The sequence below is a fragment of the Eschrichtius robustus genome, chromosome 6 (genome assembly GCF_028021215.1).
Source record: "Eschrichtius robustus isolate mEscRob2 chromosome 6, mEscRob2.pri, whole genome shotgun sequence".
In the NCBI taxonomy this organism is placed as follows: Eukaryota; Metazoa; Chordata; class Mammalia; order Artiodactyla; family Eschrichtiidae; genus Eschrichtius; species Eschrichtius robustus.
In genome coordinates this window covers 21,042,721-21,114,809 of record NC_090829.1, presented here as the reverse complement: position 1 = coordinate 21,114,809, position 72,089 = coordinate 21,042,721, and the positions used below count along the sequence as shown (strand labels likewise).

At 39.5% G+C, this 72,089-nt stretch overlaps 2 protein-coding genes across 2 annotated transcripts; one reads left to right on the top strand and one right to left on the bottom strand.

Moving 5' to 3' along the window:
• The first annotated feature begins 22,219 nt into the window (after positions 1-22,219).
• Positions 22,220-50,981, top strand: COPB2 (COPI coat complex subunit beta 2). The gene is made up of 22 exons (XM_068545996.1): positions 22,220-22,329; positions 26,484-26,621; positions 30,161-30,247; positions 30,453-30,579; positions 31,449-31,597; positions 33,467-33,613; positions 34,302-34,401; positions 35,056-35,198; positions 35,433-35,632; positions 36,949-37,059; positions 40,114-40,202; positions 40,293-40,399; positions 41,464-41,607; positions 42,321-42,451; positions 42,722-42,929; positions 46,707-46,817; positions 47,914-48,128; positions 49,524-49,616; positions 49,705-49,885; positions 50,072-50,140; positions 50,287-50,358; positions 50,612-50,981. Exons 1-22 carry the CDS (start codon positions 22,327-22,329, stop codon positions 50,705-50,707), a joined length of 2,721 nt encoding a protein of 906 aa, XP_068402097.1. The 5' UTR covers positions 22,220-22,326; the 3' UTR covers positions 50,708-50,981.
• Positions 50,982-51,585: 604 nt separating this feature from the next.
• On the bottom strand, positions 51,586-70,462 carry MRPS22 (mitochondrial ribosomal protein S22). The gene is made up of 8 exons (XM_068545997.1): positions 70,269-70,462; positions 63,700-63,863; positions 62,454-62,618; positions 60,465-60,608; positions 60,069-60,152; positions 58,658-58,803; positions 52,714-52,822; positions 51,586-51,713 (listed from the first exon to the last, which is right to left on the bottom strand). The coding sequence occupies exons 1-8, from the start codon at positions 70,438-70,440 to the stop codon at positions 51,618-51,620; spliced, it is 1,080 nt and encodes a 359-aa protein (XP_068402098.1). The 5' UTR covers positions 70,441-70,462; the 3' UTR covers positions 51,586-51,617.
• Between the last annotated feature and the right edge of the window lie 1,627 nt (positions 70,463-72,089).

Here is a 72,089-nt window from a genome sequence, read left to right as displayed (position 1 = left end):
AGCTGTGGTGCACGGGCTTAGTTGCTCCGCGGCATGTGGGATCTTCCCAGATCAGGGCTCGAACCCGTGTCCCCTGCATTGGCAGGCTGATTCTTAACCACTGTGCCACCAGGGAAGTCCCCATCACCATTTTTTATGGAGATGAGATTGGGATGGGGATAAGAATAGGTGAGAATTATGGTCACACACCCACATGTCCCTGCCTGGATCCTGTAACCCTTCTGTGAGGTGTTGAAATGACTGTGTTTGTTGAAGGTTGAGTTTGAGGCCACAGAATTCCATGGAGTTAATAGACCTGCAGTGATTTCCAACACATGACATTAGTAGTAGTAATAGCTGCCATCAACTGAAGGCTTATGGCTGTGACCATGTGTGTATATAAGTATGTTGTATGCCATATATATATATATATATGGCTCAGAACTTAAGCAACTTGCCCAAGGTCACACAACCTGTCAAGACCAAGCCTACTAACACCTGAACGCATGTTATTAACCTCCATATTACCCTGCCTTTGTGGCACATATTACACTGCAGTGAGCTTGTGTTACTGGCATCCAATCAACTAATATTGTATATCCACTTGATGCTTGGTACTGTTGAGAGAACACACACACACACATACACACACACACACAAACACACACACACACAGCATGATGCCCATCCTTGAGAATTAAATAGTTTTATTGGATAAGGTAATGCATAATTGGTTAAGAAGTTGAGTAATCTCAATATATATATACGCATATGTATTCAAGCCGACAGAGCAACCTTAGAAGATAAGGCATTAAGACAATGCTTGTTTAATTGCCAAATAGTATTGACAAGAATTGCCATGATAAAGTTTAATTCAGGGGACATATGGGGGGGGACTTGAAAGTTGGGTAAGATTTAGGTGGGCTGGGGGGGCGGGTAGTGCTTTACCAGGTGGAGGCTACCCCAGAGGGTCATGAAACGCGGTGAAGTAGTCAGAAAACACTGGGATGGGGGCTCAGAGACCCAGAGACTCAGTCACTGGCTTGCTGGGCACGCTTAGAGAAGGAATCCTTCCCTATTTGTGCCTCAGTCTCTCCACTTGTAAAATCTTTAGGGTGTTGGCTCCTCTAGGAACCTCCTCGGTCTGAAATTCTATCATTCCACAAGCCTGGAAGTCTGAGACCCAGTCCATAAAGAGCTGCAGGGTGTTAGGGAGTGTTATTGGTGGTGACCTGGCTGAGCTGTCCCTTCAGCGGCTCACCACTTGGGGGAAGGAGAGGCAAGTCGCCCCACCCACACTCATAAACGTGTTGAGGGCGCCCCCTCATGGTCACTGGCAGCACACCCTCTGGGGTGGTCTGGAGAACCAAAGACATGCAACACCATTGCCCAGAGAGTGGGTATGGCATTTCATAAAAAGATGCTTTCCCTGGCATCACAACTTGGTGCGTTGCACCCATGTCACTGTGTAAAAGAAGGAACACAACACAGTATAGATAAGAACCCCACCTGCCAATTGATGTGTACTTTCCCATGAATGGTCTGAAGTTCCCAAAATATACATGCTCACTTCTATCTCCAGGATTTGAGCATGCTGCTCTTTCAGCTCAGAACAGACCACACACTCATACGCATTCATACACTACTAGGCATATGCATATATATATATATATATATATATATATATATATATATATATATATATATATATATATATATATATATATGCCTTTATTCACAATATTCACTGTCATTTATTCAATTATTACCAAGGGGTATACAAATATTTATCCCAGTCTGTAGCTTGTCTTTTTATCCTCTTTACAGGGTCTTTCACAGAGCAAAAAGTTTTCAATTTTGATGAAGTCCAATTTGTCAATTTTTCCTTTTATGGATTGTGTTTTCGGTGCCAAGTTTAAGAACTCTTTGCCTAACTCTAGATATGAAGATTTTTCTCCTATTTTTCCTCTATAGTTTCATGTTTTACATTTAAGTCCATGATCCATCTTGAGTTTATTTTTATGCGAAGTATGAGACTTAGCGTGAGGTTCTCTTTTTCCCTCTATGGATATTCAACTGCTCCAGTACCATTCTTTGAAAAGCCCATGTTTCTTCAACTGAATTGTGTTTGCACTTCTGTTAAAAATCAGTACAGCATCTATGTGTGCATCTCTTTCTGGATTCTCTATTCTGTTCCATTGATCTATGTGAATATCCCTCTTCCAATACGACATGGTCTTGTTATGGTAGCTACATAATAAGACTTAAAAAGACTATTCCTCTCACTTTTCCTTTCAAAATTGTTCTAGCCATTCTAGTTCCGTTGCCTTTCAATATAAATTTTAGAATAATCTTGTCTATATGTACAAAATACTTTGCTGGAATTTTGATAGGAATTGCAAATATGTACAAATCTCTGCATAAATTTGGGGAGAGTTGACATCTCTACTATGCTGAGTCTTTTTTTTTTCTTTTTTTTTAATTTTTTTTATTTATTTATTTATGGCTGTGTTGGGTCTTCGTTTCTGCGTGAGGGCTTTCTCTAGTTGGGGCAAGCAGGGGCCACTCTTCATCGCGGTGCGCGGGCCTCTCACTATCGCGGCCTCTCTTGTTGGGGAGCACAGGCTCTAGACGCGCAGGCTCAGTAGTTGTGGCTCACGGGCCTAGTTGCTCTGCAGCATGTGGGATCTTCCCAGACCAGGGCTCGAACCCATGTCCCCTGCATTGGCAGGCAGATTCTCAACCACTGCACCACCAGGGAAGCCCTATGTTGAGTCTTCTAATCCGTGAACAAGAGATGTCTCTCCATTTATTTTAGATCTTCTTTATTTTATCAGTGTTATGTAGTTTTCAGCATACAAGTTTTATACATGTTTTGCTACATTTACATCTAAGTATTTAGTTTTTAAAACAATTGTAAATGGTATTGTATTTTTAATTTCATTGTCTACATGTTCATTGCTAGTATATAGCAATAAATTATTCTTGTATGTTTATCTTATATCCTGCAAATTTGCTAAACTCACTTATTAGTTATAGTTATATGGAGATTACTTGAGATTTTCTACAAAGACACCCATGTCATCTGTAAATAGGAACAGTTTTATTTCTTCCTTTCCAATATGTATGCTTTTTATTTTTCTTTTCTTGCCTTATTGCATGAGTTAGAACTTTTATCACTATGTTGAATAAGAGTGATGAAAGTAGACATCTTTGCCTTGTTCCTGATCTTAGGGGGAAAGTATTCAATCCTTTGCCATTAAGTATAATGTTAGCTAAAGGTTTTTATAGATGCTTTGTATCAAGTTGAGGAAGTTTCCCTCTATTCCTACTTTTCTGAGAGATTTTATCATGAATAGGTGTTGCAATTTGTCACATGCTTCTTCTGCATCAACTAATACTATCATGTGATTTTTTTGGCCCATTGATGTAGTGGATTACACTTTTTTCAAATATTGAAGCAGCCTTGCATCCCTGGTAAATAAACCCCACTTGGCCCTGGTGTATAATTATTTTTATGTATTGCTGAATTATATGTGCTAATATTTTTTGAGACTTTTTGTTTCTAAGTTCATGAGGGATATTGGTCTGTAGGGTTTTTACTTTTATTTTTGGTACTATCTCTGCCTAGTTTTGGTATTAGGGTAACACTAGCTTTATAAAATGAAGTGAAAATTTCTCTATTTTCTTTTTTCTAGAAGAGACTGTGTAGAATTAGTGTTAACTCGTCTTTAAACATTTGGTAGAATTCTCCAGTGAAATCATTTGGGCCTGGAGAGTCTCTTTGGAGAGTTTTAAAATTATAAACTCAATTTTCTTAATAGTCATAAAACTATTCAAATTATCTGTTTCATATTAGATTAGTTGTGGTAATTTGTGTTTCTTTTAGAAATTGACCCATTTCATCTAAGTGGTCATATTTATGTAGAGTCATTTGTAGTATTCCTTTATTATCCTTCTGATGTCTGCCCAGAGTCTGTATTCATTTCTGTTATTGGTAATTTGCGTCTCCTCTCTTTTTTGTTCCTTTGTCAGTCTTGCTAGAGATTTGTCTACTTTATTGATCTTTTCAAAGAACAAGCTCTTTGCTTCATTGATTTTCTCTATTATTTTTCTGTTTTCATTTCACTGATTTCTGCTCTTATCTTTATTACAGTTGACCCCTGACCAATGCGGGGGCTGGTGGCGCTGACGCTTCACACAGCAAAAAATCCCCGTATAACTTTGCAATCGGCCCTCCATATCTGGGTTCCATATCCACAGATTCAACCAACCACAGGTCACACACTACTGTAGTACATATTGATTGAAAATAATCTGTGTGTAAGTGGACCCACGCAGTTCAAACCCGTGTTGTTAAAGGGTCAACTTTTTTTTCTTTCTGCTTAAGCGTTTTGGGTTTATTTTGCTCTTCTTTTTCTAGGTTCTTGAGACGGAAACTTAGGTAATTGATTTGAGATTTCCTCTTTGCTAATGTAGGCATTTAGTGCTATAAACTTCCCTGTCAGCACTGCCTTAGCCGTGATCCACAAATTTTGATATGTTTTATTTTCATTTTCATTCCTTTCAATGTATTTTTTTCTTTCCCTTGAGACTTCCTCTGTGATCCATTGATTATTTAGATGTGTATCATCTAGGTTTCAAGTGTTTGGAGATTTTCCTGTTACCTTTCAGTTATTGATTTCTAGTTTGATTCAATTGTCATCCGATAACACACTCTGTATTATTTAAATTCTTTGAAATTTTTTTCTTTAGAATTTTTGTTCTATGGCCCAAGATATGGTTTATCTTGGTGTATATTCTGTGGGCATTTGGAAAGAATGTGTATTCTGGTATTGTATGGTAGAATGGTCTATATATGTTGATTAGATCCTGTTTGTTGATGATGTTGTTCAGTTCATAGAGTTCCCTTATGTCCTTGCTGACTTTCTGTCTAGTTGTTTTTATCAGTCGTTGAGAGAGGGGTGTTGAAGTCTCCAGCTATAATTTGTTTAATTCTCTGTTCAGTTCTGTCCGTCTTTGCCTTACATAGTTTGTGGCACTATTTTTGGTGCATACCCATTTGAGATTGCTGTGTCTTTTTTATTGCTATTATCATTATATAATTTCCCTCTCTGTCTCTGGAAATTTTCTTTGCTCTGAAGTCTATTTAATATAATATAGCCATCTATGTTTTCTGTTGACTAATGTTTGTATGATATATCTTATTCCATCCGTTTCCTTTCAATCTGCCTGTGTCATTATATTTGAAGTGAGTTTCCTATAGATAAAATGTAATTGGGTCAGTTTTTAATCCACTCTGCCAATTCTTGTCTTTTAATTAGTGTATCGATATTCAGACCATTTACATTTAGTGTAACTATTGATCTGTCAAGACATAAGTTTGTCGTTTTATTTTTTGTTTTCTATTTGCTCTGTTTTTCACTTCTGTTTCCTTTTTCCTGCCTACCTGTGGGTTACCTAAACTTTCTAAAGTATTCCATTTTAGTTTATCTATAGTTTTTTTAGCATATCTCTTTGTATAGCTATTTTAGCAGTTGGTATAGGTATTACACTATATGTATGTAACATCAAAGTCTACTGATTATTTTACCAGTTCAAGTGAAGTGTAGAAACTTTATCACCCTTTACATATTTTCACCCTCTCTCACCTATGATATTGATATAATTGTCTTAAATATTTCCTCCACATTCATTAGAACCATATTAGACAGTGGTATACTTTTTGCCTAATTATCAAACATAGTTAGAAAACATAACAGGAAAAGGAAAGTCTATTGTATTTACCCATATTTTGCTTTCAAGTTCTTTTTTTTCACCCTGATGTTTCAAATTTCCTTCTTTTATCATTTCCTTTCTGTTTAGAGAATTTCCTTTAGCCATTCTTTTACAGCAGCAGTCCCCAACCTTTTTGGCACCAGGGACCGGTTTCGTGGAAGAAAATTTTTCCACGGAGTGGCGGTGGGTGGGGCGGAAGTGGTTCAGGCGGTAATGCGAGTGATGGGTAATGATGGGGAGCGGCAGATGAAGCTTTGCTTGCTTGCCCACTGCGCACCTCCTGCTGTGCAGCCCGGTTCCTAACAGGCTGAGGACCAGTAGCAGTCCATGGCCTGGGGGTTGGGGACCCCTGTTTTAGAGCAGGTCTACTGGTGACAAGTTTTCTTAGTTTTCCTTCATCTGAAAATGTCTTGAGTTTCCCCTTCAATCCTGAAGGTTATTTTTGCTTGATACAGTGTTCTGAGCTGACAGTGCCTTCTTTCAGCATATGAAAAATATCATGCTACTTCCTTTGCCTCCATGGTTTCTGATGAGAAATCTGCCATCATTCAGATGGTTTTCCCCCTATAAGTTGCATTTCTCTTGCTGCTTTCAAGATTTTTCTCTTTGTCTTCAGTTTTCAAAAGTTTGACTGTGATATAGCCTTGGTATGGATTTCTTTGGGTTTATCATGTTTGGCGTTCTCTCAGCTTCTTGAATCTGTTGGTTTATGTTTTTTGCCAAATTTGGGAAGTTTATGGTCATTATTTCTTTGAATATTTTTTCAGCCTCATCCTCTTTTCCCTCTCCTTCCAGGACTCTGATAACACAAATATTCTTCTTGTTATATATTTTGTTTCTTTGCTGAGACTTTCTTTTTACTTTTCATTTGTTCAAGTATGTTCGTAATCGCTTGTGAAGCATTTTTAAGATGGCTGCTTTAAAATCCTTGTCAGATAATTCTAACAATTCTGGTATCTTGGTGTTGACATCTATTGATTGTATTTTCCCATTCAGTTTGAAATCTTCCTGGTTCTTGGTATGATGAGTGATTTTCAATTGGAATCTGGACATTTTGGGTATTATGTTTGACTCTTGACCTTATTTGAACCTTCTGTTTTAGCTGACTTCCTCTGACACTGCTCTAGTGATGGGGGGAGAAGAGAGGCATCTCATTGCCAGATGCAGGTAGAAGTTCAGGTTCACTATGTAGCCTCCTTTGACACCTAAAAGCAGGATGGGGGGAGCTCCCTGTTACTGTTAGGTGGAGGGAGGCCCCACTAAGCCTCCACTGATACCTCTCTAGCTGGGAGGGGTAAGAGTGTCACATTGTTTTTCCCCACGTGGCCTCCACTAACATCCCAGGGGTGGAGGGGAAGGTGGTCACCTTACTGCTAACTCTCCACTGATATCACTCCAGCAGAATGGAGGGGTACCTCCTTACGAACAGGTAGAGGGGGAAGTCCAGGCTCCCCACATCATCTCCACACTGTGGAGAGCTGGGCCTCCTTATCATCCAGTGGGGATGAAGGATCCAGCTCTGTGCTGGCCTCCTCTGACACCACTGCAGCAAGAGGGCTGGGACACCTCATCATAGTCTGACCAGAGTGGAAGTCTAGGCTCACTACTTGGTCTTTGCTGGCATGAGTGGTGTGGGGCAGCATTTTTTTCTGTGGTGTTTGGCTAGAGTTGAGTGTTTATCATCTAAAAGTTTTCTGTCTCTCTAGACTGCCTCTTTCCTGGTCCATTGGTCAGTAAGAACAGGCTCTTATTTGGGCTTTTTTGTTTATTTGTTTGTTTGTTTGTTTGTGCCCATCGGTGTTTCCAGATTGCTGGCTTCTTCAGCTCCAATTCTGGGATGTATAGTAAATACAAAGAGAGAACCCAGGGAACTCACCATTATGTCGTTATTTGGGTCTTGGGGTCCCTAGCTGGTGTCTTATACTTAGGGAGAAGACTAGGGAAAAATCCATTTACTTAATTTTCCTGGAAGTGGAAGTCAAGTACTGATATTTACAAATTTTAAAACATCCAAATTGTTGAATTCTATGGTCTATGTCCTGTGTCCTTTCTTTTCTCATCTACACCTACTCAGTGACTAAAAGGGACTTCTGTTTTTACACAGTACATCTCATCCCTGTAGTAGTTATCATAGAATAGTTGACCATGAAAAAGGGGATGGGGGTGGGGAATTTTAGCACACACAAAAAAAGGAAATATGAGGTGCAAAAAAAATGAGCTAATATTTTTAAAATGGTGTCCTCATTTCAAATATATTATCTTTATAACTCTTGCAGCAATCCATGAGTTAGGTATTATTATCAGTTTACATTGAAAAGGCTGAGGTTGCTAGAGGTGGCAAACTTCCCCAAGTTAAGAAGAAGATGTGAAGAGATTGAGCTAGCTATGTCTGTCCCCTTTATTAGTAAAAGCAAAGGTTTTCCCAGAACCTTCAGAACCTGGCAGACTTCTACTTGCATATCACTGGTACAATAACTATGTAACATGGCCATTCCTCACTGCAAGGAAATCTGGAAAATCTAGTCACTGCTTCAAGTGGATGGCTATAAGGAGAAGGTTGAGAATGGCTGTTGGATCCACCACCCTGCAGGTTTGCCATAATCCATAACTGTTAACCAGGGGCCTCTCCCTATGCTAGCTGACCCAAATCTCCAGGGAATCTACTTCATTTCTAAAACGCATATTCAATATGCTTCCATATTTGGGAAGTTTTAAAATAAATGATAGGTTTAAAGAAAATTAAACTTAACATCTTCTTCACATCCGGGAATCTGTGAAAGATGTAATGACCAATATATGGTATGGGAGAATTTTTATATTTAACCAAAGAGGGCATGAATTTAAGCAGGTTAAAAAACATGATATCAGGAAGTGAGCACTACGGGCACTATTAAGAGACACCACCTGTATTAGGGTTCTTCATTAAACAGAACGAATACATGTGTGTGTATATATATACATAAAATGAAATTTATTATGAGGAATACAGTTATGGAGGTTTAGAAGTCCTGTGATCTGCCATCTGCAAGCTGGAGACTCAGGTAAGACAGTGGTGTAATTCAATCTGAGTCCAAAGGTCTGAGAACCAGGGAAGCCAAATGTCTAAGTCTCAGTCCAAAAGCAGGAGAAGATTGATGTCCCAGCTCAAACAGGCAGAGAGCAAATTCTCCCTTCCTCCACTTTTTTGCCCCACACTGGGGAGGGCCATCTGCTTTACTCAGTCCAACTCAAATGCTAATTTCATCTGGAAACACCCCCGCAGACACCCCCTCCCCCCAAGATAATGTTTAGTTAAATAGCTGGGCACCCATGATCCTGTTAAGTTGACACATAAAATTAACAATCACATTACCCTACCCTGAAAGTTATAGGAACTCTAATAGCCGTATACAAAGATGAATTGACTGCCCTCTTCGTCAGCTTCAACACATCTATTGAAAGGGGCCAGTGTGTTCTCTGGACCTGTCGAGAGTCAAGCTGCAAGTTGTCACAAATAGTTTAGTGACAGTGTCACCTGTTCCTAAAGTGCAAGGAAGATCCACAGGGGTAGGGAGAAAAGGAGACACATGCTGTAAACCATGGCCAGGGCTAAGTGCCTTGTTTGGCTATGTTTTCCTTCAGGGTCACTTGGCATAGAGAATAGTCAAGCCCAGGATTTGAGGAAAAGCTCTTCCACTCTACATGATTGCTAATTGTCCAAGGAGAAAATCACAGTAGAAATAGCAGGCAGATACAAGACTCCAAATGTTGGTGATAACTGTATTTAACCTTTCCTAAAGGAACGTTAGAGAGGATTTAATACTTTGGTTGGGGGAACCCCAATGTGTGAAAAAAGAAACAGCAATTTCTGACAGAGTCACTTTCCACCTGAAGGAACCATGCCAGAATCAGTTTCTAATAGGAGGGAAGGGTAATGAGAGTGCCTTGTGGATTACAGTCACGTTCAACATCACATTCTACATTTCTAAAAGCTTCTCTGGACAGACTGTAAATTACTCTGACCTCAAAGAAAATGTTCACACTAAGGCTTTGGTTTTTATGAACATTCCACCTGGACAGTCTGACCTGGCTTCTGATAAAATAAGAAACCAACCAAGAAATCAGCTGAGCCACACAGAGCCAAGGGTCAGGCCTGGTCTGATGATTGATTCAGACTGTTTCCTTACCACCCATATATCTAAGAGAGAAAAGAGCATAATTTCCATAAATGATAACCAAACCCAGGGCTAATTTGGAATGGCTACTTGCTACCCCAAACTTGCTTTGACTATTGTTAAAATCAACGTGACATCTGGGGCTTTCTTTCAGGTTTCAAAACTACAGCTGAGAGGGCCGTACCATCTTTTGTTTGTGGGCAGGTTATTGGATACTGTACTACGCAGGGCTCTTGATTGAAAACAACAGACACTAACTCTAGGTATGTATCAGATGCATATTTGCTGGGGAACAAGGCCCACCCATGACTCCACCAAGGATCTGTGCACGCAGCATAGTGCCATGGGCACTGCATAGGCACCATGGTCCTGCATCCTGTCCATTGGTGCTACTGCAGCTTATCACCATGGACGTGCCCTCTATACTGTTGGATTCCACTGTGAATTATCACCAGCTGACCAGCCTCTTAAGATTCAGCTCGGACAGGAACACCTTACAGTTTGTACTGAGGCCACATGGCCATGCTTAAGTCCAAGCTGCCAGGGGATGGGGAAATCCCCCGCATGGGAAGGACATACTGAGCAGCCAAACAATAATGCTCACTGTAGATGAGTTAGAAAAAAATAAAAATAGCTACCCTCACATGATATCCAGATAGATAGATAGATAAATAGATATGGTATATTAGATATATACCATATATTAGTGTGTGTGTGTGTGTATTTCTTCTGGAAATCAGTCAACAAATATTTATAGATAGTAGGTTTAGGTGTCCTCGTGAAGATCTTATTTTCAACTCCTTAGCAATAGAAGACCAGCTAGAAACCTTTACATGGGATTTGCACTGGGTCCTCTTCCAGCCTGCCAGGCCCCAGTGATTTGTACCAGTTTCCTGCCCTACACACCTCAACCCCATCCTCCAGCCCATTTTTTCTTGGTCCTTTTCTTAAACATTTACTTCTGAGCTAGATGCTGTAAAGGGACAAAATATAGAAAGATGGGAAGGGAACTAACATTTACCAAGTGCTCGTTTGTTATTGAGTGTTCTGGGACCTGGTTAAGTTAACATTATCCTTATAATAGGTAGGGCTGTTACCTTACAAGACTCATCTGGATTTGAGGCCCAGCTCTTTCACATACTGTGACCTGGAGCAAGTTATTTAACCTTTGGAGCCACCAGATTTCTCATCTACAAAATGGAGATACTTTCAGGATTGCTGGGTGAAGCGCTAAACTCTGTGGCAGATGGCCAACTGTTGTTACTAGCCATCAGCTGAAATCTGGACTATTCTTAAGTGTCTCCTCCTCCCAGAAGCCTTCCTCAATCTCCCAAGGCAGATGGTATCCCACCCTCCTCCTTTTGTCTTTGGTTTTCACCTTCTCGGTGAAGCTCAATACAGGCAGTTAAAACTATTGAATACCAGGAATCTTCACCAAATCCCCAGCAACACCTAACAATGCCTTGCACACAGTAGGTCTTCTATAAAAAGCCATTGAATTGAAATAGTCAAACTAAATTCTTCATGGCAAACTATCCTTTTAGCAACCTAAATGTGCTAGTTAGTTGTCTAAATTGCTCTTTCTCAACAAAAAAAGGAGATGTTTTGCACTTAGAGTCACACCAGCAAGGTTTGGATTCCACATTTAGCATATTATACAAAATCATGACAAAATAACCCTTAAACACATCCTTAGAAAGGAGCCATGCTGGAGACTGACATATGGCCTTTCCATAAATCCAACATAGCCATTTTCCACTTTGATTACTGCTAAGTACTAGAGGACACAGATGGATTGCATTTAAGGACAAGTGATAGGAAAATCACCTGTTTTTAAACCCCAGACTCTCATCCAGTGAGGGAACAGGTTCTCATCATGGGCGGTACAAAGGAACTGAGGTGTTTGGAAGGAAAGGTAGATTCACTTCTGGTTTGTGTTCATTCCAAGAGGAGAGAGGTACTGTTAATATTATTTAAATTATTTCTTTATTTCTGAGATCAAATAGCTGAATTTGTATAAATTTAAGTGCATGATGCAATTTCACTATGCAGTCACAGACTAAGGAACTCACTCTGTCTTAACTCACTGGGGAATCCTACTCAGGGTTTTGTTGTACACATTAGCTTTTCAGCAAATTGCAAAGAAAATGGTAGAGAATAAGACAGAGGGAACATATTTGATCTGAAAATGTTCTAAAGCTGCATTAAGAGCCCTCTTCACTGTAATCTTGACTGTTGGAAGATGTGGCTAAATTTCTAGTCTTTCTGCCTTCTCCCCTAATATCAAATACAAGATTGATGTTCCTCCTTATCCAGGGCTCTTAGGAGCTGTGTACACCTTGCATTTCTCGTTGGTGTCCCATGGATGCCCTCTTACCACTGCCATTGGTCCCAGCTCCCTATGGGAACATGGACTTCCATGTCCAGGGTACAGGGGGAGGGGCCTCTTGTGTAAGCACTGCTGATTCCTACAGTGTGACCACTGCGCTGTGTCCTTCATTCTTTACTTGTTTAGCCATGTGGCTACAAGCCACTAAAATCTGTAGCTAGCCCCCTACTCTTTCTGCTGTAATTGGAATTTATAGTGCATCCAATCTTCCTGGGTTTTGGCGTTTTTTTTAAGCAGGCAAAATAATTGTATAAAGTCCTTTAAAGAGTACTCACCCTGGATATGTTTGTGTGGACAATTTTTTTTTTTTTTTAAAGAAATTCACGTTCTTTTTTATTTATTTATTTATGACTGTGTTGAGTCTTCGTTTCGGTGCGAGGGCTTTCTCTAGTTGCGGCAAGCGGGGACCACTCTTCATCGCGGTGCGCGGGCCTCTCACCATCGCGGCCTCTCTTGTTGCGGAGCACAGGCTCCAGACGCGCAGGCTCAGTAATTGTGGCTCACGGGCCCAGTTGCTCCGTGGCATGTGGGATCTTCCCAGACCAGGGCTCGAACCCGTGTCCCCTGCATTGGCAGGCAGATTCTCAACCACTGCGCCACCAGGGAAGCCCTGGACAATGTTTTTATTATATTATCACAGTAAGCTCAAGCACCTTTAGGATAGGAATGGTGTCTTTTTTATCTAGATCTAGAACTCTGCACGATTCCTAGCACATAACAAGTCATCAGGAAATGTTTATTGAATTTGATTGCGTTGTCTGCATCACAGGCTTGGTGCTTGGATTTTTTACACGGTTTCCATGAAATCTTGAAACTTGTATGAAAAGTACATGTATATATACCTTTTTCCCCTTGGGAGAATATTCCGCTGTAATCTGGGAATACTAGTGACTGCTGTGAACCTTTCCCTCATATTCTGACCCAGGTGAGAGAGGCAGCAGTGGTGGAAAGAATGGAGGGGGAACCTGAGACAGATGATTGAACAGAGGTTGTTGGAGAGTCAAGGCTGAGAGATGCTGGCAGGAAATAGGCACATGAAGGAACGTGGGGAAAATTCTTGTCAAATATGTCAAAATGTTTACTGCCACATCACCCATAGATGGGGTCAGTTTTCAGGAGCACTGTGAAGGGTTCTGTCTCCCCTCCTTTAAAAGCATAGTGTTGGCGTATGCTCCTTGCCATTTCAGCCTAGATCTCTTTCCTCCATTCTAAATAGGGATAATTTCTCATCGTTTTTGTTTTTCATGCTCAAAATGCCTTCATTAAGACCCAATTATAAACTCTCTCGAGGCTTCTGGTTTCTGTTAATAGCAAGCTGGTTTACTCAGATCAAAACTCTTGCTGAAAACAACAGCAAAAAATACTGCTAAAATAGATTTAAATAAATACCACTACCTTAAAATAATCAAAGATTTGAAAACACAATAAAGAACTTCCAGGTCAATATCTGGATGAAAGCCTGCTATAGAAATGGCAGGAAGACTACTGGATGATCAAAACCCCTAAGATCATCTGTCATTACTGCTGTGGCCACAAGGGGCTAGGTGGGCACAAGTCAAGGCCTGGAACCCACAGAAACTGAAGAGTCTTATAGGACATAAGTCTTATAATTTCCCCAAATTAATACAAACACAGATTGAGGCTAAACCAGATCTAAATCTGCCTTCCCTACCCCTCAACATCAAGGGACTGCAGGAAAGCCTGCCATGGCAATAAGCAAGGCAAAAGAATTAAAAAGAAAAGGGACAAAAAGTCTTCAAGAATTTATAGCCACAGAATACCCTGTTGTGGATTTGTACTGTGGGTACACTTAGCCTGGGTGGGCCAGAGGCGTTTAAGCCATGAATTCGGTGTGAAGAGATCTAAATTGTTATCAGGTGCCTGGCAAAACCAAAATAAAGCCTCTCTGGAGGGGGACACATTCAAACTAGGCTTCAGAGTACCCCCCAAAATAATTTAAAGACAGTGATCAGTTATCAAATCAAATATAACTAAGCATAAACGGAACAAGAACCAGCAAAACGACAGACAGAAGAAATATACCCGTAGAGACTTCTGCTGTTAGAGCCAGGTTTAAAAACCCAGGTTTCCATGTTTATGGAAATGACAACCTTGAAAATAACTGTAAGGAGACTATGAAAAGTTACATACTCTATCTGAAAAAAAGAACCAAACTAAAAATAAAGATAGTAATTGAAATTTAAAACTCAATCACATTTGCAACATACTGACACTATGAAGGAGAAATAATGAACTGGAAGGTGGGGCAGAAGACCTTATACAGCATGCAGGACTGAGAGAAGAAAATGGAAAAAATACACAGAAGTGTGTAGAAGATGTGGAGAATGCGGTACAAAGTTCTAACTTTGGCATGCCAGGAAGAGACAAAAGAGGGAAAAGAGGATAGGGGTTGAGAATTTTTCAGAACTGATGAAAGATACCTATTCACAGATTTAAGACACTCAGTGGATCCCAAGCAGAATAAAATAAAACCCATGCCTCAACAACTCGTAATGAAACTTCAGAAAACCAAGACATAGAGAAAATCTTAAAGCAACCAGAGAAAAAAATTATCATCAAAGGAGGAACTGACAAAGGACTTTTAACAGCAAGTCAGAAAAGGGTAGACTGATACAGCTTTAATGTGCTCAAAGAAAATTAGTGCTAACCTAGAATTCTATACACAACCACAAAAAAAATACCATTCAAAAATGAATTTGGTCCCCTTTCCTAGAGTGTGGTCCCCTATAAAATTCTGGACACTCTGAGAGAGGCTTGAAAAACCCATGTTGATTGATTGCACTTTAAAGGGATGGGCTAGGTGATGAGTTTATCAGTCCGACATTTGAGAAAGTCATAGAATAAGTCCTTGTAACCGCACACAGAGTTGGTGGGAAAGGGAGAAGAGGGTACCTGAGAGGTTGGAAGTGGCTGCCAAAGACCAACTAGGCTTATTTTATAATTTGCCCTACCGTGAAGACAGCTCGTCAGTGTAAAATACCTGCTTTCTCCTTTCATTTTTCCTCAAATAGATGCATCAAGGACCAGTTCATTATCCTTACCTTACAGGCAGTGTTGACGCTCAAAGTACTTAACAATACTCAGGCACCAGCACTCATCAATCAGAAGAGTTGCCTAATATCAGACTAGATGCTGGTTGTTGCACAAGATCAGGGGCCTGGGGGCCTATTGCAGTGTAAATTGTTATCCCTTTCGTGGCCACAATAGGGAGAAACCCAGGGGAGAGACCTGATCAGCTTCCGCTAGGATGGTGGAGACATTCAAGGTAGCAGCTATCTAATAACTGGTATATTAATATATTTGTTGACATACAAATACATACCTGCTGAACATGAGCCCTTCCAGCCCTTCCACCAGTCTCCTTAGCGGGTCTCATCCTTCCCCTGCTCCTTGATCACTGCCTCACCTTTCTCCCTTGCAACTTTAAACCTTTCAACAAAGCTGCTTTCTTGTCTAGTTTTACCAGGAGCACACCTTACCAAAAAAATCCTTTCTCAAAACCCTCAGACAGGGATTGCATATTCTACCTTGGCAGCTGTTCACTCCTGGATATGACTATACCATTTTATTGCACCTCAAATGGGCTTTATAAAATGAAAATCGAGATTTATGCAGAAAGTAAGAGGTATATCTTTGCTTTATAGTCAGATTCAAACTAAGCTTCCTTTAAATGACAAGCTCCTTTGCTACATTTTATATTTGCATTAAGTAATTTATTTTCTTTATTACAGTGTATGTTTATAATAGAAAAGTTAGAAAATATAACCAAAAGCACCTGTAATCTTTTTCTACCTCCCTCAGATATTGACTTTACCTATATATGTATGTCTGTATGTATGTATGAATGGATATATATATATATATGATCCAGTTAACATTCACTTTATATATAAATCTTTTCAGGATAAAGTTATATCTGTATTGATTGTCAATGTCAGATGCACCAAAGTATGGCCGTATTTAGCAAAGAAAACACTTTCTTCTTCCTATATTTGGATTTTAATGAATGGATCAAGCATTATCAATATGAAGTTCCTTTGACGTCAAATGAAAAGTCCTGTAGCAGCACAGCTCAATATAATTTGGATTATCATCTTCAGGTACAAAAGCATATCATGAGTTCAGAGCTCAAGGCCTTCATTTTTTTTTTTTTTTTTTTTTTTTTTTTTTTTTTTTAATTTTTTTTTTTTTTTTTAACTTTGGGTTTATTTATTTATTTATTTTTATGGCTGTGTTGGGTCTTCGTTTCTGTGCGAGGGCTCTCTCCAGTTGCGGCAAGTGGGGGCCATTCTTCATCGCGGTGCGCGGGCCTCTCATTATCGTGGCCTCTCTTGTTGCGGAGCACAGGCTCCAGACGCGCAGGCTCAGTAATTGTGGCTCACGGGCCCAGTTGCTCCGCGGCACGTGGGATCTTCCCAGACCAGGGCTCGAACCCGTATCCTCTGCATTGGCAGGCAGACTCCCAACCACTGCGCCACCAGGGAAGCCCAAGGCCTTCATTTTTAAAACTTGGAGCTTGAACTACATTTGAATTCAAATTCAGTCATGCCCTTAGATCAACTTGAGCTGACAAACTCTTTAGAAGACAGTGGAATAAGGCAATTTGATCAAAATTATACTGTGCAGTGCCTTGTCACTCCAGATATTTCACTTTTACATTAAATTTTTTTCAATTAATTTAAAGGTAACTGCTATATGCCAGATATCCAGGCTATTTGTCATTATTATTCATTTATTTATATGTAACACTATCATTTACAAGCACATAATTCTTAAGGAAACATAATTGCTCTAAACCTCTCAATGTGCTTATATAAAACTTTGTAAAGTCTTTTCTCTGGAAAGACAGTTAAGCATTGGTTGTCAGAGAATGTCCCCCCAGGACCTCTGCATACCATGCACACTTGGGCCTCTGCTCCTGGTCCCCTCACACCCACCAGGCTCCTTGCCCTGAGCCCCAGGACCCTCAAGTTTATACAGCATTGTTTCAAGCATAATAAAGCCTCAACAAACACTTGCTGATTTAAGGTGGCTTCCTGAGAAAAAGAGCAATGCATACTGTAAAATATGCAGGAAGAACTACTTCACTGGCACATGAATGAAGTAAAAAAAGTCTAATATATCCTGCAGCCACTCCCTTTGCCCATTTCATTTGACAAGAATATAGAATCACAGACTCAAAATTCTAAAGAAACTTGGAGTAGAAAGGGACCTTAGAGTTCATTTTTCCAACATTATTTTGTAAGTAATGAAACTGAGACCCAGAGAGTTCATTCCACAAGACAACCCTGAGTCAAAGAAGTCTCCAGAACCTGCTAGACATGACTTAACCACAGGTTGTCTTAGCACTCCACATGTGAAGAACTGGATATAGAATGTCCAGGGTGTGGACCATTATGGAGGTCACTAAATGACCAAGTCCCAAAACTCTGCTGCCATATTTACAATGTCTAGCAATTCCTACCAATGAAATCACTGCCTTCATTCATTCAAAGCTCACTTTAAACCCTGCCTCCTCTAAATACGTTTATTAAAAAGACATAGAGTCAATGCCATTTTTAAGAAGGTAAAAGTATACTCGTGTCAAAAACATGACTAACAATCTGGATATTTACACTTTCAAGTAAACAAAAGTGAACATTCCCTCTATCCCAAATCCCACGTCAAACTCACATGGAGTAAATTTAACAGATTTTAAATTCTGAGAAGGTAATCATACAAAGTGTACAGCACATTGTAGTTGATCAGTGCTTTTGCAATCCATCAAAGCTTTGCCTCTGTCAGGCAACCTTATTAAGCTTCATTCTTCTTGGAAGACAACTCAGTGGTTCTCCAATTCAATTCGGTCTCCTGCTGGTTAGTATGTGATTATGTGGTCAAGACTCCCACTTTCATTCACTTCATGCAGAAATCCAGCTGAGAACCTTAACATTTCCTTTAATAGGGAAAGTAACTGACATGCAATGATGAATCAGTAATAGAGCATGAAGATTACCCTACTTAACATTCTTCAGTGCTTCCCTAGATCCTTCAGGGTAAAGTCCAGACTTCTTAAACTGGCAATCATGGACTTTCAAGGATCTGAGCGTCTTCTATCTTTCTAGTCCCATTTCTCACTCCTCCCCCTTCTTACTCTCTGGTCCAAGCATGCCAAACGACTTCTAGTTCTCTGGAAAAATCGAACTCTCAAGTCTCTCCACTTAAAATGCCCTACATATACCCTCTTGACGTTTGTCTGGCTAGTTCCTAACTCATACTGTAAAGGTCCATTTAGTTGCATGCATCCATGTGCAGTGTCATCATGAAGTAATTAACGTCAACTATACCCCAAATATAGGCACAATCAATCCACTTTCAGTGAGACATCAACATTTGTCTTTTCATGACTAAACTTTAGGTAAAATAGTTTATACCCACCACTTCCACTTCTTTATCATCCAATCCTTTCTTAATCCCTTGCAAACCTGCTTCCCCTAGCATTACTCAACTGAAAAAAAAAATATTTTTAAGGCTACTAGTGTCCTCGTAATAATCTAATTCACTGACAATAGTTTGTTTTTTTTTTTCTCCAAATACCAAGTTTTCTTAAGTTCTCTAAAGCCATCTAGACTGCTAGTCACCCTATTATATTCTACCTCCCTTCCCTTCTGTGGCATACAGTTTTCCTTGCTGTCTTATTCTAATTGTTCCTTTACTGTGTCATTTACTGGCTCCACTTCTTCCTCTAATTAAAGATATTCCTCTGGGTTCACTATTTTCAAAACATGAGCATTAGGATGCCTCCCAATTCCCTAACTCACAAAACAAATGCAAATTATTTGTGTACCCTGTTGATTCTAGCTTCTTAGTGAGAAAGGAAGAACTCACAGTCCAGTAACAAGAGCATTCATTTTGGAGATAAACTTGGGTTCAGATCTCAAGTATGTCACCAACTCTTGAGCAGCGTGGCATGGAGCATATTACTCAACTCATTTGGGCCTCAGTGTTTCATCTCTAAGTTGAAGAAAATAATGGCTATCTTTCAGTATTACTATATGAATTACAGTATGCAAAGTGCATATTTCAATGCTGGGTACAAAATTGGGCACTCAGTGAAATCTATTCAATATTATTATTTCCTCACCCACTTCCTCCAAACTTGTATAGTATCTCACTGTTCCAATCCATTTCTTCATACTCATCAAAAAAAGATAAATCTTATAGAGTGCATATATGAACACGTTTTTTTTTTTCTGGCTTAATTGTTCCCGAGTGCTTATTGAATCAAAGCCCAATTCCTCCCTATTTAAGTAAATTTTCAGATTTTAGCCCCATCCTTCCTTTCCAGCCTTCTCCCTCACTGCCATTCTAAATGAATACCATTTTCCAAACAAACTGGATTTTTGTGGTCCAAAGGTCCACCTCAAATTCTGCCTCCTTTATGAAAATTATCTCCCCAGCTGGATATTTTATCTTGAGTATTTTATTGGTACTTCTTATAAATTGTAACCCTTTTGAAGGGAGAAACTAGGTTCTTATTCATTCTCCTACTCATCACTTTGCTAAGTGATGAGACATGTATATATTTTAAAAATACCAACTAGACTTTTCCTCAAGGAATTATTTTCACTTCCTCAACTTCTCATGAAAGGGTGGGAATAGAATAGGGAGGGAAGGGTGTAGGTAGAGTACTGACAGAGACACTGCTGGCTGAACTTCCACTTGGAATTCTCCCAGCAGCAGCAAAAAGGCAGGGTTGAAACAGTCATCCTAGAAACTGACCAGGTAAGACTTTAAGATCTGTTGATCAATTGCACTCAAACTCTTGGGAAACCCTTTCCCAATTTGCTAAGCTTGTCCATATTTCTTTTCTTTCCCAGAGTTATTTTTCTACTTTCTAGTCTTCTCTAAACTGAAGAGTAAACAAAAGATTTTATTTTAAACCCACAGTTGAACACACAGGAATATACACACATATATTGAATGTTATTTTATGTATTAGTTCATATTTGAGAATCGTATTTCTTTAAAGTGAAATTTCTTTCAACCCAAATCCAAGACTAAATTTTTATAGGTATAATCTTCAGGCAGCACCTGGTATAGTGCTTTGGATACAGTACAAATTCATTATGTAATGTCTGAAAGAAGAATGAATTTATAATGCACAACTCCAGAACTTAATGTTGGTTAACTGCCATGGAAAAAAATGAGAAAATATATAGTCAAAGTGAGTGTGAAACTTCGGGGCTCAGCATCTTGGGTGCCTAGCGGTGTACAAAGATTTTTTTTTTTAAGATGAGGAAAACTAAGACCCACAAAGAGGTCACACTGGCAACAAAGCTCCTGCTAAAGGCAAATTACCTGATGCAGAGTCCATATGTCTCCCTCTGAATATTACTTTCCACACACACACACACATACACACACACTTCTTTTTTTTTTTTTTTTTTTCCTTTCTGATAATCTAGAGGTCTAAAAAGTCCCCAAGGCTACTCTCAGGCCTGAGGTACACGTTTATATGTAGCAAAAGGGCAAGTGTTACTTGGCCCACGGTGTTTAAAAAATAAAATAAAATTTTAAAATAAATAAATGTATTTTAAACAGCGGGAAGGGATTTCCCTGATGGCGCAGTGGTTAAGGATCCGCCTGCCAATAGGACACGGGTTCGAGCCCTGGTCCAGGAAGATCCCACATGCCGCGGAGCAACTAAGCCCGTGGGCCACAACTACTGAGCCTGCGCTCTAGAGCCCGTAAGCCACAACTACTGAAGCCCGCATGCCACAACTACTGAAGCCCGCGTGCCTAGAGCCTGTGCTCCACAACAAGAGAAGCCGCCACAGTGAGAAGACCGTGCACCGCAACGAAGAGTAGCCCCCGCTCGCCGCAACTAGAGAAAGCCAGGGTGCAGCAACGAAGATCCAACGGAGCCAAAAATAAACAAAATTTTAAAAAAAAAGAAAAAAAAAGGCGGGAAGAGGGTGCGGGTAGGCAAAAGCTCTAGCACTTTACTTTGCAACCGCTATGGCTCAGGTCCTTATTCTAGAGTTCAACTACCTTAATGAAGATATACTTTGGTGTATTAGAAAGAGCACAGGACTTGGAGGACTTAGCAGTCTGGTATCAAATCCTGACTCTACCATTTACTGTGTGGCCTTGGCGGGGACCCTTAACTTCTTTGAGCCTTAGTTTCTTCATCAGTAAAATGGAGATAATTCAGATTCGATGTGAAGATTTGAGAGGAAAGTATTCTGGCACACAGCCGAAGATCAATAAATAGTTATAAATGAATGAACAACGCGGTCGACGCTCAATAGAAGGAGATCCTGCAGGGTCGGATACTCCCATCTCCTGGGGAGCTCCAGAGCTGAAGGCTCTTGGCAGCCCTCCGACCACCGATGCCTGAAGCTCAGCCCAGAAACCGGCCTACATCTTTCCAGCCTCAATCAGGGCCCCGAGCAGGCCCCGCAGAGGACTCTCTGGGCCTCGTTCTCAGGCCCACCAGGGTACAGTGGGCTTAGAGCCTAGCTTCGCCTTCCCTTCTCTTCCCCGCCCTCTCCTCAGAGCCAGAATCAGAGGAAGCCTCACAACGCTTCTCAGCCCCTGCGACACAACTCCACCATAGGGGAGTTTCTCCGGACGTTAGCATTCGGATGAAGCATTTCGCTTTTTCTCATCTCATTTAACTCGCGGTTTTCTGATTCTCGTAACCGCTCAGCAGCCCCAGGACACTGCAGCGGGTAGTGGACGCCACACACCCCCTCACCCCCCTTCCCCAGTAGCGCCAGGTAGGCTCGAGGCCATTTAGGAGGCCTTGTTGCCTTGGAAATTGGGGCGGGGCTTGGGAAACGTCAGCGCCCCCCGCGCCGCGTTTGCGCAGGCGCTCGGGCCCTGGACTCGAGTTCTATCGCGAGAACTCCTCCCGGAAGTTCCACGTCAAGCAGTCGGCCGGTCAGCGGGTCGGTGGGTCTCTCCCGGACTGCTTCGTCGGCACCGAGTAAAGGCGCCCGGGCTCGGACCAACGGAGCCATGGTAGGTCCAGGCCCTGCAGGAGGGAGTGGGGCCCCTGTGGCCAAGGCCAATTTCTGGGGCTCCTGGCCTGAGGACCGTAGTCAGCAGCGGCCTGGGCTCCCGCTGCGGCCGCCGCCTCAGGCCTTGCGGGTCCTGGTCCAGTTTGAACTCTGGGAGGGAGGAGGCGGTGGGTGGTTTGAGGAGGCAGTCCCTGGAATTGAGGGGTCCCTGACTCCTCCGGTGCTTACGGCGTTTGCCAGAGGTCCTGCGGTCTGCAGCGGGATCCTTGGTGTAGGGAAATAGAAGAGACCGAAAACGTTGAACTCCGTAGAAGGTTTTGATGAAACTGCCTCATTGTGCCTTTAAAACGGCGACAGCTGATTTTGCACTCATGTTGGGCTTGTTCTGGTATAGTATGTGCTGACCGCAAACTACGAACTTAAACAGGCAAGCCCCCCTCCCCCCAAAAAAGTAAATAAAACGCATAGAGAGTCAAGAGTGGAATTTCAGATGCTTTGGGACCCCAGCTTAAGTTTCTAGGGAGAAACGAAGAGTTGGGGAGTTGTTTATAAAACTGGTTGGCGTGCTTTTCTGCATTTGCAAATATAGTGGCTGATAAAGATGACAGTCATGACAGCATTTTTTATTATCACCCCCAAATATGCTCTAAAATACTTTTGCACAAAAAGAGTTATAATAAGAAAAACAGTACGATAGTGTGAGAATTTCTTTCCAAAAAGATGTAAGAAATTCAATATTTTGTATTTAAACATTTTCCTGCTTTTTTTCACTTGTTAGGAAGCACAGGTTAAAGGATTTTGGAGCTTGAAGACCGTAGGGATTAATAAGTCCAAGTTCCTCACCTTGCAGTTAAAGGAAAAAAATAAATAAAAACTTAAAATCAAGTTCGTTTAAGGCTCATTGCTGCAGAGTTTTAACTACAACAGAAGTTGATTCCCCGGGGAAACTTGTGAACATTATGGATACTTCCAGAAAAATGCAGAGAGAAACACAGCATTGCATAAAATTTTAGTGGGTTCATTCACAGATACCGCCCCCCCCCCAATCCTCATCCATGAACTTTCTTGGGTCCCCAGGTTAAGAGCCTCTGAACAGTACTCAAGTCACTTAATTATGCCACCTCGTATTACCAACGACCCGCTCTGGGGTGTGCTGTGCTTTCAGCACTGGACATTTTTGGAAACAGCCCTTGCATCTGCCTAATTTAGTTTTCTTTTGCAATGTTTAAGAGTATTTTTATAATTACATATTTCATTCTTTAACACATTTAAAATCTTTTATATAACTATAAAATGTGAATTTATTTATTCACTCATTTACCATAGAGTGTTTACTATGTGCCATGGATTTTGCTAAACATTTGCCTCCTAATTTTCACAACAGCCGAGAGAGTGAGTTATAAATGCTTATGGAGTGGTTACAATAGGCCAGGCACTGTACTAACTGTTTAACACTGAATTTAATTCTCATTATACTAAATGGTAGATAATAGTCAATGGTTTTACATTTTTCAAACCTGAGAGAAGTTAAGTAAACTTACCCACTGTTGTACTTTTGAAATGAGTAGTGGAACTGAAGTTTGAGTCCATCATGATTCTTTAGACCTCGATTATACTGTCTGTACTTAAACCCCTATACCCGAATATATAAGATGCTGTGGAGATAAACACATGAATAAGCAGTGACCCTGCCCTTAAGGAGCATCTACTCTAGAAAGCAAAAACAGACATGTGCACAAATGTTAAATGTTAAAATTAAAACCTGTAGGATCCCGTAGGAAAGGGTACTTCTGGTAGGGTAATCTGAAAGATCGTGGTAGTGGCAGTAGCATTTAAGCTGAGTCCTAAATGCATCCAGCTTTTGGGAGATATAAGGAGACATTTAGCGTTAAGGCTGCAGTATGAGTACCTTACTCATTTTGGTATTCCACAGTGCCTAGTACCATGTCTCATTCAAAGTAGGCACTAAAATCTTGGGAGAAATATAGCAGGAGCTCTTGGCTGTGCTTTTTAAACTGAGATTGTCCATTGGGGGTACGTAGAGTTATACTGGGGTTGCTCAGTCCCCTGGACCACCTTCCTGAAGCATCACTTTTACTCAGTAATCAAGCATTTAAAACATTTTTAATGGTAAAATATACAGAGTTTATAAGTGTACAGTTTCCTCATTTACTAGAGGAAAAAGCCTCCACCGTGGTTCCTGGCATGTAATAGACACATCATGTTTGCTGACTCTGAAGAGACCAGAAAAAAAGAGTTAACATTTGTGATGATAATTAATGGGACAAAATTCAGAAATGGGTGAAGTAAGAGGTCCTGCTTCAGCAAGGTATGTGAAGATGATGGTTTGAAAGTAGCAAGTTTGAGATGGAGAAGAAGGTAAGACAGTGGAAACATTTTTGTGGCTATTGTAGAGAAGAGCCAGAGAACTCGGATCTTTTAAAGGAAAGTAAGAGGTATAAGTTGTTGCCAAAAGTGAGGGAGGCCTGTATAGAAGTCAGAACAAGGTTCGAAGTAGTCAGTGACCCAGATTTGATAGAGATCCAAAACGATGAATAAAAGCCTTGTGAGGTGTTTGCTTTTTCTCAGGAAATTATCTCTGCGGAAATTATCTAGCAGTCTTCATTTGTGTAGAAAAGTAACGTTAAATTTCTGTCCCATTCATGATCATCACGGAAGATCGCAAAAATAAAAATTTGATGATAACTCAACTTGCCAAGTAAACTTTTAGGTTGTGTGTAAAACCTGTTGAAGGAGAAACATATTTTAAATCAGTCTTCCTCAGATCTGCTTCCAAGAGAGAATTGAGATTACTGCCCTAAGCCATCATTGTATATAATGAATTAACTTTTCTCCTAGAAAGGTATCCTTGGGAGAATTGAGAAAGTAGTTATTCAGATCATTATCTTTCTGTGGTTTAGATGAGGAATCCAGGTTGAAAAAGGCTGTTTTAAACTATTAGTATTTTATGACTCAAGAGAGTATTTTAGCTTCGGTTTAAAATTGTAATTTCCATTTGGTTCTTGTAACTTAAATACATTAAAACATTATGAACATTCCCATTTGGCTCCAAAGCCCTTCATGGACATGGATATAACCCCTATTGATCCCACATTACATTGCCTAGCATTTACTAATATTATTGCCAAAATAAATTTAATACTTTTCTCTGAAGAACTCAATTTTTTAAAAACATAATTGAGGTATAATTGACATATGACGTTATATTAGTTTTAGGTGTCCAATATAATGATTTGATGTTTGTGTATATTGTGAAACAATCACCACAATAAGTCTAAACACCTGTCACCATACATAGTTACAAAAATGTGTTTTTTCTTGCAATGAAAACGTTTAAGATCTACTCTCTTAGCAACTGTCAAATATGCATCACTGTATTATTAACTACTGTGCTGTACATTGCATCTCCATGACCTACTTATTTTATAACTGGAAGTTTGTACCCTTTGACCCCCTTCACCCATTTCTCCCCCTTCCACATTCCACCTCTGGGAATTACCAATCTGTTCTCAATATCTGTGAGCCAGGTTTTTGTGTTTTGTTTTTTGGGGTTTTTTTCGTATACATCAACCAAAACAATATATCACAACATATTGACGGCCGAAGCAGATATGGGAAAACAACTGTCTTCTATTAAGTCAGAATTTAAAGAGTTTTGCAAAAATGTGAAACATTGCTACTCTTCTCACTAAATTTCTTTTGAAACTATAGTTAGTTTTCATAACAATATCTTACTTACATTAACATGTAATGGGTTTAGTTCATTTTTGAAAATGAAATAATACACAAATATTTTAACATCTCAGCTTTAATTTTTAACGTAAATATTAATAAATATAATCTACCTAAAAAGAAGCTTTTTAGTGTCCTCAAAAATTAAGACTGTGAAGGTGTCCTAAGACCAAAAAGTTTGACAAGTGCTGCTACAAATTAAAAATTTTTAAATACTCATATTTTTTGTATATATGAGTGAATAAGTAGGTGCTTTAGACTTCAAACTGTGTCTGTAATTTAGCAAAGTAAAAACTGAATTGTTTTGTAGCATGTTAATGCACTGTTTTTAGTTAAGATCTCAAGCATGTTTTATTTGGCATAGCAATTTAATGTTTGTTTGTTTTTTATGTTTGTCCTTAGCCTCTGCGACTCGATATCAAGAGAAAGCTAACTGCTCGATCTGATCGAGTTAAGAGTGTGGATTTGCATCCTACGGAGCCGTGGATGTTGGCGAGTCTTTACAATGGTAGTGTGTGCGTTTGGAATCATGAAACACAGGTAGGAATTTTTAAAGACTTTATTAGAAATACTATCTTAATCTGTTTATAATGAAAGAGAAGAAATATAACAGAGTTCAGTAGTATATGCGTACTGCTTTCTTAAATAAATTGGTACAAAGTATTTTTAATAAAGATAAACTAACATTTATGAGGGTAGAGCTTGTGGGAGAAACTGTTCTGGGCTCATTATATCCAATATTTAAGTGTTAAGTTCTGAGATAGGTAGTATTAGCTCTACTTTGAAATTAAGGAAACTGACACCAATATAAGATCACTTGCTCTAGATGAAAGTATTTAATGGTACTTAATTTTCCATTCAGTGAGTATTCTAACAATTTTAAGAATGGGATTTTTACTTTTGTTAAATTTTCCCCAAGTGCTCACTGTAATGCATGATGCAGGTAACTTTCAGTCAGCCATACAAATTATAGATTATATCAGAGAGAGATTTGTAGTCAGCTTTTCATTACACATGAGAATGTGCCTTTTACAGATTATCTGCCTTAAATGCTTTCATCTGAGTAAATAATAGGTCAGCTTAGTTTGTCTTACCTTTTCCGGTCTTTGTTGGCCATCCTTAATCTTTTTCTTTTAAAGTACAGAACATACCATACAGTTTTGAGTCTATTTATACAGTAATTATCCCCAAGATCCAAGATTAAGTTCTTAAAATCCAGATAAAATTCACATTTGAGGGACTTAAGATGGCAAAAATAGGCCTTGGGGAACCAAGTTCAGGAGTAAACCTAAAAACACCCTTACAGCTTATATCACTCTAATGAAACAGTAAGGACTACACACTCAGCCAAGTGCCACCAGTGACATTTTATTCACATTAACACTTTGTTCTCTGCTGTATCCCAGTGCCTATGACATTACCTGACACACAGTAAGTGCTCATTAATTATTTGTTGAACTAGTGAATAATAAACTTTCCTTTTAACAGTATATCACTAATTCAGAATTTCTGTCCTGTGACTTCAGATCTTTATCTTGTGAATTCCTTTTGCCTTGATGCGGAGAGTATGCTTGTTAACTGCTTTTGTGTGGGTGGGGTGGGGGGGAGGATCTACTCTCTCCATGTGTTTAAAACCTTTCAGATTTTATGCTTAGCAGATATACTGGTACCTGCTCCACCCACACCGTGCTTCCTAATGCTCCCTGGAGTCCCCTCTGTCAGCTCCATTTAACCATTTCTCAGCTCTGTCATTTCACTATAGTTGTGCTCTAAAGCCCGGGTGTACTTCCCTTATCTTTCTCCAGGCTTTACTGTAACATAACTCTGCTTTATCTGGGTCATCTACTTTGCTTCGTTTTTCTTTTTGTACCCTTCTGTGCCCTTCTGCAGGGCCATCTACTTCCCGTTTCATAATTCATCTCATTGGTAATTTTTTGTTTCATTTCCTTCTTTCCTTCAAAAATGGAGGTTCTCTGAGGACAGGGATTATCCTAGTGTTAATTCCCATTGTTATTCCAAGTGGGTACCTGGCAGACAGGCTCATAGTAGATACTCAGTAAGTTTTTGTTGAATGGTTGATCTGTTTTTGGTTCTCCCTGCTTTTCCTCCTCTTTTTATCACCAACAGAAGTTACTTGCCACTCATGTATTGAGAGCAAAATTCTTGAAAGAGCCAAAATGGTTTTTGCAAGTAAATTCAAATGTACTTGAATTTCCGATATGGAGATATTATACTCTTCGAGTTGATGGGTGCAGCAGTTAAAAAATCAGTATGTTATATATACAACAGAATATTTCTCAGTCATGAAAAGGAATGACACTGAGTTATTTGTAGTGAGGTGGATGGACCTAGAGTCTGTCGTATAGAGTGAAGTAAGTCAGAAAGAGAAAAACAAATACCGTATGCTAACGCATGTATATGGAAGCTAAAAAACTGGTGCTGATGAACCTAGTGGCAGGGCAGGAATAAAGACACAGATATGGAGAATGGACTTGAGGACACGGGGAGGGGGAAGGGTAAGCTGGGACGAAGTGAGAGAGTAGCATGGACATATATACGCTACCAAATGTAAAATAGATAGCTAGTGGGGAACTGCTGCATAGTTTCCCTGCTAATTAAATGATGTGGGCAAGCCTTTGAACCACGTTGAGGCTCAGTTTACTTACCTAAATGAAGATGATATGTTGCCTTCTTTACTTCGCAGGATTGTCAGAAGGATTAAATCAAATTGATAAAATTGTGTACGAGACCTATAAGGCACCATACAAGTGTTTCTTTATTTTCTTACATTTCGCTGGTGGTTTACATGTTGAGTGTGTAGCGTTTCCTCCTGTTTAGCTTGTTTAGCTTATGGAATGGGAAGACCATCCCTTAGGTCATTTGTATCAGCCACAGCACTTAACGTGGACCTGAAACATGACTGTTAGTTCTGTAGCTGCTTTATTTTTTATTGCTCAGCAGATCCCTGAGTTTGTTGGCTCCTCACGAGCTTTTGTGGATTTGTCTGTCATCTTATAGGTTGCATGTTCTACCTGTTTGCAGTGTCTGTATCACTGTCAGCTGGGAGTGGTTGTGCAGGTTGGAGCTTATGTCCCCACTTATTCAGCCTTTGACTGAAGAATCTTTGAAGTCTTGCTCAGGAAGCCAGAGTGGGCTCAACAGTTCTTATGAACCAGTCCCTATTTTTAAATTTGGTGCACATGGTTAATCAATCAGAATATGCTCTTTTCATTATTCTCTCGTACAGAGAGAGAGATTGAAAAGTGATAGTTTGATTTGCAGAATTTTAAAGAACAAGGCATCAAAGTGGGAGGACAAAGAGATGCATTCGTCCCTGCTCTTTCTAGCAGGGTCTCCTAGTTTTCCACCTTTATCCTGTGTATATAATTCTATTCTGAGCAGCTTTAAGGGACATCTAAATCACTCTGTGCTCATACTTCACTAAAAGGAAATGGCATCTGTATGGAAGCATATTGCTGAAGTGTACAAAAGAATTATATCTTGTTTATAAGTTTATTTTATGAGTTTATGGGTTTAATTTTTAAAAGAAGAAAACTAGGGGCTAATTCATTCAACAAATACTTATTACACATTCATTGTTTTTCAGCCGCTGTTCTAGGCTCTAGGTATACAGTGGTGAACAAGATTCCTGCCCTCAGGGGGCTTAGCAGGAAAGATTGACATTAAACACGTAATTATGAAGGTGCTATGTTGTGAAAGTGGAGTATAAGGTCCTCTGGGTGGGTTTTCAGGCGGAGGGAACATGAGCAAAGGTAAGGCACTGGGAGTAGCCAAGGATGAAGCTAGAGAAGTAGGAAAGGGCTGGAGCACAGAGGATGGGGAACTTCATCTTGTTGACATTTGCTTTCTTTTATCATTTATAAGTATTTGCACTTTGAATCTGTTAAAGAAAAGATCTTTGGTCTATTTTTTTCATTTGACTGTTGCACTTTTATATTTTAGCCTGAGAACATTTTGTGATTAGTAGTGATCTAAAAAATCGGATGTTTTAAATATAACAGGATAGATTTTTCAGTTATCTCATGACTCAAAGTGTATATTCTTGTGAATTTTTTAAGACACTGGTGAAAACATTTGAAGTATGTGATCTTCCTGTTCGAGCTGCCAAGTTTGTTGCAAGGAAGAATTGGGCTGTGACGGGGGCGGTAAGTAATTCCTTGCGCTTCTAACCCATCTCTGAACCTGTCAGTGGCTGCTTTGGCAGCGAGTCGCAGAGCTTTGACTCTTGCTTTGTTTTGTTAATTAGTGCCTTGTTTTGGAACCTGGGCTTTATACCCTGAGCCTATAATATACTTTTTTGTGCAGTTTACTTCATAACAGTAATGATGGTGTTAAACTTTCCATTTCTAGGATGACATGCAGATTAGAGTGTTCAACTACAACACTCTGGAGAGAGTTCATATGTTTGAAGCTCATTCAGACTACATTCGCTGTATTGCTGTTCATCCAACCCAGCCTTTCATTCTAACTAGCAGCGGTAAGAGATGACCCCTTTTGGTCATGTGCGTCTCTTTGAGTAATTCATTTTCATTCAGTGAGACATGCAATTCTTTTACTGCTGTTACAAGCAGAGTTCTAATTCCAAGCAGCCTTTAAACGATTTAAATCCATTAACGTTCTATCAGTGCTGCTTACTTTTGTATTTTAATGAATATCAGCTCTACTTAGGATTTGTATAGCAGTTGCTCCAGTTCCCGTCAGGGAAGACCTGAAGGTCTAGATGCTGAAACGTCTACTGAACAGAAAGCTAATTTACATGCTGATTGAGTGAGTTTTTGGCAGATTGCCATATACCCTAGTCAATTTTATCTTTATACTCAGACTAGTTTGGTCCTTGGTATTATGTATAAAACAGTGGAGCTTTTGGAAGGCATTTAAAACCAGTTGCACTGAACTGGTAATAGCTCTTTGAAACATTTTTAATTTAGAGATTGAGAAGTAACTCAAAACTTTTTTTTAACCAATCTTGTATTAAAAGAGAAATGCTTATTTCTGAAATAGTCATTGCCATCATTATTCATTCATACTTAGACTCTAATCAAACTTGTTCCTCTTTCATCATTCTGTAAAGCCCATTGAGTCTGTCTTAAATATTTTTCCATGAAATTTGTATATTTGCTATTAGTAATCTCTCTCTTTTATCTCCACTCTTTAGAGAGTTAAATTTATTCTTAGAATAAATAAGCATTTTGAAAAATCTGTTCAATTCCGATTGTGTTTCTTTAAGTCATGGAATATATGATTTGTGTTAGATTTGCTGCCTTAAAGGGCACAGAGACTCTGCACCTTAGTTCTGAATGAAAGAAATAGAAATTGCAACTAACTGAAGACTTTCTTTTGGTCTAGATGACATGCTTATTAAACTCTGGGACTGGGATAAAAAATGGTCTTGCTCACAAGTGTTTGAAGGACACACCCATTATGTTATGCAGATTGTGATCAACCCCAAAGATAACAATCAGTTTGCCAGTGCTTCTTTGGACAGGACTATCAAGGTAGGATGTCCACTGTTGGTGTCAGTTATGATTGTTGGTGAAATATAGTTGTGTCAGGTATTTTACTACTGGCTGCCCAGAAAGTTATTCCTGTCTGAGAAGTTTCTCTCAAAAGCTCATTTTGAAGCAAAATAGGACTTCTCATTTTGATCCAGAAGGGCATACTCTGTTGAGAAGAACAGTGTGGCAGCTCAGTGCTCTTAATGAAGGAGTGTTTTTCCATGTGGAAGCAATATGGTGTAAGACTTTTTAAACCTCTTCACACCCAGAATAAGAAAATGCCTGTATCTTCTCTAGGTCACTGTTTCCTCTCCTTTAGTATATTTGTTGTTGACTTCTGCTGATTATTAATCTGTTTTATATTTAAATGTCATCTGCCTGCATTCTTTTTCTTACTTCATTTCTCCATACTGCTTCCAGTTATCTTTCTAAAACATGGATTCCATCTTGTCAGTTCCCAGTCTAAAGATAAAGTCCAAATGCCTTGGTGTGGAATACAAGGGTTTCCAAGACTAGCCTTAGCTAATGTTGTAAGATATCTGCAGTAACCCTGGTCTACTCACCATTTTCTGGAGAAGCCCTGAATGTTCACAGAACCTTACCTAATTCAGCTGGTCCTTCTGCCTGCAGTATTCTTTATTCTGCCATTTTGATTTCTTTTCCTCTGGAGAATTACTCATCTTTCAAGGCTTATTAGCACAGTTATTTACTCTGAGAAGCTCTCTTCAGACATTCATTTCACCTCTAGACAGAGCCAGTCATTTTCATCCCGTTCCTTCCATCACTTTTTGCCTCTCTTATGGCCTTCATGTTGAATAATAATGAACGTGTCTCCGGAAATTTTTATCCCTGAAATGTTGATGTTTGGGGCAGGAACTGTGTGTTACCCCCTCCCCCAAACAGACACACGTTAGCAAGCAGCACAGTGCCTTGCCTATACTAGATGCTTAATACATGTTGCAGTGAGTGTAAATACATACCTTTTCCCACTGTAATATTTAAAATATTTCTATATGTGTAGATTTAAAATATACATTACATAAACTTTTGCTTGCATGTATAGGCTTAACATCTATATAACATTTTTATTAGTTTTCCTTTAACTTTTATAAAATGTTATATGCTGTTTGTCTGGCAATTTATTATTAAATGTTATATGTTGAATATCTTAGGACTTCGGCTTACTTTATTTTTTTTCCTTTCACTGGATTGTCCTTGCTTTTGACATAGGTTGAAACTTTGAAATTAGTTTTAAACTTTCTTCACTAAATTAGGTATATCTTGAAGACAAAAATTGTCTTATCTTTGGCTCTAGTAAAGTTTGTTTACACATCTTTATACTCCACACAGGGCCTCCCACGTAGTAGACATACAAAATAAATATTTGTAAAGGTAAAGCTCAATACCAGTGCTGTAGCAATATTTGACTACTTTTCCATACTTTTAATTTTTTGACTAAGCAGTGGTTTTCTCCTTTTAATACGTCCTACTAAGTCCATTTTCATTAGCTTTATATTAAATCTCTCGTGAAGTCATTTCCTGCCCTTAAAGCAGTGTTTCTCAAAGTCAAGACACCTGGGGTGTCTGTTAAAAAAATCTAGATTCCTGGGCTTCATTGTAGATCCACTGAATCATAATCTCTAGGGATAAAGCCTGGAAATCGGCATTTTTCAGAGAATGCTATAGTGATTCTGCCCCCTGGAAATTCAAGGAAGGTGAGAAAAAACAAAAACAAGTGGGTGAAAAAATGAGCATCCTTGAGCGCCTCTCCCGGCTTTGGCACTTACATGACCTGTCAGGGGTGTGGTGGAGCGGCCTTCTGAGAAGCAAGGCCCCATGTTGACTGGCAGATGCTGTTGCTCTCTGAAGGTGTGGCAGCTGGGCTCCTCGTCACCAAACTTCACTCTGGAGGGACATGAAAAAGGCGTGAACTGCATTGATTACTACAGTGGGGGCGACAAACCGTACCTCATTTCAGGTGCAGATGACCGTCTTGTGAAGATATGGGACTATCAGGTACAGTGTTTTCATAGCTTACTTGCCATAGGTTAGATATGCTTCTTACTGTTTCTTCCAGGACAGTTAAAACTTGGGTTGTTGAACTCTGTTTATAGCATAATAACTTAAGGCATCAGAATTTGCACCTAAACTGTGGTCTCAGACTTTCATTTGTATTTGAAAACCAGCAGACAAATGAATAAATGTCAGGACATCACCACGGTACAATCATTTTGCCACAAAGACTCTTGTAAACCTAGGTATGTTACTACACTTTTTATCTCCAGAGTATGTTAAATTTTTATTTTTTTGTTTCTCACATCAAAATTTCAATAAACAGTTAATAAAATGAGGCCTAGAAACCAGTTGTACTGAGATACTCAAATTTGTGTTTAAATACAGGATAAAAATATTAAAAACATTATCTTAGGAATTTGATGGAATGATACTTAGATGAAGACCGCATCTTACGGGGGTGTGTTGTGTTTTCTTCTTTAAATGTGATAGTTACATTTACATTTGCCTGTACTATCAAATAATTAGAGAAAATGTGTACACGGTAAGATGGTTCTATTTCAAAAATCTCTATTGAATACTGTTTAGATGTCATAACCACTCTTATTTATTATGTATCTGTGCACTGGGAAAATTAAGGATGAGTTATTGTTTGCCACTAATAAAAGTGTTTTCTGCGTTCTGATTACAGAATAAAACATGTGTACAGACACTGGAGGGACATGCCCAAAATGTGTCTTGTGCCAGTTTTCATCCTGAGCTGCCGATTATAATCACAGGTTCAGAAGATGGTAAGTTAGAAATGAAAATGAATATTTCTTCCTGTGTTTAATATCATTACTAAGTGGATATTTAAGCTGGCTAGTGCCCTGCATTTTCATTGGAAGTTTCAAAGGATTTTGATATTTTTATTAGAGTAGACTACTTAAGCTATAAAAGAGTAAAGGGGCATTATTATCAGCATCATTCTAATGTGTTTTGACTCTGTTACTTAAATAAGAGGACACCCAGAAGTGCTAGAGAAAAGCTGAAAAAGCCTGTGCTTTGGAGTCTAAAACCCCGGGGTCAGCTTCAGCCTCAGCCACTTCATAGATGTGTGGTTTGGGTACATTATGAAATGGGAATAGATATATCTGCCTCATAGGATTACAGTGAAAGGATGTGAAGAAATCACGTATAGGAAGCATCTGGCACATAGTGGGCACTGTACCCAGGAATCCTGTCATTATTTCACACTTAAGATCACATTTCTTAGTTTTAGTTTCTTATAAATTTTCTATTATTTATTAATGTTGCTTTATAAAATCACAGACTATAGATCAAGAAATTAAGCTGCCAGGAAGTGTGTTCTGTTTGAATATAAAGACTTCCATGTGTCTGGTTCACCTGACAGTTCATTCTTGGATGTTCAAATCAAAAGGGCATATTCACATGGTTCTTTTCAGGAACCGTGCGTATTTGGCATTCAAGCACCTATCGCCTTGAGAGCACCTTGAATTATGGCATGGAGAGGGTATGGTGTGTGGCCAGCCTGCGAGGGTCCAACAACGTTGCTTTGGGCTATGATGAAGGGAGCATCATTGTGAAGGTAATCTCCCATTACACTGTCTCTGAATAGATGGACATAGGGGAAGCAGTTATCTTCCAAGTCACCAGTTTTGTTAAACTGGCACTTCTGTCATTAAGCTCAAGAGATTAAGCACCGGAGATTTAAAGTGGAAGAAAGGAGCCCTCCATTAAATGAAAATAGAAAATGTTTATTTTGTCGTGGTTTTATTTTGTTTTCCTTTTCATTGCTAAGAGTCATTTGTCATTCCTCCAGCTTGGTCGGGAGGAACCTGCCATGTCCATGGATGCCAATGGAAAGATAATTTGGGCCAAACATTCAGAAGTCCAGCAGGCCAACCTAAAAGCAATGGGAGATGCTGAAATTAAAGATGGAGAAAGATTGCCACTGGCAGTGAAGGATATGGGCAGTTGTGAAATATACCCTCAGACTATCCAGCACACTCCTAATGGGCGGTAAGCCACCACCAAAATCTCTCTCTGGGCTTCTGTGTATGTTTGCATATCCACAGCATATCCCACCCCTGCCCTTTGGTGGGCATTCCTCATTGAACTTTTGCCATGGCCTCACAATCCTCAACACAGCAGCAGGCAGCCACGCCAGCTGATGGGGTTGGCATGCAAGGTGAAGCATAGTTGCCTTCCTGGCCTTATCCCACCACGCAGTTTTGAACAGTTGAATAGTTTTGTGTTGACTCTTTATTTCAAATGTGCTGGTATATGTCCTTACGCTCCTTCAAGGCCTAGAATCATGTCTTATCCTGAGACTTAGTGGGTGCTCTCTAAACATTTGCTGACTCATTGCTCTTAAGAAGAAGAGTTGTGAGGTCTTTGTCTTTTGAAAAAATTTTGGGACTGCTAATAATTCTGCTTCTTCTCTGTAATTTGAATCATCAGCTCTGTTTCTCCCTTAAGATTTGTAAAGCACTGAACATCTTGTGAGAGGAGAGTTTCTAGTACAATAAGTTTAAACCTGTGAGTTTTAAAAATTATTTTACAATAGATCTGGGCATTTTATAATGCTGTCCTGAGTATTAAAAAAGACAGAGCATATAAACCAAGTACGCTGCCTAGTTCAGTAAATGGTATCCATAATTACTTGTAATAAAATTTTATGAAGATTAAGAACGCATTGCATTTTTTCCCCTTAATATCATAAAACGTTTCTTGCTTAAGTTTTACATTTCACCTTTGGCCATCTAATAACAGCCAATATGTCTATTGAGAAAATTTTGACTATGCAACATTCTTTTTTTCTTACATTTAAATGTTAAAATATCCTGTTTATTTTGATAAATTTAACAGTCATTAAAAACTGGGGTAAGATATCTTTATTCATTTGAATGATCAGCTTTAAAATGAAGATAGCCTTGCAACAAGATAGTGCCTTCCTATGGTGTAAATGTAATGAGCAAACTGCCAGGCATCTTGGTGCCCAACAGATGCTCGTCGAATTAGGGGAATCTTCCCCTGTGTGCCTCCACCCTCTCACCTTCCTGACCCTTTGTTTATAAGAGAGGCCACTGCAGTAACATTTTCAGCTGTAACCCCCTCTTCATAATCTGCTTTTGATTTATTGGGTGGAATATTTATGTCTAGCTCCATATTCAGAGAAATATATAACTTTAAAAGATAATAGGTTCATTTGTAACAGTCAACTGAAATAACGTTTGTTATTAGAAATATTTTACCATAAAGATGAATCGTTGTTTCTTAACTTTTACATGTCATTGGTCCTCTGTACTTCCCTCCCTGGGTTCTATAATTTCTAGGTTTGTTGTGGTGTGTGGTGATGGCGAATATATCATCTACACAGCAATGGCACTGAGAAACAAGAGCTTTGGATCTGCCCAGGAGTTTGCGTGGGCCCACGATTCTTCAGAGTAAGTTTTGGCTGTGTCATATCCAGCTTGCCCTGATTGCCAATGGGTGTTTGTGTAGCTGTATTAAAGAGGTTTGCAAGGCTCAGTGTAGGCTGTGCTGCACCATGTTAAAGAACAGTTCTCACCGGAGCTGTATTGGAAGATTGGTCAGGGGCAGCTATGCAGCCTGAGCTGCCTCTGCCTTTTCTGTGTTCAGTATTGAGCTGGCTCACTTAATCTGATACAATAATCACATTAAACCGGGGACCCGCACCTATTTCCTTGGTGGAGCCCATGGCAGGGCCTGGTACTTATGGGCTGAAGGCAAAGTAGGCCCTCAAATCAAGACCGTGGCAGGCCCTCCCCAGGACCTGGCATCCTGAGCTGCTGCTGCCCTTTTCTGAGCTACTGGGGAGAGATGCTAGATTCTGATGTAATCTTGATGAAAACCTTAATGAATCTTTTTTTTTTTTAATATCTTTATTGGAATATAACTGATGTACAATGTTGTGTTGGTTTCTACTGTACAACAAAGTGAATCAGCTATATGTATACATGTATCTCCATATCCCCTCCCTCTTGAGCCTCCCTCCCACCCTCCCTGTCCCACCCCTCTAGGTGGTCACAAAGCATCAAGCTGATCTCCCTGTGCTATGCAGCTGCTTCCCACTAGCCATCCATTTTACATTTGGTAGTGCATATATGTCAGTGCTACTCACTCACTTCATCGCAGCTTCCCCTCCCCGCCGTGTCCTCAAGTCAGTTCTCTACGTCTGCATCTTTATTCCTGCCCTGCCATTGCCGGTCTGTTTACAATAGCCAGGACATGGAAGCAACCTAAGTGTCCATTAACAGATGAATGGATAAAGAAGATGTGGCACATATATACAATGGAGTATTACTCAGCCATAAAAAGAAACGAAATTGAGTTATTTGTAGTGGATGGACCTAGAATCTATCATACAAAGTGAAGTAAGTCAGAAAGAGAAAAACAGATACCGTATGCTAACACACATATATGGAATCTTTAAAAAAAAAAAAAAAGTTCTGACGAACCTAGGGGCAGGACAGGAATAAAGATGCAGATGTTGAGAGTGGACTTGAGGACATGGGGAGGGGGAAGGGTAAGCTGGGATGAAGTGAGACAGTGGCATGGACATACACTACCAAATGTGAAATAGTTAACTAGTGGGAAGCAGCTGCATAGCACAAGGAGATCATCTCGGTGCTTTGCAACCACCTGAAGGGGTGGGATAAGGAGGGTGGGAGGGAGATGCAAGAGGGAGGGGATAGGGAGATATACGTATGCATATAGCTGATTCACTTTGTTATAAAGCAGAAACTAACACAACATTGTAAAGCAATTAATACTCCAATAAAGATGTTTTAAAAAAAACTCATTTTCTGTGATGTTACCTCTTTTTTTTTTTTTTTTTTTTTTTTTTTTTTTACAATCTTAGGATCCATTTAATTTTATTTAAATATATCATCACCCTCCTTGAGAATCTAAATCAAGGACTTGGGATCCTAATTTGAAAATGAAACAGAACAACACAGAGGAACCTGTTTCCTCAAAACAGTAATGGGCTTACAGAATGCCTTTTAGGAACTTATACCTAATTAAGTCTGTTCATTCCTTGCGTAAACTTTAAGCATCCTCAAATTTTATACATCTCTAAATAAAGTGGAAAAAGGGGAAAAACCACATTTAGCTGCATAATTCAAATAAAAGTATTTCTTTACTCACGTCCCATTCTTAACAAAACAAATTCTGTCTGAATTCAAAATGTTCATAAAATAGTCTCATTAAAAACAGGAAAAATTTACATCTCAATTATTATAGTCACTGACCGGTTCCACTTTGATTCCTGTTTGGTGCATGTAATAAACTTCGGGGCTTACGTTTTTTTCAGACACTGAATTACATCTTTACAGTTTTCTTAGTTTTGTTTTCCCCATATTTTGTGTTGCGTCTTCTGCCGGCAGTGGGTAACTTAAGCCTCAGTGTTGCATAGTAAGATGCATGCTTTTTATTTTTTAACAAAAAGGTCACTGAGAGGTAAGATCTTTTCATAAATTTCCTAAATAAACTCATTCATGCACAGTTCCATATACTAAAAGGTACTTTGTTACCATCTTAAGCAAAACTATGGTTCATGAGTCGCCTTACCTCTCTCAACATACCTCTCCCTCCGTTTTGATAGTTTCCTCTTTTCAGCTTTATCCAGCCCAGACCCTGTTCAGCATCTTTCCCGTCTTGAGCAAAGCACTTGTCAGATCACTTCCTCATATACTCCCGAGTATCCAACCACAGCCCCTTTTCAAGGCAGAGGCCTGAGTATATATGATTTATTAAGTTGTTGCCAAACATGGCTGACTAATGAGCCACTTATAATAAAAGTTTTTATTTTTTAAGTTACTTTTATTGAGGTATAATTTATACGAAATAAAATGCACTGTTTTATGTGTATATTTCAGTGAATTTGGACAAATGGATATAATCTGTAACCACCAGCACAATCAAGATATATAGAACATTTCTATCATCTCAAAAACAATCCCCTTGTGTCCCTTAACAGTCAGCACCCAGCCCCTACTCCCCAGTAGATTAGATTTGTCTTCTTTAGGGTTTCATGTCAGTGGAGTTGTGTGGTATGCACTCTTACGTCTGGCTTGTTTTGCTCAGCATAATGTTTTTGAGATTTATCCATGTCGTTGCATGGATGGGTAATTGGTTCCCTTTTTTGCACAGTAGTATTCCATTTTATGAACAGACCACAGTTGGTTTAGTTATTCACCTATTGAGGAACATTTGGATCTTTTCAGTTTCTAAAATAGTTTGTAAGCCCTAGTAATTTGTGTAATAGACCTTGTGAAACCCATTCATTATTTGTCCAACTGTAAGCAGTTCACCGATCTCTCAGGAAAAAATATATTAGTGAATTTTCAACTATTTTATATTTTTGCATAATTCACTACTCAAATGTATTTGAAGATATTTGTAACATTTGGTGGAATTGCAGTTTAGTATATACATAATATGCTATATTTGCTTTCCTTTTTTTTCCCCCCCAGATACGCAATAAGAGAGAGCAACAGTGTTGTAAAGATATTTAAGAACTTTAAGGAAAAAAAATCATTTAAACCAGATTTTGGAGCTGAAAGTGAGTGCTGTTTATATATGATACAATTTTAGAAGCTTTATAATGGCTCAAAAACATCGAAAGATCTAAAATTGTTTTTGTTCTTTTTAGGTATCTATGGAGGCTTCTTACTGGGAGTCAGATCTGTAAATGGCTTAGCTTTCTATGACTGGGACAATACAGAACTCATACGCAGAATTGAAATTCAGCCCAAACACGTGAGCTCCCTCCATTGCTGTTTTTGGAGTGTACATCTTTGTGACAAGCTCTGAGTCCTTGAGGCCAAGAAACATCCTTGTACCCTGCTGTCCCTGTTCCATTGTGCTGGACACAGTGCTATGTACCTCAGGATTGCTTAGGAAAGGAGAGTCGTGGTATTTGAGTGAGGCAGTAGATGTTGGGCTTTTTGAAAAGTATAAAAAGTTATACAAATGCCAAGTGCTGTTCATATTTTAAATGGCTTTAATGCTTTGAAGATAAGTAGCCAGGGAGTTCTTGACCTGGAAGTGCCTGCAAGTCTCCCACTCAGTTCAGAAAGCCTTTTCATACTTTACCTGATAATGGCTGTTTAAAATTTAGGTAGCCGTTCTCCAGTGACAAAGTTTTCAGCCTTTAGATCTGCCTGCTTCTTTGACAGCTTTAACTGTCAGGAAATAATCTGTGGAGACAAATCCACCTCCCCAGGGTCCTGGTTCTGTCTTCTAGAGCATGCATTCTCAGCAGGGGGACGTCGTCCCCTGGGGGAAGAAATTGGTTCCTGAAACCAATTGATGACAAACTGTACTCTTTATCTATAAAGCATAGATGCACATATGTTTATACACATTATGTGTTTGTGTACCGTATGTATATGTTTATGTATTAATATATGTATAGACATATAGTATCTGTGATATTAAAACTTCAGGGGAAGGTGATTGGGAAAAAAATGCCTAAAAAAGGTTTGAGGTGGGGGTCATATGGGAAAAAAAGAAAGAGTGAGAAACACTATTGTAGGGCAATAGGGAATAGGCTAGTGCTCCTCTGAATCTCAGCACCCCTGGCACTTACTGCCAGCGCTCCTTGCTGCCTCCCTTAGGTCCTTCCATTTCTATAAATAGAACAGTAGTGCCCTGTCCACCCTCCCAAATATGTGTGTATATACATGACAGAATTGTTAAGTGTATACTTAGTATCTTAATGTAGGACGATAAATCTTGTAGGAAACAAAGTGTATGCAGTTTGTCATACCCACTCAGAAATCCAAAACCATTTATCTGTGTTTGTGTTTGTCATGTTGCAGATTTTCTGGTCTGACTCTGGAGAGCTAGTCTGTATTGCCACTGAAGAGTCATTTTTTATCCTTAAATATCTGTCGGAAAAAGTTTTGGCTGCACAGGAAACACATGAGGGAGTTACTGAAGATGGCGTTGAAGATGGCTTTGAAGTAATTGCATCAGCACAACTTTAGCTTTGTTTTTAAATGATTTATATTCTTAGAGCAGAGCTTCATTCACTGTTACTACTATAAAATAGGTTTGGGGAAACTGATAAGCATTTAAGGAGTTATGGTAAAATGTGAAAATTAAAATCTTGGCTCAGAGATCAGGGTCTGAAAGTATTTGTTCAAAAGAAATTTGTGCTTTGATCTTAGGAAACCTTTAGACTAACTTTGATTATCTTTCAGTAAGGAAATTAGAAGGTGTTTTGGTCTTAAGACAGTTTAGCCAGAGTTATTTAAAATGCGCTCTCAAATGTAATGATAAATCATCCATTGTGGAGGTGTCTTGGAAGACTTTTTGAAATACTTATTATGCCAGTCTCATAATAGACTAAACTCTAGAGCCTAAACTAAACTAAACTAAACTCTAGAGCCTAAACTCATAGAGCCTAAACTCTATGTTAGGAGTTTAGATCAGCACGTTCTTCGATTACAGCTTTGACGCAACAGTGAGATTTTACAGTACAGATACTCATCCAGGAATCTGTTCTTAAGTGAAGAAAGTAGAAATTCCAAGGAAAGATTTTCTTTCTTGAAATAGGATTCTTTCTCTGCATTTCTTATTCTACGTATCACCCCTAATTATATTCAGTTTTTTGTCATTGACAGGATTCCTATTGCTGAACAAGATAATAATAGACTTTATTTTTTTCCTGCAGGTTCTTGGTGAGATTCAGGAAATTGTGAAAACAGGACTGTGGGTAGGCGACTGCTTCATTTACACAAGTTCTGTGAACAGATTAAATTATTATGTCGGAGGAGAAATAGTCACCATTGCCCACTTGGACAGGTAGCTGAGTATCGTTTTGCTTTTGTCTTTAGCCTCCTAAATTTAAAAGCATACTTTTTAAACATAAACAAAACCAATTGCTGGCTTTTAACAATGATAGGCCTGATTTTTCAGTGTTTTAATAGGCGGCAATTGCTAACCAAAATTGCGTCAATCTAATGGAAAGATTTTGAGCAAGAGGCAGAGTGAGTGAGTGACTGCAAGAGAGAGAGAGTGTGTGTATGTACTGATTTGGGCTTAGTTCTAAATTAGTTTCCGTTTCTCTTACAGGACGATGTATCTCCTGGGCTATATTCCTAAAGACAACAGGCTTTATCTGGGGGATAAGGAACTCAACATCGTTAGCTACTCCCTGCTGGTTTCAGTGCTGGAATACCAGACAGCTGTCATGCGGAGAGACTTCAGCATGGCTGATAAGGTCCTTCCGACCATTCCAAAAGAGCAGAGGACCAGAGTTGCTCACTTTTTGGAAAAGCAGGTAAGGGGGTGGGGGTTGGTTGGTTGTTTTGTGTGTGTTTTTGAAAACCAGCAATTTGAAAGAATGTTAATACGAATTTGAAGAACTTTATTTCTTAACTACCACTGATTTCCTTATGGCAATGCAATTTCTCCTTTAAATTTAAGTCACTTGTTATACTCCTCCTTTCTCATTGCCCTTCGCATCCCCTTTAAATGTTGGAGGTGATTATTAGTCTTCCCTTTTTGTAGACTTCTTTTCCGTTCTATCAGTATTTTCATTTCTATGCTGCATTTTTCTCTATCCTAGCTGGCTTCTCTCTCTCTCTCTTTGTAAAATATACATAAAATTTACCGTTACTGATAAGCCTTTTCCTTAATGTAGCAATTTTTAGTATAAATTCAAAGTTACATGTGCACAAAGTACAACGTTTTGCAAGGCTTAGGAAGAAAACAGCCCTCCCTTCTCTCTCTCATTTCTACTCCCTAGCGGTAATCACTTGTAATTCTTTTAGCTGACTGTTGGCATTTATTTCCACATGTCTAACATACTTATATTGCTGTTTCTCAGCTTTAGGCATTTCTTGGGACTTTCCACTCTATACAAGATGAGGAATTTACCTTTCTTTCACTCCCCCTGCTTCTACCCCATAATGCCACTTTCCTATTGCTTAACCTCCCAGTATAGTTACATCAAAATTTTGATTAAATTGGTATTCATTGTTTACATTACTGTGGCTGTGTAAACACTGTTCACAGCTGAGCCATGTGATATAGCAATAGCTTTCTCTTGCAGTTGTTTGTTTTCCCTGGAGTTAATAATTGTTTCTTTTTTTTAAACTTTGCTTATTTTTCTATGTACTTAGGGTTATTCTCCCTACTCCGATGGTTCTCCAGATTTCCTTGAAATCTCCTTTCCGTATGTTCAGTCTGCTTCAGGCTGAACTGGTTTCTGCCCTCATCATGGATATCCCCTCACCATTGTGTTGGGGCTTCCCTTTGGCTCTCTTGAGTTGGATCCGTTGTTTCCTATATTCCCTATCTTCTTTCCTGGTTTACTCCCTCCTTTTGCTGGGGTATGTCCTTCAGTAGTTTCCTGAGAAAAGGGTTATTTATTAATAGCAGGTAAATTTTTTTGTGACCTCGATTATCTGAAAGTGCCATTGTTCTACCTTAAAACATATTTGGCCATTTAACTGGATATAGAATTCTAGGTTGGAGATGATTTTCTCTCAGAATTTTGAAGACGAAATTCTATTTTGCCTTCTGCCTTCTAGCTTCTAGTTGTTGAGGTCTAAAGCCATTTATATGCCTGATTCTTGGTACCTGATCTGTTTTTTTCTCTTTGGAAGTTTTTTGGATCTTGTCCCTGTTGTTCTGTGATGTTATCATGATGGTGGGCCTTTGTGTAGGGGTCAATTATTGTTCATTCTTCTGGGTATTAGATGAGCTCTCTTAATTGGAAACTCATTCCTTCATTTTTGAGAGATTTTCTTGAATCATTTCTCTGTTGATTTCCTTCCTTTGTTTTCTGTATTCTCTCTGTGCAACTGTTATTCAGATGTTGGACCTCTTGCACTGGTTTTCTTATTTTGTTATTCTTGGACTTTCTAAATCTTGTTTATGGATCAAAGTTTATCTTCATACCCTCTGTAAGGGTATGAATGATGGTTTTTGTTGTTGAGTTTTCTTTTCCCCTTATGTTGTATGCTTTCTTCAGATTGCTGTTATTGGTTCATTCTGATCTCTGTCTTTCCTTTTAAAGATTTTCCTCAGGTATCTCATGATCTTTGGGCACTCATTTAAGAGTGGAGGTCTAAGAAGCAGGTCAAAAGACCTGAGTTTATGGGTGAATTTATTGGCTGGACTAAAAATATGTGATGTGGCTAGGCCTTTTGTTTGGGGAGCCTCAATCAATGTCAGTATCTTCATCTAATGAATTTAATGACTCTTCATTTATTCAATTAGTGAATTTAATGAGCACTTAATATTGTACCAGGCACTGTTCAGGTTGGCATATGGCCCTCATTGACATTTTAGTATTTTTAAGTCTTACCCCTTTGGCTGCTTAGTTTACAGAGAAGCTCCCCAATCACCATCCTTCTGCGGGCTGAGCAGAGTATGGCTTGGTGTCTCATTATTTAGTATTTCAAATATTTAGTCTCAACATCCATTCTTACAATCTCCTGTTTTCCTTTTGCCACTCAGCACTCCTTCTGGGTGTGCAGGGATCCCTCAGACCGGAGACCCTCTAGTTTACCCTCTCCAAAGAACAAGATTCCTGTCTTCTGTGTGTGTCGAGAGGTCGGGGCGGGGAGAGGAGTGGGGACCTGGGGTATCTAACTGCTTCTTATATAGACTTTCAGGCAGTTTTGTTTATTTGCTGGTTTTAACACTACCCTTCACGAGACACCTCTGGGGATTCTGAGGTGTGAATCAGGTTGTTTCTATGCTGTCTTCACTCCTGATTTAGGGATTAGTCTTCTCTAGTGTTTTAACTTGAATGTTTGTACTCCTCCACCAGCTTTCGAGCTTCCAAAATTGTTACTAATGTCTCTGCTGCCTTTCTGTGTGTCCTTGGGAGTTATGCTTTTAAAAAAGAACCCCCTAAGTGTCATTTCAGTGGGGATTTGCAGGAAAGCAAAAGTAAGTGTATATAGCCCACCTCATTTCATCTGCTTTGCCCTCACCTATATCTGACTAGTTCTATAGATCTTCCATCTTCCACTCTTGGATTTTATATTGTCTACATCAGTGCTAGGGAAGAAAGGGAGTAATGCAGATTATTCAGAATGGCTTGTTACATTGTACTCCTGGGAGAATGGAGGTAGGGGCAGCTTGTATAGTCTGGGAAGTTATTTTAAACACAGTGATATAGCAATGCTGAATATCTACCCAGACAGAACTCAGACAGCTGTCCAGCTTCTCCATCCTGACCACCCCCTAACAGAGCATTCACTCTCAGTCTGAGGAAGTCTTCTGCAGCCTGAGCTTTTTGTCTCATATACCACATCCCTGGAGCTGAAGAACTTGCCCATCGGGCAGACCCCATCAGCCCTGTTTGTCTTGAGGGAGAAGCTAATATAGTAATTACGGTAGTTGGTTTAAAAGCTTGTTGCTGATGACTGGAGCATGGGAAGGCAGTTTTAGACTTCTGTGCTCTGGAATACTTGCTGATGAGTAAACTGGACATGCGACCAACAGTAAAGGCATAGGTAATGACACCAGATCAGTATCAGGACCTGAAAGCAAAATGTTTGCTAAATGACCTGCGGATGATAGAAAATTGGAAGGTTTTACATTCGACTTCCTTTCCTCTGAGGCACTGGACTAGATCTCTGAGGCCCAGCTCAGGAGATTACGGACAGCTAGGTTTACACCACTGTGCCTGTCTTTCTCTTTTTGAAGTGGCTCTTGTTCAGTCAACTTTCCAAAATCCTTTTCTTTTTGACATTTGTTTACTTTTACATTTCTAAATTTTAGTGGTTGTTGTTTTACTTGAGTTTATCAAGCATTGGTCAGCTTCCACTGCTTAGAAAACAGTAGATGTTGTGTGACTGAATTTTTTCTGCCCTGTTTTTTACCAGTTAATTTAACAGCTCCTTAATTTTTCTGTCTTCTAATTGAAGAGTATTTTTTATTTGTCACTTTGTTTGATTTAAGTAATGGGGCTTCCAATGTCAGCAGCATATTTAGTTTGAGAGAGCAATGGATTGTTTGCCACGTGTGTGCACTGTATATGTAGACTACACACACACAGGTTTTTCTGTACATAAACACACACATTTTATCTGTTTAGGGCTTCAAGCAGCAAGCTCTTACGGTATCCACAGACCCTGAGCATCGCTTTGAACTTGCTCTTCAGCTTGGAGAACTAAAAATTGCGTACCAATTAGCAGTGGAAGCGGAGGTATGTACTAATTTATGATTTTTTGTAAGTGATGGAAGGGTCAGTAGGTACTTATATGTGTCTACTATAAGTTGTGTTTTAAAGTTTTCTGAAATGCAAATTAGTGACTCATTTTGGTGAGGTTGTTGCCTTCCTTTGGTCTTCTTAAAAAATGAATTACGTTTATCTTTGCATAAATTAAATGGATTATATTGGAGATATGTATTATTATATTCTTATTAATATATTCTTAGCATTCTAATTTAAGAAAAAGTGTTTTTTTTTAGTCTTACATGAGATCTGTTTTGGAAGAGAAGGAAAGAGAAGGAAAGGATAGTAGATAAAGGAGTCTGGAACTCTAAAAGAATGCAGACACAGCAGTAATTTGCCAATATCCCAAACTAGTGAGGAAGACGTTGGTTTTAAAGAAGGGTTCTGACATTTTGAGACAGTTTAATGACATTTTTATGGATCGTTGTATATTTTGTATATTGAGGGCTCCCAGTTGTGGTTTAAGTCTAGCATTTACTGGTAAATTCATTTCAGATGTACTAAATAAATTTTAGCTATGTTAAGATCATCCAAATGAGCAGCATTTTATTTGATTTCTGAGAAGCTACAAATGACAGAAATAATATTTATTATTAAATATTTAAGGACATAAAACGGTTTTTCTGCTTTCAAAAAGTGGTATTAAATCGTTCCTTAAAATAATTACAGTCTAATTACCTTAAAACTCGTTAGTTTTAGTTTCACTGTGTAATTACAAAATAAAAATATAATGGGCTGATGATTATTCACGTGCAGCATTAAATTTGATTTGTGTTTGAATTAATTTTATGTATGTGAATAATTTCGATTTCCTCATTATACATTTTGTCATTCCGTTCTTATTTTGATAGACCCTACTTAACAAGCACAGCTCAGTATACATAAAATATGTATTTTATAATTATAGAAAAAGCACAGCTCAGTATACATAAAATATGTATTTTATAATTATAGAAAATATAAAATTGTTAGTACAATGATGTTCAGACTAACAGAATAATGTTGATGTTGGAAATTCAAATGTTTATTTAAAAGATATTTTAATGTGGAATCTCTTTTCTTACAGTCAGAACAGAAGTGGAAACAACTTGCTGAACTTGCCATTAGTAAATGCCAGTTTGGCCTAGCCCAGGAGTGCCTGCACCATGCACAGGATTATGGGGGTCTGTTGCTTTTGGCCACTGCCTCTGGAAATGCTACTATGGTGAACAAGCTAGCAGAGGGTGCGGAGAGAGACGGCAAGAATAATGTGGCATTCATGAGCTACTTTTTACAGGGCAAGTAAGTATTAACCCAAGGTCTAAAAGAGGTGGGCACAGTAATAAAGCACTGACTTCAAGGGTGGTCTTTGGAGAGGAACATGAAGAAGGAGCCCTGGAGCGAGTGCTGATGCCTGGCCAGGCGGTGCTGCTGATGGGAGCAGGCAGGAGGACAGTGCTGCTTTGGAAGAACTCAAAGGATGCTCTTCAGCAAAGGATGCTCTTAACCACATTTGGTCTAAATGTCTGAGCAAAATGAGCTGCTCAGGGAGGCTCAACTGGGAGAAATGTTAACCCCTTTCTCAACAGCCCTGCCACTTAGTGGCTAAGGTATTTTAGTTAATGAAGGCAGGAGGCTGTTGGGCTGCTTGTTTCATTTGGTACCTGAGCGGCAGGTGATTTTACCCAAGTTGAATAATTCTGATCTGCTTACAACAAAAATAAGGTGGATGAGGATGCCAGTTACTTTTAGATTTGATTTCAACTATAAAGCATAAAAATGTCATGTATTAAAAAGTTGTAGCAGTTAGTGCGTATGAGATCATTTCATTAGTTGACCGTGTTATGAAATAAAACACAGAAGTATTCATTAACTTTGCCCTACATACTTTTTAAACCTCACACTTAATCATAAAAACTTTGAATGTGTATGTGTTTTATAACATATGTATGCGTAAATTTATATACCTGTAAGAATAGGTCCACTATTTCTTATCAATAACTCAAAAACCCAAAAACATTCTGAGAATATTTGGTGGCAAAACCTGGCCTAAACACTGAAGTATTATTATTAGTTGCTTTTATGCCACTTGGTTTGTTTTTATTGCATTTAGTATTCATGTGTTATAGCAGAATGTTTATGTTTGTGAGTCTGATGCTGAGGGTATTATGTAATGTATATGTACTTTCTAAAATCCAAAAGGTATTACCTTTTTAAAATCCAAAAAATTCTGAGTTCTAAAGCACGTTATCCACTTTATCAAACTTACACAGGAAAAAGTTAAAAAAAGAAAATGGACACCTGGATATTTTCCTACTGGGCACCACTGGATTGTCCAGCATAGTCCGTGTTAGAGATGCTGCCCTCAAAACTATACTTGTGAAACCGAGTTTCTGCTCTTCATATTCTGAAGCCCTTAAATGTGCTCATCTAAGCTACCTTGTTTTAAAAAGCCCCTTTAGATTCTTCTTAGGGAAGTTAAGGAGATTGAAAAATCTCTCGCACTCCTGGAGTCCGTTATGTAACACACTGGTGATGGCAAGTTAGTGGCGCAGTGACAGAAAAAGAGGTGTATGTGTGAGAGTTGGAGAGGGAGTGCTGACTTGCCAGCACTAAACCCACATTTCTTTAATGTGGTAAGTGCCATTATTATCGCGTTCATTCTTGGTAACAGTGCCTCTCCTTTTTAATCTTCAGGCTTGATGCTTGCCTGGAGCTCTTGATTAGAACTGGACGACTGCCAGAAGCTGCCTTCCTGGCACGGACTTACTTACCCAGTCAGGTTTCAAGGTACAGACTTTTCATTTTAGGAAGAAATGTTTGAGATAAAAACAGAGCCCTTAACAGTCTCCCAATGGTTCTATGATATCTGTAATAGGGTGGTGAAACTCTGGAGAGAAAATCTCTCAAAAGTCAATCAGAAAGCAGCAGAATCCCTTGCTGATCCAACAGAATATGAAAACCTTTTTCCTGGATTAAAAGAAGCCTTCGTTGTAGAAGAATGGGTGAAGGAAACACATGCTGACCTGTGGCCGGCCAAACAATACCCACTGGTCACGGTGAGTGCCTGGGGTGCCTCATCCCGTGTGACTACGGGGTGGAAAGGCATTCACGACTTAAGGTTTTGAACTGCACCACATACATTATGGTTCGATTAAGAGCTAGTATCTGGGATTTAGGCCAAGTTTATAGATGAATTATGCTTTCAGAATATTTCATTTCATCATTGCTTTATTCTCTGATAGCCAAATGAAGAAAGAAATGTTATGGAAGAGGCAAAAGGCTTGCAGCCCTCAAGAGCGGCATCTCAGCAGGTCAGTCAGACATGAGAAAGTTTGGTTGAAATTTGTTGATTTTAAGTACCATTTCCCACTTCCTAATCCTGATCTGCCTTTCCTTCGGGAAAAATTTCAAATTCCTGAACAGATTCCTTTATGTGTGTTTCTACTTGGGTTTTCAGGAACTTGATGGGAAACCTGCTTCTCCTACTCCTGTTATTGTGGCCCCCCCGACAGACAACAAAGAAGAAAAGGTACGGACATCATACCCAACTTCCTATTGGACCCCAGCCTCACCCTCCCTCCCCGCGAACGTCTGCAGGATGTGCAGGCCTCTGCATTTTAAGTGATGTAATCAGTTTCAGAGCAGGGGTTTTGAAATGAGAAGATGCCCCCTTTTGACTGTTGTTTTAGTTCCCTTTGGATCATGAATCACAGATAACTTTTCTTTAATAACTTTGCTTTAACACAGTACTATATAACTCACCCTCTTCCTTTTCTTTGCAGAGTTTACTTGAACTGGAAGTAGATTTGGATAATTTGGAATTAGAAGATATTGACACAACAGATATCAACCTGGATGAAGATATTTTGGATGACTGAATAATGTTTCCCATTTACTCAACTAAACAGATCATTATTATGGACAGGTATTGATCGTCACCCTGACCACAGTGCTTTGGACTCTGAGAAACTCCTTAGATTTTTATATGTAGATGCTGTGGCCCACTGGGAGCACAATGCCCTCATCTTCAGAGGAGTTTATGTGCAGCATCTAAATCACAATGTTTCCTTGTTAACTAAGACTGCTGTGGGCTTTGATTTTTTTCATACTGTCGTTAAGACCATATCTCATAAAATCTTTTGAATTAATGAAGATACTTCAAAGTTTCCTTTCTGCATAATGAAAACAGGATTCTAGTTTTAGAAGGCTGAGCCAAAACTACACCTCAGCTAGGGATCAGCCCACATTCTCTTTTCTTTGAATAACTATTTTCAAATACCATCAATCAAATTTTTCTTAGAACTGAATATCTGTGCTAAACCATTTTCCTTGACCTCACGGCATTATTCCTCTCTATGTAGCTTTCTTATGCCTTGCCCTGACTTTGTCTGGTAGGTACCCGTTTCTGGAATCAGGGTCTGAAACCCCAGCTCCTCTGACCTCATTAAGCTGGGCTCTAGTTAAATTACCGACTGGCCCATTTGGTAACACAGAGAGGCATAGTACTTTTTTTTTTCCTTTCTTGTTACACTGTACTCATCTGACATGATTAGAAAAATTCATAACCAGGCACTAAGATGTACTTCTCAGTTATCCCCTCGTAGCCTAGGAAAGTGAGCCAAGTAACAAATTTTTCTTTGTATTTCTGATAGAGGCACTATTTGGAATTTAAAAAACAAAAGAAGTAATTTTATAGGGAACTCCCAATTTTGACATTTTTAAACCGCTCAGTATTAACAGAGAAAACTAGCCAGTATTTAGTAAAATGAAATTTATTTTAAAAATATCTTAGGAAGCTGCAGAATTGCTAATGAATGCTTCTTGATAAGCTTGCAGTGTTAATTCTATATATGCTCCTTTCTGTGCTTCTGTTTCTGCAAAGACCTGTTTAAAAAAAAAAGTTTGAAAATAATAGAGCATATACTATTGATGAAGTTTTTAGTTTTGAGACATCACTAACAAACATTTCTGTAGTAGCAAAGGAAAGTCCCAGTTTAAAAAGCCTTCCACATTTCCAGTATTTTTCTGATTACCAAACAATAAGCATACTACATGGACAGAAAACAGTATCACAGTTAAAGCAATACTAATTCTAAACACCAGAGGTATCCAAATATGGATGCCATCTTTCAGAAAAAAATTAAGAAACCTGACATTGCTGGATCAAAATAAAAACCATTAGGTTCAAGAGAAATCTGGAGGATGAGAGTTAGCAAACTGATTTTTCACTTTAAAGAAAGAATGGTTTTTTTTTCTACCCCACCTATGATGGCATCATCACTGGTTGTTTTTATCCTTAGTAAGCTTTATAACTGCTTTGAAGTATGCATGAAGTAATACTGGGATAGAAGCCAGATCCACAAATACATGTCTATCCTGAGCATTAGAATCTAGAGATGAAAATTATACAATGGTCTTCCTTCCTGAAAAAAATCATCTCTCAACATTTACAGAGACATCTATGTTAGCCCATAGTTTTGAGAGGTATGCAATTCCAAAATGATAGTGCAACTAAGGCTTGGTATTATACAAGCACTGCCCTCCCAGCTTCTGGACACCTGAACAGGAATGTGACCGAACTGGAGGACAGGAAGCTGCACTGGGGACGTGTACTACCCAGCGGTCCTCCACCACACCCCGCTGGCGACCTGAGCACTTAGTTGCCAGTACTGCAAAAAACAAGGGGGCTACTGCCCCACTGTCTGAACTTCTTGGACTCCAGCAGCAGCTCTGTTTCTACTGTCCAGGCTAAAGAAATATGGGAGCTCTGATCACTCTGGTTCAAAGCCACAAATCTGTTTAGTTACCATTAAATATGACCCACTTAAAACTTCCTTCCAGCTCAGTCACCACACAGTAGCTAATGTGAAAAAAGTCCCTTTACCTTAACTAAATGTAATCCCTCAGCAGCCTGCTCTTTGGCCTCTTGAGCTGACTGGCCATCTGGATGGAGGATGTGATAGAGCTGGACCAAGCTGGTGGCATCATCGACTCTAGAGGGAAAGGGTTTACTGTTAAAAGGGTTTATTGTTTTCTTCTTTTTTAATTTTTAATTTTTGTTTGTACTGTTTTGCTTCACAGTCCTATAAAATGTGCCACACTTTAAATTACATTTCAAACTTTCCTTGGGCCAGAAAAAATTTTTTACAGCCTTCAGTTTCATATTTTCAAAGGCACTTTCAGGAATACTGGCTAATCTAGGCTTCATACCAACTCTGAGATAGGTAGGGCAGGAGTCAATACAGGCAGGGCCCAATTTATGACAGTGAATATATTCTAAATGTGGCTGTATCCTTTTTGGAAGCAGAACATCATTTCTTGTAGAAACAGCATTCTAATGGTAGATGATTTCCAAGCCAGCCCGCATCATCAGCAGATAACATAATCCAACTCAGATGGTGTGACTGTACCTTCATCCTACATAAGCCAGAGGCTGGTGGTCATGGGGATTGCTCAATGCCACTTGCTTTTAGGTGCATTAGCAGTGACATCTGCTAACGAATTTCCATTGAGACTCTGAATTAGTGGACAGATGCCTCTGTATGAGGCATTTTAGCAGTCCAAGGAAAGACTCCCAGGCCTCCTGTATTCACAGGAACCCATCAGTTAAAAATCAGCATCCTAGGGAAGCAAATTTGAAATTATACATAGCAAACAAAAGGAAAGTCTGGTTCTACCTCAGCAACCTATCTAGTGTCACACAAGATGAAGCCATAACAAAAGCTCAATTCTTACAGTTTGTACTTATCTTTTGTGAAACCTATAAACAATTTTTATCAACCTTAAAACTTAGCTAGCCTTCCCCAAACTAATCTCTGTGCTCTCACATAGTCAATACCTTCCTACCATTTACCACCTCAAAGCTGAGAGGGTATATAAAAATAACCCTTCTAATGGCTTCACAGGTGAATTCTATCAAACATTTAGAGAAGAGCTAACACCTATCCTTCTCAAACTCTTCCAAAATATAGCAGAGGGAGGAACACTCCCAAACTCATTCTATGAGGCCACCATCACCCCAATACCAAGACCAGACAAAGATGTCACAAAAAAAGAAAACTACAGGCCAATTATCTCTGATGAACACGGATGCAAAAATCCTCAACAAAATACTAGCAAACAGATCCAACAGCACATTAAAAGGATCATACACCATGATCAAGTGGGGCGTATACCAGGAATGCAAGGATTCTTCAATATACGCATATCAATCAAAGTGATACACCATATTAACAAATTGAAGGGTAAAAACCATATGATAATCTCAATAGATGCAGAAAAAGCTTCTGATAAAATTCAACACCCATTTATGATAAAAACTCTCCAGAAAGTAGGCATAGAGGAAACCTACCTCAACATAATAAAGGCCATATATGACAAACCCACAGCCAACATCTTTCTCAGTGGTGAGAAAATGAAACCATTTCCTCTAAGATCAGGAACAAGACAAGGTTGCCCACTCTCACCACTACTATTAAACATAGGTTGGAAGTTTTAGCCACAGCAATCAGAGAAGAAAAAGAAATAAAAGGAATCCAAATCAGAAAAGTAAAACTGTTACTGTTTGCAGATGATATGATACTATACAGAGAATCCTAAAGATGCTACCAGAAAACTACTAGAGCTAATCAAGGAATTTGGTAGAGTAGCAGGATACAAAATTACTCCACAGAAATCTCTTGCATTCCTATATGCTAATGATGAAAAATCTGAAAGAGAAATTAAGGAAACACTCCCATTTACCACTGCAACAGAAAGAATAAAATAGAAACCTACCTAAGGAGACAAAAGACCTGTATGCAGAAAACTGTAAGACACTGATGAAAGAAATTAAAGATGATACAAACAGATGGAGAGATATACCATGTTCTTGGATTGGAATAATCAACATTGTGAAAATGACTATACTACCCAAAGCAATCTACAGATTCAATGCAATCCCTATCAAACTACCACTGGCATTTTTCACAGAACTAGAACAAAAAATTTCACAATTTGTATGGAAACACAAAAGACCCCGAAGAGCCAAAGCAATCTTGAGAAAGAAAAATGGAGCTGGAGGAATCAGGCTCCCGGACTTTAGACTACTACAAAGCTACAGTAATCAAGACAGTATGGTACTGGCACAAAAACAGAAATATAGATCAATGGAACAGGATAGAAAGCCCAGCGATAAACCCATGCACATATGGTCACCTTATCTTTGATAAAGGAGGCAAGAATATACAATGGAGAAAAGACAGCCTCTTCAATAAGCGGTGCTGGGAAAACTGGACAGCTACATGTAAAAGAATGAAATTAGAACACTCCCTAACACTGTATACAAAAATAAACTCAAAATGGATTAAAGACCTAAATTTAAGTCCAGACACTATAAAACTCTTAGAGGAAAACATAGGCAGAACACTCTATGACATAAATCAAAGCAACATCTTTTTTGCCCACCTCCTAGAGAAATGGAAATTCAAACAAAAATAAATGAATGGGACCTAATTAAACGTAAAAGCTTTTGCACAGCAAAGGAAACCATAAACAAGATGAAAAGACAACTCTCAGAATGGGAGAAAATATTTGCAAATGAAGCAACTGACAAAGGATTTATCTCCAAAATATACAAGAAGCTCATGCACCTCAATATCAAAACAACAAACAACCAATCCAAAAATGGGCAGAAGACCTACATACACATTTCTCCAAAGAAGATATACAGATTTCAACAAACATGAAAAGATGCTCAACATCACTAATCATTAGAGAAATGCAAATCAAAACTACAATGAGCTATCACCTCACACCGGTCAGAATGGCCATCATCAAAAAACCTACAAACAATAAATGCAGGAGAGGGTGTTGAAAAAAGGGAACCCTCTTGCACTGTTGGTGGGAATGTAAATTGATACAGCCACTATGGAGAACAGTGTGGAGGTGCCTTAAAAAACTAAAAGTAGAACTACCATACAACCCAGCAATCCCACTACTGGGCATATACCCTGAGAAAACCATAATTCAATAAGAGTCATGTACCACAATGTCCATCGCAGCTCTATTTACAAAAGCCAGGACATGGAAGCAATCTAAGTGTCCACTGACAGACGAATGGATAAAGAAGATGTGGCACATATATACAATGGAATATTAGCCATAAAAAGAAACGAAATTGAGTTATTTGTAGTTAGGTGGACAGACTTAGAGTCAGTTATACAGAGTGAAGTAAGTCAGAAAGAGAAAAACAAATACTGTATGCTAACACATATATATGGAATCTAAGGAAAAAAAAAAAAAATTGGTTCTCAAGAACCTAGGGGCAGGACAGGAATAAAGACACAGACGTGGAGAATGGACTTGAGGACACGGGGAGGGGGAAGGTTAAGCTGGGATGAAGTGAGAGAGTGGCGTGGACATATATACAATACCAAATGTGAAATAGATAGCTAGTGGGAAGCAGCTGCACAGCACAGGGAGATCAGCTGGGTGCTTTGCGACCACCTTAGAGGGGTGGGATAAGGAGGGTGGGAGGCTGATGCCACAGAGAGGGGATATAGGGATATATGTATGCATATAGCTGATTCACTTTGTTATACAGCAGAAACTAACAAACACAACATTGTAAAGCAATTATACTCCAATAAAGATGTTAAAGGAAAAAAAAAAAACCGTTCTAGAGTGGGGTAAAGAATTTCTTAAGACATGGTGACCTCTGAGAGATGCTCTGGGCTCATTCCAAGGCCCATCCACCCTAAAGGCCATCTCTTGGTAGAACTGAGAAGCCAGAGGTCAGAAACTAAAACTTTCCAGAGGAAAAATATTTTTTAAATGTTCAGTATAAATCTGTTGTGTTTGTTGTAATCTAATAGTCCAATAAACGTGACAACAAAAGATAACAGTAATTCTCTTTAGAGCATAACCATGTGAACCCATAAAGGGCTTAAATGGGTTTCTATATCTTAGTCATGCTTAGGGCTTCTTTACGTTCATGCTACGGTAAAATGCCTGTGTCTCACAGAATAATTTAGCTTCACACCCAGCCCATATTTGAAATTAAAAAAAAATAAATTTACATGTAAAGATTTTAAAGGCATCTCAATTCAAAACCAACAGTGGAACTTCAGTTTGAAATGTGCAGAATCTCAATTCTGGCCTGGGCTCCATTCACTGAGGACATGCACCCTCTACTGTTTAGCCTGGGATTTGCAGCAAACTGTCCTGTTCAGCATTCCCATAGGAAGTTTTACTTACGCAGATCAGGAAATTCAGGGAACTCAAAATTCCCTCCCAGTATGCAAATGAACTGCTTCAGAGGTAAAGCATACGTGTGATGAGTATTACTATAATATTACTTATTAGTACTCCTCGATAAAGAACTTTAATTTTCAAAGAAATTTTTTTTTTTTTTAAATTTCTTTCTTTTTGGCTGCATTGGGTCTTCATTGCTGCGCACGGGCTTTCTCTAGTTGCGGTGAGCAGGGGCTACTCTTCACAGTGGTGCGCGGGCTTACTGCGGTGGCTTCTCGTTGCAGAGCACAGGCTCCAGGCGCGTGGGCTTCAGTAGTTGTGGCATGCGGGCTCAGTAGTTGTGGCTCACGGGCTCTAGAGTGCAGATTTGTGACGCACGGGCTTAGTTGCTCCTCGGCATGTGGGATCTTCCTGGACCAGGGATAGAACCCGTGTCCCCTGCATTGGCAGGCGGATTCTTAACCACTGCACCACCAGGGAAGTCCAGAAGTACATTTCTGTGTTGCTCTAATTTCTTATAAAAAATGTTAAATTCTTTTTATAATAAAATAATTTCAGAATATTGACATTTGAGAAGCTTTATAAGAAAATTTATTCACAGGAGATGTCACTGCTAATGCAGCTAAAGGCAAGTCATTTTTGGGCATCCTCATGACCACCAGCAGCCTCCTGCTTATGTGGGATGAAGGTATATTTCTGCCCTCTGAATTGTATTACACTACATACACCGGAGAAGAGGGCTAGCCTGGAAATCACTTACCATTAGGAATGATGTTTCTATGAGAAATGACACTGTTTCCATATGGGCTGTATTTCTTAGACAATATGGAACCTTCTAGTTCCAAATGCCTTACCTTTGTGTGAACGGTTCAGATTACGCGGAGGATAGTCTGAGTCAAAACTCCTTACATTCAAGATGGCAATGATCACTAAGCTCTCTGGTGACTTTCTTACTACAGCCATGTTGGTTTCTTTTCCTTGTTATTTTGGCCTTTCTCTAACTCAACCAATGGAAAGATACTCGAAAACAATCTTCTCCTCAGTTCATCACAAGTTGTAAAGTATTATTTCAGCTAGAAGGCTGGGTGCACACCAGTTGCATGCTAAAATACAACAGACATTCTTTGTTTCACGCAACTTTGAAAAAAACCTGTAACCTTTTTAATGCCTTAAAAATCTTGCAAAAACAAGGAGGATCAAAAGCAAGAGTATTTTCATAAATTAAATGATGACTTTTACTGAAAAGCACCCATCAGAGCTTATGTCTACTTCTTTACATTTCCTATTTAATCCCCTTTGAGTATATGGAAAGTTCACTGGTATCCGGGAGCACCAGTAAGGCCAGGGATAAGTCAATATCCAGGGTATACAGTACAGATCCAAAGCCATTTACTCTTTCAAAGAATCCAGCCCTGTTTACAGAACACGGAAGCAAAGACTGAGAAAACTGGGTTATACTGGAAAAACAAACCCATAAATAAACTGCGGTAAGTGAAATCTATCACTGGACAGTACATTGTTATCACTGGAAAAATAACATTAAATACAAGTTTAATGGTAATAAGAATTTCTTTACTTACTAAGATCATACTTACAAATCTCTCTGAATCTGGTCAATCAGTAAACCATCAATCTTTTTCTTATTTACAAAATACCAAGCCATTCCACCGAAGTGTCTTGTTGAACGTAAAAGGTCATACTTTCCATATTTATCTATATCTTCGTAGGTCTGATGATGAATCTATCCACATAAAGTGCAACTTTTCAGAAATATGAAAATAAATAGAAGTGAGCAGCATTACCAGTATACATCTACTAGCATGTGAGCTGCCCAAGAAAGTATCAGTAAACGAGGTCTACTTATACCGGCCTCCACTATCACTAACCAGAAGATATGATTTAGACCAGCCCTCCACTGTAGAAGCATATAGGGCCTGGAACAAGTCTGCCAAATATTTATAGCCAGATCAATTACTCTTCAGCAGCCACGCACTATTTATGAAGCTCCTATTACATATATATATATGGACCACTGGAAATAATGGCCACCACTCCCTTTTTTCCCTATCCAATCAACTACCCCTTTCCAACTTATTAACTAATGTTCCTTCAGTTCTTTTAGAGTGATCTTCCTAAATGAGGACTTTGATGAGGGCATTCTTGTGTTCAAAAGGCTGCTGATTGAAGTCCAGATTTGTCAGCCTAGCATCTGAGGTCACCTGTGATATGGCCCCATCTACCTTTCTAGCTTAATCTTGAACCACTCCCCTACATATACACTGCATGTACAAGCAAACCAGATGACTGGCCATTTCTCAAGTATACTTTGTTTCCTGCCTGTTCATACTTTCCCCTCTACCTGAAACACCTCTCCTCACCCAACTCCACCAGCCATAATGTTCCCTGCCCTTCTAGAACCCTCTTCAAGAACGCTATGACGCCTGAGAGCACGTTGTAACCTTCTCTTAGCACCTAACATCTTAGACCTACAGTGGTAATTATCTGTGTACTTAACTAGCACTCTTCCCCACAATCATTTCTGGACTTCGACAGGGCTCCCTATCCTAGTTCATGCCATAACCTATACCTCCACAATAATACCTTATACATGGAACGTACTACATGATTATTTATTAAACTGAACTGTAAGATACATAGACTGCATTTTGGCAAATTTCAGTGAACAACTGTTTCCTGTGTGATAAACTGAAAAAAGAATAGTCTTTGCCGTCAAGTTAGGGTCTTATCTCTACCACTGACTAGCTGTGCAACTTTCAACAAGTTACTTAACTCTCCAAGCTTAAGTTCTCTCATCCTTCAGTCAAGGGTTGTTGTGAGGATGAAAATATCTATCTGGTGTACATCAGGCACTTGATAGGTGTTCAGGCATTTCCCTTCTCTTCCCCCTGTATCAAAGCTTATAACCTAACTCATTGTGCTGGATTAAAAAATCATACTCGTAATCATACTTAAGCCCATACTTTAGAAACTGTAAAATATACTCACTTTGATATATTCAGCAGAATCTGGCTCAAACTGGGCAACGCAGAGATTGAGGACATCAACATGCCGGTCCTGGCTGTACATGGTCTAAGCCAACACAGCAGAGTTGGAATTAGCTGAGAAGAACATGAGCGTGCAACACCTGTCCTGACGCCATGCCGGGCCTGCCCATCCACACACAGGCCACATCTGTGCCCAGCAAGAGGGATGCAGAAACAACACAGGCTTCGGAACGGTCCCACCTGGATTCAAATCCTAGCTAAGCCAATTACAAGATAAATAACCCTCCTTATCATTAGAAATGTCTGTTTATCAAAGCAAAATGCCCAGCAGCACCAGAGCCAACTGTTCAACAAAGAAACCATCAGCACTACCTCTATGAAACAAAAATCACCTTACCTGAAGATTTTCTTCCTTGAAAATTACTGGTGTTAAAATTCTACGACCTTCTTTTGGGAAATAAATTTGAATCATCCGGTCCCTTTCTTCCCAAGAGGCTTTGCGTAGTGTGCCACTTGGTTCTCTGACGACAATAAAACGCTCCTGAAATAGAAAACATAATCAAGGATGAGTTCACGAGGACTTAGTTTTAGTTCCAGTGTCCCACTAAGCACCATTATAAGAATAACTTGCAATCAACAATATAAAATGCAAGCGGGAAACATAAGATGCAATCATCTGTATGATTTCCATGATAACTGTAAGCCTCAAAGACCTGGCGAGATTTGATACTCCCTTCACTAATCACTGCCGTGCCTCTGACAATCAGAAACCTAAATGAAAGTATGTACTAAATGTGATCTATAGCCCTCAAGTGGGTTCAATACGTAAAACGGTTCAACTAAAAAAAGGTGACCTGAGATTCATCTAAATCCATTTCAGAAGAAAGAAGTGCTATAAAACCTTTCTGAATTATTTCATTTCCCCATCCTAAAGTCTCACACAGACAGACTTTACTACTTTATGATTTATGTTTAAAGTCCCAGGGATTGAAGGAACAAACCCAAAGGTGTGGAGTCTTAATCCCACACCTCTGTGATGCCTCATACTGGAGACACAAGTGTCAGAGAGACCGGCTGGTCGGCCTGCCAAATCCCAGGCCACAGGACTGCCTCCTCCACTGAATTCCACCCACTGTGTGTACACCCAACTGGCAATTTATCACGTGCAGGATTCTTAACACCTCTCAGATATTGTTAATATTGTTACAGAACTGGAAAAGGTCAGGAACTGTGGATTACAATTCTTTGCAACACCCAGAGTGACTTACACAGAGCTTTGCACATAGCAGATAAATGAGACACATCTGATTAATGTTTAAATTAACCAGATGGTACTGACTCTCAACTCTTCAGAGATGTAAGAGTCTCTGAATGTGTTCTGAGGATAATATAATTAAAACTTTCATCAGGCACTGCAAATAGAAAAAAAAAATAGCAGATGGCAAAGTAACACAGTTGTTCCTCAAAAGGATTTTGGTAATTTGAATTCCAAGTTCCTTTCTCCCTCTCAGGTTATAGAATGCTCCCACAACCAGCCTGCACAGCACTTCAAACATATATAAAAGCAAAAATTCTAATTAAAAATGAAACTCTGATCCCTGTTCATTATGTCAGATATACAGGTGATTGATGTACAGACATGGACATTGCTCAAATCATGTCTTCTAACCAAAATCACATATGATAAAAAGATTAGTACAGGGTGGCCCTTTTCCCAGCCCTATCACTATGCAATATTCTACTGCATTTTGTGGGCTGAACTGTAAATTACTCTTTTACTCTTTACTTGAAAAGGCTCAAACAACAACTAATATATTTTGTAAGTGCCAGAGTGTTCTTTTGGAACTGGCAATCAGAGGAAGAGGAGCTAGACAATAAAAACTACAACAGATGAAGTGGTGCCTGAAAATTATCTGGGGAAGCCTGCCATTTTTACTGCAAATTCTGAACAGTGAAAATCCTTCAGGAAGTCTGAGTTTTTTGGGCATCAGCAAGAATTTCCATCTTAAAAAGCTTCAGCTAAGGAAATCAGTCTAACTTGAGCAGAAAGAATCTCCCTTCTCCTATTGCCTTGAAGATATTTTCCTATTTGTGGTTTGAGGGTAGGTTTCTGTCTTGTTCTGTCTCAGAACACCTGTCTCTTTTTCTGCAGTCAATCTGGAAATACTGTGTCCATAATCTGTAAGGAAATGGTGACACGATGATGTGGTGCTGGTTTGCATTTTTCTTCTTTATGCTGTATCTGCCAGGTCTCACTCAGTCGCAGAAATTCTGGTTTGGAAGATTCAGAGACAGCTGGGTCACACGATGTTGACCCTCGTCCCTCAGGCCCATCTCTACACAGTATTTCAAATAAAAATCATTTTGCAATTAGACATATACTTACCCGGTGTGGTATGCTATATGATATATCAGTAAACACGTATTTGGCTGTTTCTGTTCCTTCCAAAATCTTATCTTCAGCTAACACGTCATTTATTGGCGCTCGCTCTTCCAGAACTGGTGGCATTTTTAATCGGACTTTAGCTGCCTCGACTGCCTGTCTTGTAGCCTAATGAAATAAAATATTTCTTGGGAAAGCCGCAAGGTTACAGACCAAAAGGATCACCTGGCAAAAGCAGATACTAATGAAAAATGCTAGACTGCAAAGAGAAGAAGCTGTAGCCATGAATAAGTGAGTAAAAAGCCAAACTTGGGCTCCTGGGCCCTGGTCTTTGCCTCTGTGGTGTGGCTGAGAGCACTAGCTACAGGCTTAACCATTCTCAAAACAGCAAAGGGACGCTCTAAGACAGAGCCAGGCCACAAAAGCTGCCTGAAATAGGCCAAAGGATTTCACTTACTGGGTGCTTACTATGTGTTTCAATATTTTGTATTATATTTGGCTCATTTAATGCCCACAACTACCTTATGAGCTAAGGGCTACTGTTAAGTCATTTTATGAGAGAGAAAATAGAGGCACACAAATGTTAAGTAAATTGCTAAGAAGCTGCAGCACTAGGATTTGAACCCAGGCCACTTAACTCCAGAGCCCATGCCCTTAACCACGGAGCACACCGCCCCATGCCATACTGTTAGCGGTGGTCACCTCTGAGAGGTGAAAGGGGCCCTTCGTGTGATGTGCTATTGGGTATTTGAATTTTTTGCTATGACTCTTAATTATTTTTGAATTAGAAAGAAGAGCTATTGCTCTTCACATATTCGTACATCAAAGCATTTTCCACAAAGCACTCAATACCCACGACTCCAGGAGGACCCTTGCCTGGAGCTGGATGCTGTTCAGAAGGATCTCATAATCTCACCAAAGCCTCAGCCTCAAAGTACTCACAACAAATGTTCCTCTAGGAAGGAAGCTGGAACAGGCAGCACAAAGGGAGGCTGATCAAGCTGGTTCTGGAGCAGAGGCGGCTCTGCTGGACAGCCAGGCCTGACCCACATGCCCAGTCTGCCTAATTCCGGCCATACCCCCTGCTCCTCTCTGCCTGCCTGCTCACATCTCTTTTCTCGGTTCTGTGCCTGCAACCCCCCTCACTAGCACCTGTGGAAGAGCAGCTACCAACATCTGAAGGGGTCCTGGAAATCTTGTTTAATCCTTTAAAGAAAGGTATTATACCAATATTCTTACATTCACATACCTCTTCCAACTGTGCTTGGGTCATTAGCTTATAAGTTGGTGGCTTCACTTCTTGTATAGCTGGCTTAAAAATCTTCTGCAAATCTAAGCCTGTCATCTTGATGAGTATGCTTTGGACTTCCTCATCCATAAAGGTAGGTTTCTTGATCTTTGAGCTACCAGATTCTGTTAAAATGAATTTTTAGTAAGTAAGATGTCAAAAATGACAAACCAACAAGACCTCTAAATGGAAACGTCAACAAAAAAAATTATTAACACAAGGTCTACCTCAGTATGCATAATACTAATACCTACAAGATTCCTTCATTCATTCATTTAAAATTACTGAGCATTCACTATGATAAAGATACAGTTTCTGCCAAAAAGGCACTCAAAGTCTAGTGAAGAAAGCAACATGAAAAAAGTAGCTAATGCAACATTAATAACAATCATGGTTACTACCATCTACAGAGTTGCCTCCTATATGCCACGCATTACATACATTTTCAGGAGTGCTTACAACAACCCACAAAATACTGATATCCCAGTTTTGTAGATGAGGATATCGGATATTGGAGTCTTCCTAAAGACAACTAGCTATTAAAGATAGAGCCAGGATTTAAACCGAAGTTTATCTGATGCTAGAGCCTAGATCAATTCCACTCTTCCATTACGCTCCTTAGAGCAAGTGCTACATACAAGGAAGGTACAGGGGGTTGTGTGATTACAGAGGCAGAAACTAAACATAGCCTGGGAGCAGAGAAGGGCATGGTAGGGTCAAAGAAGGCTTCCCAGGGGCCTGAATAGAGCAGAGAAAAAAAGGAAGGAAATTCTAGGCTGAGGGGATCCAGCTAGGAAAAAGAGGCCTGGGTCACTGGACATGATACTGAAGAGGTCATGTGGCATCATGGAAGAAAGTTGGACAGAAGAGGAGGAGACTCAGATCTCAGCTCTGCCTTATGCAGCTTGACTATCCCTTTGCCCAACCTCCATTTCCATTAGAAAAAAAAAAAGCCATTCCTTCCCAACCACCTCTTCCTCTGCTAGTCCTATAAATGCTGGTGTCCTGGTGTCCCTCAGGATTCTGAACTACATTCTTCTTTTCTCCCTTCTCACATTCTTGATGGATGATCTCCTAACCTCCTATAATTACTTCTATATGCTGGAGACTCTAAAATCTGAATCTCCAGCCAAGATCATCTTCCATCCAACTACCCAATGGATATCTCACATGCAGTTCAATACTGCCAAAGCAGAACCCATAACTTCTCTCCTGTCACAAACCTGCTTTTCCTATTATCCTTAGCACCATCCAACAGGTCACGTGGGCCAGAAGCCTACAGTCATTCTTGACTTCTCCTTTACCCTCCACATCTAGCCAACAGCAGGAGTAATGTTAACAGCTGACACTTGTTAGATATTTACTATGTGCCGGTACTAACTACTTTACATACTTGGCACGTTTAATCCTCCTAACAACCCCACAAATACTATGATTATCCCCACTTTACAAAAGAGGATACTGACACAAAACATACTGCCTGTTACACCTCATAAATCGGTCTTTAATCCTCCATTTCCCACTGCCACTACTCTAGTCAAGGCCATCCTATCTCTTGCCTTAGCCTCCTAACCTATCCCCCTGCCTCCATTCTGACCGTTCTCCACAGAACAATCAGAGTCATCTCTTAAAAACGTTAATTCAAACAACAGAAAAGATTAACAAAGAGACGGTTCATTGAAAAGATAAGCATAATTGACAAACCTTTAGCTAGACCAAGGAAAAAAGAGGACCCAAACCAACAAAATTTTACCTGAAAAACACATTACAACTGATAGTACAGAATTTCAAAGGATCCTAAGAGGCATGAACAACTCTATGCCAACAAACTGGACAACCTAGAAGAAATGGAAAAATTCTTAGAAACATACAATCTACCAAGACTAAATCAGGAAGAAATAGAAAATCAAAACAGACCAATTACTAGTAAGAAGACTGAATCAGTAATAAAAAAATTCTCCCAATGAAGAAAAGCCCAGGACCAGATGGCTTCACAGATGAATTTTACCAAATATTTAAAGAATGAATGCCCATCCTTCTCAAACTCTTCCAAAAAATCGAAGAGGAAGGAACACTCCCAAACTCATTTTATGAGGCCAGCATTAACCTGATACCAAAGCCAATAAAGGATACTAACAGAAAACTACAGGCCAGGACTTCCCTGGTGGTGCAGTGGTTAAGAATCCGCCTGCCAATGCAGGGGATGTGGGTTTGAGCCCTGGTCCAGGAAGATCCCACAAGTCGCGAAGCAACTAAGCCCGTGCACCACAACTACTGAGCCTGTGCTCCAGGGCCTGCGCATTGTGACTACCGAGCCCACGTGCTGCAACTACTGAAGCCTGTGAGCCTAGAGCTCAGGCTCCGCAACAAGAGAAGCCACCACAATGAGGAGCCCACGCACCACAACGAAAAGTAGCCCCCGCTCGCTGCAACTAGAGAAAGCCCGCGCACAGCAACAAAGACCCAACAATCAATCAATCAATCAATCAATCAATCAATAAATAAATACTACAGGCCAAACATTCTCAATAAAATACTAGCAAATTGATTCAGCATAACATTAAAAAGATCATTCACCATGATCAAATGGGATTTATTTCTTGGGCTGCAAAGACGATTCAACATACTCAGGTCAATCAATCAATATTCATAGAATGAAAGAAAAAAACATGATTACTTTGACAGATGCAGAAAAAGCATTTGACAAAATTCAAAATTCATGATTAAAAACTTCTAACAAATTAGGTACAAAAGGATCACACCTCAACATAATAAAGGCCATATATGACAAACCCACAGCTAACAATCTACTCAATGGTGAAAGGCTGAAAGCCTCTCCTCCAAGATCAGGAACAAGACAGGGCTGTCCAATCTCATCACTCCTATTCAACACAGTACTGGAAGTTCTAGCCAGAGTACTCAGACAAGAAAAAGAAATAAAATGCAACAGAATTGAAAAGGAAACTGTCTCTATTTGCAGATGACATGATTTTATCTATAAAAATATCCTAAAGACTCTATCAATAAACTGTTAGATCTAATCAACAAATTCAGTAAAGTTGCAAGACACAAAATCAATATACAAAAACCAATACCATTTCTGTACACTAACAACAAATTATCTGAAAAAGAAAGCATCAAAAACAATACAATATTTAGTTATAATTTAACCAAGGAGGTGAAAGATTGCTATACTGAAAACCACAAAACACTGCTGAAAAGAAATCAAAGAAGACACAAATAAATGGAAAGGTATCCTGTGTTCATGGATTAGAAGAATTAATATTGTTAAAATGTCCATACTACCCAACGTCATCTATAGATTCAATGCAATCCCTATCGAGGGTCCAATGGCATTTTTTTACAGAGGCAGAAAAAACAAACCTAAAATTTGTATGGAACCACAAAAGACCCTGAATAGCCAAAGTAATCCTAAGAACAACAAAGCAGGAGGCATCACACTTCCTGATTTCAAGCTATACAATCAGAACAGTATGGTATTGGCATAAAAACACATAGACACATAGACCAAGGGAACAGAATTGAGAGCGCATAAATAAACTCATGCATATAGAGCCAACTATTATTTGACAAAGAAACCAAGAATACTCAAAGGAGAAAAGACAGTCTCTTCAATAAACGGTGCTGGGAAAACTGGATATTCACATGTAAAAGAATGAAACTAGACCCCTAGCTTACACCATTCACAAAAATTAACTCGAAGTGAATTAAGGACTTAAATGTAAGACAGAAACCATAAAACTCCCAGAAGAAAACACAGGAAAACAGCTTCTCGACATTGGTCTTGGCAGTGATTTTTTGTATATGACACCTAAAGCACAAGCAACAAGATTAAAAATAAACAAGTGGGACTACATCAAACTAAAAAGCTGCTGCACAGCAAAAGAAACAACCAACAAATGAAAAGACAACGTACAAAATGCAAAAAAAAATTTGCAAACCATATATCTGATGAGGAATTAATATCCAAAATATTTAAAGAATTCATACAACTCAATATCAAAAAACCAAATAATCCAGCTAAAAAATGGGCAAAGGACCTGAACAGACATTTCTCCAAAGAAGATGTATGAAAGGTACATGTAAAGTACTCAACATCACTAGTCATTAAAGAAATGCAAATTAAAACCACAATGAGATATCATCTCATACCTGTTAGAATGGCTATCATCAAAAAGACAAGAGATAACAAATGCTGGTGTGGATGTGGAGAAAAAAGGAACCCCTGTGCACTGTTGGTGGGAATGTAAACTGGTACAGCCACTATGGAAACAGTATGGAGGTTCCTAAAAAAAAAAAGAACTACCATATGGCCCAGCAATTCCACTTCTGGGAATATATCTGAAGGAAATGAAAACACTATGTTGAAGAGATACCTGCATCCCCATGTTAATAGCAGTATTATTTACAATAGCCAAGACACAGAAACAACCTAAGTACCGACTGATAAACGGATGGATAAAGATGTGAGATATATACCCACTCATTCGTATTTTACATATATATGTATACATATTTACATACATACGTATATGTTTATGTGTACACAAGAGTGAGATATGTTTACATACCTCACATCTTTATATACACATAAACACATATACATACACACGTGTATGTAAAATACATATATGTAAAATATAGTGAATAACATATAATTTTGTTACAGATACTTCTGAATTTTTCCAGAAAGATAGTTTAAAAACATGTAAAAGATGGTTCTGTTAGAGTAAGCACTCCTGATAGCATCCTGTCTTTACAGTTACTAAGAAAGAATATTATCAGTGAGAAGAAAAGCATCCCAAAGATCACGTCCTAGTAGAAAATCATGGCTGTCAGAGAAGTTTAAAATTTAATATGTAAAATAATACACACACACATTTTTCAGCCACAAAAAAGGAGGAAATCCTGCCATTTGTGACAACATGGATGGACCTTGAGGGCATTACACTAAGATAAATAAGTCAGGCAGAGAAAGACAAATACCGTACGATCTCATTTATATGTGGAATCTAAACAACAACGACAACAAAAACTCATAGAAAAAGAGACCAGATTAGGCTGGAGGCGCGGGGGGGTGGGGTGGGGGGCGGCGCGGTGAAACGCACGGTGCCGGGGGGGCGGGGCGGTTCTAAGATGAAGATGGTCAAAAGGTATAAACTTTCAGTTATAAGATAAATTCTAGGAATGCTGTATGGTATACATGAAAGTTGTTGTGAGTAAATCCTAATAATTCTCATAAGAAAGAAAACCTTTTTTTTTTTTTCTTTTTACCTCTGTGAGAAGATGGGCGTTAACTTACTGTGGTAACGATTTCACGATATATGTAAAGCAAATTATGTTGTACACTTTAAAGTTACACACTGCTGTATATCAAATATATCTCAATAAAACTGGAAAAAAACTTTTATCTTAACAATGTAATCAAGATCACTCCCATACTTAAAACTCACCAATGGCTTTCAACAGCATTTAGAAAAAAAAGTTACGGTCATCTGCTTACTGCACTGTGTCCCCACTAGACTCTGTGTTCTCCCAAGGCCACAGTCCTGTTTTGTACTGGTCTCTGGCACCCAGGGTCTCTTACAGTGCCTGGCACACCGTAGTGCTCAGCACTACTCTCCCCTCAGACAATCCCTCCCAGTCCGCCAGCTTCGGTTAACATTTTCACTCCAGTGCTTCTCAATTTCTATGTAACTTGTATACCCGACACCTCCACTTGAATCTCAAAGGCACCTCAAATTTAATGCGTCCAAAACAGACGTTTAACTTTGCTTCCCTTCCCATCTCCTTACCTCATCTACTCTTGCTTCTTCTCCCCCATTTCTCCTCCTCTCATTCCCCTCTAAAAAACTGCCCTATAATTAATCTTCTGTGTCTCCGTGTAAATGGGACTACTCTCCACTCAACTGCTCAAGCCAGAAACCTGAGAAGTAACACTGATTTCTCCTTTGACATCCAAAGTCATAACCAGCCTCATCAATCCTACCTCCAAAGTGGGTTCCCCAACTACCTGTGTTCAGTCTCATTTCTGGATTTTGCTTATGCTGTTTCCTCCGCGTGGAATGCTTCTTGTTTTCTCCCTGGCACGATTAGCCAGGTCTCAGCTTTGGCCATATTCTCCAGGAATCCTTCCTTCCCTTTTCAACCTAGTTTGAGTGCCACTCTTCTCTGCGTCCCCTATCACAGTCCGGGTCACACTGCACTGCCATTCCCCACTGGGCCAGGAGCTAGCTCAGGGCAAAACCCATGTCAGTCTTAGTCCACCGTATCCCCTAAACCTAGCTCTGTGCTTTACAAAGAGCGGAGCCCAGGCACTGACGCTTAAGTGAAGGAACGAAATGAACAAACGCGGTAGACGACAGACCCCGCGGGTACAGGAGAGAGCCGCCTGGGTCTAAGGTCGCGCTGCGGGAAGAGCTGGGGCCCCCGCGTGGGTCTCGCCAGCCTGAAGCAGGCTCTAGATCTCCCAGGAGAACGCCCAAGCGGACGCCCGGCAGGTCACTTACCCGCCTCGGAGCCGAGCCCACGGCATGGCGTTCCCGCCCCGCAGACCCCGGGCAAAGGGTGGAACAGGGAACCGTGCCGGGGCCGAGGGCGGGCCCGGAAACAGACCCGCCAGTTGATCCGAGAACCTGCCTGCAGGCTGAACAGCAACACAGACGCTCTCAGGGTCGCCATACTTATCCGGGCCACTTATGCCGGAAGCGGCTGAGAGCGATTCCGGGTCTCGCGCGGTTCTTACGGCATTCTGGGAAATGTAGTCTGGAAGAGGGAGGAGGGAGGAGGCAGCAGGAAGCTACGCAATTTCTATTTATAAAACAATAAATTTCTGCTTATGAAGCAATAGATTGTTTCTTGTAAACCGCTTGTTCACAACTAGAAGGTGTTTATGTGCTCTTTTTCCTAGACCTTTCCTTCGTTTCCATGGCTCTCAATAACAAATTTCCTGCCCAAACCTTTTCTCCCAGCCCCAGGTTTAAATCCAACTGCCTATTCGACTTCTCCGTTCAAACTTCTCACGGGCCCCCACCCCACTAACCCCACCAAATAACACCTGATTCCAAGCTCTGATTGCCACCACCATTCCCCATCAACTCACGCACCGTTTGCTGTCTTGGAATCTTAAGTCTCTTCTGTAGCTCTTTTCTCAATTTGTGCTCAATTATTTTGCTCATTTATCTCCTTGCTTATTTTTCTCATGCCATGAAGACAATGACTTTATATACTGTATTATAATATCGCCTAGCCTGATACACATGTACACAGCAAACTTTTGTTGAATAAATGACTAACTGAACAACGAAAGGATCCCATTATGTTCTTCCCAGCTGTCCAGTATGTGCAGGTTTTGCCCTCCCCCAGACTGTAGGTTGGTGCCTGTACTAACTTATCCCAACACCTGGCTAAAGAAGGGTGTTAAGTAAACGATTGTTTGAATTAGCTAGACAGACTCATCTTCTAACCTCACCTCACCCACTGCCCAGTAAGAGCTCTGTTTATGAACTCATTCCCTAGTCAGGCAGGGAAGGAGAGAGCCCTAGGCTTGGTGCTGCATTCAGGCATGACTGCTGCCCAGTGTGTCCCAACACTTCCTCTCACACCTACAGCATAAAAGGTGTCAGGGAGTGGTAGTGGGATGCATGCAAGTGTCTCCCAGCCATGTCCTTTCTCTGAGAATATACCAACTACTTTCCCAGAGGACAGGCCTCTGTGGTTGTTCATTTAACATCCCCCTGGATATAACTGATTGGACAATGAGTGGACACCTAACGCAGGAGAAGTGAATCCATTGGCTGCTGTATTAGTTCCCTGTAGCTTCTGTAGCAAATCATAACAAATTTGGTTACTTTAAACAACAGAAATTTATTCTCCTGCAGTTCTGGATGCCAGTAATCTAAAATCAGTAGTGCTGGACTGAGGTCAAAGTATTAGCAGAGCTGCGCTCCCTTCAGAGGCTGTAGGGGAGAATCTGTCTCTTCCAGAGTCTTGTGACTGCAAACATTCCTTGGTTTACGCCTGCATCACTCCAATCTCTGCTTCATATCACCTTCTCTTCTGTCTGTGCCCAATCTCTCTTTGCCTCACTCTGTAAGGTTACACATATGATTGCATTTAGGGCCCACCCAGATAAACCAGGGTAATTTCTCCATCTTCAAATCCTTAACACTTCTACAAAGACCCTGTTTCCATATAACATTCACAGGTTCCAGGGATTAGGAAACAAATATCTTTTCAGGAGGGTGGACATTTTTCAGTTGACCCCAGCTGTCCATGTACAAAGCAGATTTTATCTCAATATTTCAAACTAAGAAACACAGAAACTATAG

Bases quoted from the DNA above. Each gene is read 5' to 3' on its own strand.
- COPB2 (XM_068545996.1), top strand. The intron at 35,633-36,948 runs GTAAGCCACCAC...TATAATTTCTAG, and splicing joins CAGCACACTCCTAATGGGCG to GTTTGTTGTGGTGTGTGGTG. The intron at 40,203-40,292 runs GTGAGTGCTGTT...TGTTCTTTTTAG, and splicing joins ACCAGATTTTGGAGCTGAAA to GTATCTATGGAGGCTTCTTA.
- MRPS22 (XM_068545997.1), bottom strand. From the start codon at position 70,440: ATGGCGACCCTGAGAGCGTCTGTGTTGCTGTTCAGCCTGCAGGCAGGT. The intron at 63,864-70,268 runs GTAAGTGACCTG...TCATTTTAACAG, and splicing joins TGGGCTCGGCTCCGAGGCGG to AATCTGGTAGCTCAAAGATC. The intron at 62,619-63,699 runs GTATGTGAATGT...TTATTTCATTAG, and splicing joins CCCAAGCACAGTTGGAAGAG to GCTACAAGACAGGCAGTCGA.